Here is a 72,089-nt window from a genome sequence, read left to right on the forward strand (position 1 = left end):
GATAGATGAAAGTGAGGAGTCCGACCCAAGTAAGTGGAAGCAATGCTAAGACTCAGCTGAGGGCTCCGTGGTCCCAAGTTAAGGGACCCTGGCGTCTCTTTTAGTCGCCTCTTACAAAAGGACTAAAACTGGGAAGGTAGCAGCCGTGGCCGTAATTGAGATACAGCTGGTACGACAATGAGAAAACACGGAAAACCATCTTCAGGGCTGCCGACAGTGGGATTCGAACTCACTATCTCCGAATGCAATGGCCTTAAAGGAACCCTTAAAGCACAGCCAACTCGCTCGCCTATGTATGTATGTATGTATGTATGTATGTATGTATGTATTATTGATGAGGATTTTACTTGTGGTGTACCTTCGAGTCGTGTGAGCGAGATAAAGTTTTCTTGTAGACCCTGGGATAAATAATTACCTACGCCAATCAATTACTCAATTCGGCTAACCAAAGAGACAAAAGACAATAGGCTGCTTCAGTTGTTGTGACAACTATCAAGGGAGAGTGAAACCGCAGCCATGTTAAACAAGGCCGTCTGGTTTCCGATACGCTAGCTTTAAAAGACACGTTATGTAAGGCTATTATGGGATATCTGTTTGCTTACTGGTCGTGTTATTAAGAACCGGTAGAGTGGGATCTATGTAATTATGCATTGTGTGTGTATGTGTGTTGTGGCATCAACTCGCTAATGGACCGATCACTCTGATTGATAATTATATACCACACTCACCAAGTCGTAATATTACGAAAGTTACTCTATCGTGTTATTATCTGATTTGCTCCATGATTGTTTAGATGTTATAAGGGCGATATGACCAATGAATAATATGTCAGTCTTCAAATTATATTTCCTCCTTACAAGGAGAAGTACTTAAATTAACCACTTGGAGGTCGGTGAACCCTTGATCTGTTAGAAAGTGCTTAAGAAAACTGGTTGATGGTAAAGTTATATCCCAGCGTTCTGAGTTGTCCTGCTGCTCTCACACCAACTGGCAGACAAGAATATTAGAAATTATAAGCAAGTATTTTTTCCAGAAATTATCCGCTATGTTAAAATTCATTCAAACGTAAGTGAAGCTATAAACAAGCTTACAATATTTTATACTCTTGAAATTAAGTCTAATAATTTAACCATGTTGAAATAAAGATTCCTGAAAAACTTAAAACAATTACCGGCTTTCGCCATGACAATTATAATGGTACATCTATCATTATCGAACATTCCAAGTGAGGATGATAGCAATGTGCTTGAAATAGTGAGCGTGAAGGTTCCGCAAATTATGATATTTTGATCATAGACGCAGGATCTTCAGTTTTACCTGGAATCCGAACTACTGGGATGTGGCATTTCATTTCATCCTACTTGCATGACCGGCAATCAAACCGTAGCCACGTTGGTGACAAGCCAGTGACAATACATAAATAATAATAATAATAATAATAATAATAATAATAATAATAATAATAATAATAATAATAATAATAATAATAATAATAATAATAATAATAATAATAATAATAATAATAATAATAGGGACCGATCCGTGCCTGGTTAGCTTAAGTAGGGGTTTGGTCCTGAGTTGAGTAGGGACTAGACATAACCCTGCGTAAGACCAGACCCTGGGGTGGGGGACCTCAACCCCGACACGGCGCGTCCCAATGGCTGATAGGGGAGGATCCTGTAGAGATGCAGGACAGGTGTGAATAAGGATTTGATAAATAAGCACCCGCGGATCAACTGAGGTAAAAGAACAACGGTCAATGGCTTCGACGGCAGAAAAGGAAATGCGTTTACCAATGGCGGAGAAGGCAGGATCACATGGTTTGACGAAGGAGAAAAGGGCACGACGGTTTCACATGTTAATGGCGGTACCCCAAAAGCGTCTGATCCACAAGTTAGTGGCGGCTGAATGAATAAACTCAGAAGTGGAACTCAGCTCAATCAGACTGGGATCCCAAACTCAGTCAAAAATCCACTCCAAGTAAATCAACATGGATAAAGCACCTTCAAAAGAGAATTACCCCAGTGGGTCAAATTCCACGGCTGATAAACCGCAAGTGGTTTATTCGGATTCTGGAGAGCCCACAGAAGTGTGTATAGAGGTAAGTCGGGGTGCCTCGAGACCCCCGTAAGAGCAAAATCCAACCGAAATCAAGAAATTGTCTTATGACATTAAAAAAATCCCTTTTGGAAAACTCAAGAGCATCCTAGTGAAATCCAGAGAACGCAAAATTTAAATTATTGCATTTCAAGGATCACGATACAAAGATGAGTATCTTTTCAATTCAGGAGGGTACAGAATAAACAAAGGAAAACCAGGAGAACGAGTTATAGACAAACTGTCCACAACTTGGGACCGGATTGATAGTTGTGTTGTTTGAGTCATCAGTCCATAGACTGGTTTGATGCAGCCTTCCATGCCACCCTATCCTGTGCTAACCTTTTCATTTCTACGTAGCTATTGCATCCTACATCTGCTCTAATCTGCTTGTCATATTCATACCTTGGTCTACCCCTACCGTTCTTACCACCTAAACTTCCTTCAAAAAACAACTGAACAAGTCCTGGGTGCCTTAAGATGTGTCCTATCATTCTATCTCTTCTTCTCGTCAAATTTAGCCAAATCGATCTCCTCTCACCAATTCGATTCAGTATCTCTTCATTCGTGATTCGAGCTATCCATCTCACCTTCAGCATTCTTCTGTAACACCACATTTCAAAAGCTTCTATTCACTTTCTTTCTGAGCTAGTTATCGTCCATGTTTCACTTCCATACAATGCCACGCTCCACACAAAAGTCTTCAAAAACATCTTTCTAATTCCGATATCAATATTTGAAGTGAGCAAATTTCTTTTCTTAAGAAAGCTCTTCCTTGCTTGTGCTAGTCTGCATTTTATGTCCTCCTTACTTCTGCCATCGTTAGTTAATTTACTACCCAAGTAACAATATTCATCTACTTCCTTTAAGACTTCATTTCCTAATCTAATATTTTCTGCATCACCTGCCTTCGTTCGGCTGAACACCATTACTTTTGTTTTGGACTTATTTATTTTCACCTTGTACTCCTTACCCAAGACTTCATCCATACCATTCAGCAACTTCTCGAGATCTTCTGCAGTCTCAGATAAAATAACAATATCATCGGCAAATCTCAAGGTTTTGATTTCCTCTCCTTGGACTGTGATTCCCTTTCCAAATTACTCTTTGATTTCCTATACTGCCTGTTCTATGTAAACATTGAAAAGGAGAGGGGACAAACTGCAGCCTTGCCTCACTCCTTTCTGGATTGCTGCTTCTTTTTCAAAGCCCTCGATTCTTATCACTGCAGACTGATTTTTATACAGATTGTAGGTAATTATTCGTTCTCGGTATCTGATCCCTATCATCTTCAGAATCATAAATAGCTTGGTCCAATCAACATTATCGAATGCCTTTTCTAGATCTACGAATGCCATGTACGTGGGCTTGTCCTTCTTGATTCGATCCTCTAAGATCAGACGTAAATCAGGATTGCTTCACGTGTTCCTACATTTCTTCTGAAGCCAAATTGATCTTTTCCCAACTCAGCTTCAACTTGTTTTTCCATTCTTCTGTAAATAATACGTGTTAAAATTTTGCAGGCATGAGAAAGTAAACTAATGGTGCGGTAGTTTTCACACCTGTCAGCACCGGCTTTCTTGGGAATAGGTATAACAACATTCTTCCGAAAATCGGATGGGACTTCTCCTGTCTCATACATCTTGCACACTAAATGAAATAACCTTGCCATGCTGGTTTCTCCTAAGAGAGTCAGTAATTCAGAGGGAATGTCATCAATTCCAGGTGCCTTGTTCCTATTGAGGTCACTCACAGCTCTGTCAAACTCTGACCTCAAAATTGGGTCTCCTATTTCATCAGCATCAACAGCCTCTTCATGTTCCAGAACCAAATTACCTACATCTTTACCTTCATACAACTGTTGGATATGCTCCTGCCATCTTTCTGCTTTGTCTTCTTTCCCTAGAAGTGGCTTTCCATCTGAGCTATTAATATTCATACACCTAGATTTCCTTTCTCCAAAGGTTTCCTTGATTTTCCTGTATGCAGCATCTACCTTTCCCAGGACCATACAGCCTTCAACATCCTTGCACTTCTCTTTCAGCCATTCTTCCTTAGCTACCTTGCACTTTCTATCCACTTCATTCTTTAATCGCCTGTATTCTTTTCTGCCCTCTTCATTTCTAGCATTCTTGTATTCTCGTCGTTCATCAATGAGGTCTAGTATCTCCTGAGTTATCCACTTATTCTTAGTTGATCTTTTCTTCCTTCCTAACATTTCTTCAGCAGCCCTACTGACTTCATTTTTCATGACTCTCCACTCTTCCTCTATAGTGTTTCCTTCAGCCTTTTCATTTAGTCCTTGTGCAACATGTTCCTTGAAACAATCCCTCACACTCTTTTCTTTCAACTTGTCTAGATCCCATCTTTTTGCATTCTTTCCTTTCTTCAATTTCTTCAACTTCAGATGGCATTTCATGACCAACAAGTTGTGGTCAGAGTCCACGTCTGCTCCTGGGAAAGTTTTGCAATCCAACACCTGGTTTCTGAATCTCTGCCTAATCATAATGAAGTCTATTTGATACCTTCCAGTGTCTCCAGGTCTCGTCCACGTATACAGCCGTCGTGTGGTGGTTGAACCAAGTATTGGCAAGGAATAAATTATGATCAGTGCAGAATTCAACCAGCCGACTTCCTCTTCGTTCCTTTGTCCCAATCAGGACATAATCAGACCAACAAGAATGCTATGCGACTCGTTGAGATCTGCAAAAATCATGACTTTTTTAAATATATATTCATCAAGAAAAAAACCGTCTAAAACCCAAACTTGGATCTAGCCTAATCCACCATTAGGTGAATACTAAATTGACCCTGTAATGATCTCCCGCCAAAACACACTATAAATAATGAATCTCAAAGTTCTTAAAGGATAGATCTATATTCAGACCATTACCCCACAATATTTTTGGACATCATTCCAGAAAATGTAAAGTTCACTCAAATAGCTCCACACCGTAAATACGTTAATAAGTTAATATGGGAAGGACAGCTGATTCAGAAAGTGATGGAACCAACCAGAGGGTAAAATATCCTGGATGTCGTGCTGATAAAACCAGATGAGCTCTATAGGGAAACTGAAGTAATAGATGGTATTAGTGATCATGAAGCTGTTTTTGTCGTAGTTCAAAATAAATGTGATAGAAAGGAAGGTCTTAAAAGTAGGACTGTTAGGCAGTACCATATGGCTGATAAAGCAGGCATGAGGCAGTTTCTAAAATGTAACTATGATCGGTGGAAAACGGTAAATAAAAATGTAAACAGACTCTGGGATGGGTTTAAAGAAATTGTTGAGGAATGCGAAAACAGGTTTGTACCTTTAAGGGTGGTAAGGAATGGTAAAGACCCACCTTATTATAATAGAGAAATAAAGAGACTAAGAAGGAGGTGCAGACTGGAAAGAAATAGAATTAGAAATGGCTGTGGAAGTAAGGAGAAATTGAAGGAACTTACTAGAAAATTGAATCTAGCAAAGAAGGCAGCTACGGATAACATGATGGCAAGCATAATTGGCAGTCATACAAATTTTAGTGAAAAATGGAAGCGTATGTATAGGTATTTTAAGCCAGAAACAGGTTCCAAGAAGGACATTCCAGGAAGAATTAATGAACAAGGGGAGTGTGTACGTGAGGATCTTCAAAAGGCAGAAGTATTCAGTCAGCAGTATGTAAAGATTGTTGGTTACAAGGATAATGTCGAGATAGAGGAGGAGACTAAGGCCAAAGAAGTAATAAAATTTACATATGATAACAATGACATTTACAATAAGATATAAAAGTTGAAAACTAGAAAAGCGACTGGAATTGATCAGATTTCTGGGGATATACTAAAGACAATGGGTTGGGATATAGTACCATATCTGAAGTACTTATTTGATTATTGTTTGGTCGGAGGAGCTATACCAGATGAACGGAGAGTTGCTATAGTAGCCCCTGTGTATAAAGGAAAGGGTGATAGACATAAAGCTGAAAATTACAGGCCAGTAAGTTTGACATGCATTGTATGTAAGCTTTGGGAAGGCATTCTTTCTGTTTATATTAGACGTGTTTGTGAAATTAATAACTGGTTCGATAGAAGGCAATTCGGTTTTAGGAAAGGTTATTCTACTGAAGCTCAACTTGTAGGATTCCAGCAAGATATAGCAGATATCTTGGATTCAGGAGGTCAAATGGACTGTATCGCGATTGACCTGTCTAAAGCATTTGATAGGGTGGATCATGGGAGACTACTAGCAAAAATGAGTGCAATCGGACTAGACAAAAGAGTGACTGAATGGGTTGCTATATTTCTAGAAAATAGATCTCAGAGAATTAGAGTAGGTGAAGCTTTATCTGACCCTGTAATAATTAAGAGGGGAATTCCTCAAGGCAGTATTATCGGACCTTTATATTTTCTTATATATATAAATGATATGAGTAAAGGAGTGGAATCGGAGGTAAGGCTTTTTGCGGATGATGTTATTCTCTATAGAGTGATAAATAAGTTACAAGATTGTGAGCAACTGCAACGTGACCTGGAAAATGTTGTGAGATGGACAGCAGGCAATGGTATGTTGATAAACGGGGTTAAAAGTCAGGTTGTGAGTTTCACAAAGAGGAAAAGTCCTCTCAGTTTTAATTACTGCGTTGATGGGGTGAAAGTTCCTTTTAGGGATCATTGTAAGTATCTAGGTGTTAATATAAGGAAAGACCTTCATTGGGGTAATCACATAAATGGGATTGTAAATAAAGGGTACAGATCTCTGCACATGGTTATGAGGGTGTTTAGGGGTTGTAGTAGGGATGTAAAGGAGAGGGCATATAAGTCTCTGGTAAGACCCCAACTAGAGTATGGTTCCAGTGTATGGGACCCTCACCAGGATTACCTGATTCAAGAACTGGAAAAAATCCAAAGAAAAGCAGCTCGATTTGTTCTGGGTGACTTCCGACAAAAGAGTAGCGTTACAAAAATGTTGTAATGTTTGGGTTGGGAAGAATTGAGAGAAAGAAGAAGAGCTGCTCGACTAAGTGGTATGTTCCGAGCTGTCAGCGGAGAGATGGCGTGGAATGACATTAGTAGACGAATAAGTTTGAATGTCGTTTATAAAAGTAGGAAAGATCACAATATGAAGATAAAGTTGGAATTCAACAGGACAAACTGGGGCAAATATTCATTTATAGGAAGGGGAGCTAGGGATTGGAATAAGTTACCAAGGGAGATGTTCAATAAATTTCCAATTTCTTTGAACTCATTTAAGAAAAGGCTAGGAAAGCAACAGATAGGGAATCTGCCACCTGGGCGACTGCCCTAAATGCAGATCAGTATTGATTGATTGATTGATTGATTGATTGATTGATTGATTGATTGATTGATTGATTGATTGATTGATTGATTGATTGATTGATTGATTGATTGATTGATTGATTGATTGATTGATTGATTGATTGATTGATTGATGTACAAAAGATAAAAGGCAATGACCAGTTTAGAAAAGAAACACAAAATTTGAATCCACAAAACTGGCAACAATTTCAAGCAGGGCTTGTAAAAATTGCAGAAAACATAGCACCACAATCCAAGACACGGAAACACGCATGGTGGACAGATGAGTGTGATCAACTCGTGAAACTCAGACAGAAGACATGCTAAATTGGTCATACAATAAAAATCGAAAATCTAGGCAGGACCTCAAACATATCAGAAAAATGGTCATTAGATCTTTAAATAACAATTCCTAAACGGAACGAGGACACAAAATTACAAGAAATAGAATCTGACTTCAGGAAACACAATTCACGAAATTACTACAGAACATTCAAACAAAAATTAACCAAGTATTCCACTCCGTCGCTCCAATTCAAGAATGAACTCGGAAAAATGGCTCACAACGCTGAAAACGGTAAAATTCTTGGGAAATACTTTTTCAAATTATTAAATTGTGAAAAGCCCCAAGAAAAATTCTAATCTACACAGCACAACGTAACCCAGACTCAGAACCACCCAGTGTACAGGAAATTAAAGACATAATTCACTCCTTGAAAAATTACAAAGCATCAGGAGACGATCAAATTACTGCATAACTATGGAAAAATGCAGGGGAAAGTCTCATCACAAAACTCAAAGAAATTATGGATGAAACCTGGCGAACTGAAAATAATCCTGCAGAATGAAGGACGGCATCATACAACCACCGTACAAATAAGGAAGCAAGACAGACCCCAACAATTATCGTGGAATTTCACTGCTGTCAATAGCCTGTAAAATTCTATCCAAAGCTCTCTTGAAGCGTGCAGAATCTCAACTGGATCCAGAAATCGGCGAATATCAAGGTGGATTCAGAAAACGACGGTCATGCGTAGAGCAAATTACAAATCTTAGAAACTCTATGAAATATTCCTACAGTTCATCAAACAAGAATTATGTCATCACATTCGTTCACTTCAGAAAATCATACGATAGTATAGATAGAGAATCACTTTTTCAAGTATTAGCATAATTTGGACTTGATCAGAAAACAACAAACAATACCAAAGAAACCAAGATGAAATTTATGGGAGAATTGACAGAATGTCAAATAGACACAGGAGTACGACAAGGCGAAGGACTATCCCCGTTGCTTTTCAGTTGTTCGCTTGAGGAAGTTGCACGGGAATAGAGAAAAACTGTGAACCCACCGACTGGGGCCAAAACTGAAAGGCATAAAATTAGACTGCTTAGCATTTGCTCATGACATGGCACTAATTGCCCAAGATATCTCTGACGCACAAAAACAACCTGAACTACTACAAGAACAAGCAGCGAAAACTGGATTTCAAATCTCGTTTGAAAAAACAAAATTTACGACCGCCATCAAAATCCCATCAAATGAACTTCTAATCGGCAATATCAAGATCTTTAGAGTAAACGAATTTAAGTATTTAGGTGAATGGATTACAGCAAACTGTAACGAAAATAAATCTATTGAATCGAGACTCCAGAAAATGGACATTGCTTTTCAGTTAACAAAAAATATATACTGTACAACAAAAATAGCCTCTCCTGGAACTACAAAATCCGACATTATACAGCTGTAATCAAACCTCTAAGCACTCTATGCTTCAGAGATACTCTGTCTCCAACACGAAACACTAAAACACCAAATAGAAGTGAAGGGACGTCAAATAATGAGAAAAATCCTTGGGCCAAGAACCAAAGACGGTGAATATTATCCAAAGCCTAACACAGAAATATATTTTTAAAATCCCCAAATCACGGACACAATGCGAACGCGAAGAATTCAATTCATGGGACACTTAGAAAGAATGGACCCGAATAGACTAACGCACAACATACATTCATAAAGAACAAGGCTACTACACCGAATTTGTACAAGCTAACAGAAAAAGAACTGAAGGCATTAGGATAACCAAACCTACTTGACCGGAATGAAATCAGGAAAATCACTCACACACGGGGTTTCGAGAAAGAAGAGATGACTACACAACGTACATGGCCAGAGCAACGAAAACAGATCCAATCATTGGGCATGAAGGAATACTGGGCCAACAGGAAGGCTAGAAAGTGTTGATTCCGCGTGGTCCTAAGCGACCCATTCGCGAAGAAGAAGAAGAAGAAGAAGAAGAAGACGGAGAAGAAGAATAGGGCCCGATATCTCAGTGACAACTCTTGGTGTCAACAATAAGAATAGAACAAATGTTAGAAGAAGAACAACAACAGCAAAAAAGAAACATCGAAGTAAACTACTGTACTCATATGGACCCTAATAATATTTATGAACTATATACTAGTAACGACGCACAAGTTATCTATTTTCTGCTCCTATTTCTCTAAACAACTTCGTTTTATTTTCTCTCTACTTCATTTACAGTGAAGCGTCAGAGAGTTTCCAATGGGAATCGCGACGAAAGTTTCAGTGTAGAACAGGGCCTCTCAAACGCCCAAAATCTCACGCGTGCAGATAGAGGCGCAAGAGCTCCGTGCACTTTGCATCGCTGCCGCTCGGCATGGCTCGGATCAACGCTTCGTCTCTGGGCTACTCGGCTAAGCTCGGCTCAACTCGCCTCTTCTCGGCTCAAGTCAGCCTGGATTTGGAGCGCTACGGCACAAGTGGGGCAGAGGGAGACAGGCGGAGCGAGCGAGACAGGCGTGAGTAAAGAGAGAGTAAGCGCTATTGCTCCAAATCGAGGAGTGGGGGGTCTGCACTCTGTTCGACCAAGCCAACTCGTCTCTTGCACCGTGCACAGTGCATGCACCACGCGCATGCACCCTGAGAGGCACTGGTGTAGAACATTATTAGGTCAATAACAATATGCATGAAGTATTGCGTTTCACTACCGCTCATAAACTCTCACACAGGGAACAAAAGTTCAAAACATTTAATAGCATACAACATGATCACTCCAAACTAATAAATGGATCATATCTCAACACATCATTGCCAATTCTACCTCATTTTCGAATTACCAAGAGAGTTTTCATTTATACAAAAGAATGCCAGACTGATGATCAATGTATCTCTCGTTTCCAAATGGAATAGCAAAATCAATAAACGAAGGCGCTGGACACTCAGAGTTACACAAACAAATGGACTGCTTTTTACACTTTGCACACAATAACCAGATTGAACTTGTGATCGCGTACTACTACTACTAAAATGTTTTCATTCCTCCCCTGAAGGGGGAGGCGGGCCTCTTAGACGGTGACGCCGTCTCTCAGGCCGAGAAATTTGGTCGGTGAAGGAGATTTTTGGAGAAGGTGAGGAGGTTGGCGACCGTGGCATATACTAGGACCTGTCCCGGCATTCGCCTTAGTGCAGGAGAATGGGAAACCACGGAAAACCATTCTCAGGACATCCGACGGTTGGGGCTAGCCGTGAGGTCCAGCCCGGTTCCGTCTCCCGAATGCAGAGGCGTAGAGCCACGGTAGAGCCGTAGTCACCACTCATCTTCTCGGTTGGCCGGTCAGAGAGCAGAGCTATTGGACCACGGACCAGCCGTGGCCGGTTATGGGCCGAGACCCACTCTGCATCTACCGACAATGATCACGTTTTTTCTATGTTTTCATTCCCTTCTCTGAAGGGGAGGGGCGGGCCACCTTGAAGGTTACGCCTTCACCCTGCCCAGGAGTTTCGGCTGGTTGGGGAAGGAGCGATAGCGTGAGGAGGAGGGTAATTCGAAGTACAGTAAGGAATGAGGAAGTGTGCATGGATAGTATTTAAGAGGATGTGTGCAAGGATTGAAAATTCAAAGGAGAGTACGGGGTTGGGTATTTAAAAGGTGAAGTGCAAAGTTGTGATAGAAGGAGGAGAAGTTTATAAGGGATGTGAGCAGTAGGTGAAGAATGTCTGATGGAGGCGGAGGTGGGGAAAAGTAATTGGGTGGAGGTGGATGAAACCACATATTGGGTGTAAGTGGAGGGGGAGGAGGGGCAGGCCAGGGATGCCGACGAGGCGATGTAGGTCGGGTCAAAAGTTGGGGAGGTGAGCGGGAGGGTTCTACTCGATGGTGGCGGCCGAAGAGATGGATTCCATGAGTGATGAGGCGTTGATTGTCTGCAGACGTCGGAAGTTGGAGGTGCACGAGATATGTGGGTCCATCGGCGTTGTGGATCCCGAACGCTCTCCGCACGGGGATCCCTGCCAGGCGAAGTTCGTGGACGATGACGTCAGTTGGGAGATTCGGACCCATGCCACAAACAACACAGCTGTAGATGGTATGGTATGCTGGTCAGTCGGCGGTGATGGTGGAGACGGTGGGCACGCTGTATCTTGAACGGTGGCATTTTCCTCAGCAGGCGGCTGGTTTGTTGCATGTTGTTGAGTAAGGGAGGGTGGGATGGGGAGAGGAAACGTCATAGTGGGGAGCGATGGGACATAACGGAAGTAGTTAGAGAAACATTAGAGGAAGCGTTGGTGGTAGTTGTGATGGTAGAAGTGGTGGTGGTGGTGACAGAGGGGTCGTAGGAAGAGAGCGATGTCAGGGGAGGCGGGAGTCCTTGGGGTAGTATAGGTGTGGCGAGGGGCTCAAAGGCGTCGTCAAAATATGAAGGGCAACGTTCCACACGATGCGTGGAGAGGTCGAGGTACACACCGTCTTGGAGCAGTTGTTGTACGGCATCTTCTGTTGGAACTCGAACAAGGATCCGACGAGTGGGAAGACAATTGTCCTGCACCCGAGATACGTTGGAAATCAATCGGGAAGCAGTTATTGCGGAAGTAGTGGAGAAGTTCTTCATCAGAGTAGGTGAGCTCGACGTCGTGAAGAATGCAGTTGGGCATGAAGGTGATGGGAATGCCGACTTCCTACTTGGTGCCAGCCGATATGCTTTTTTAACGCGGCTGGGTGCAGAAGTCACCCGGCCGATCAAACAGAAGAAGTGGTGTTGAGTACAGAGAAATCCACCTTAGAGACGTGTGGTGTGATCTGCGATCGTTGCGAGGAGTCTGTGTGTCCCGGTGATCACGTTGCGTAGTGTAAAATGATTTGAACTGTCATTGCATTCCACATACGAGATTGTCTCCACTTACTGACCAGAACAGTCACAAGAACAGCCACTTTTAACATCGGAAACAAATGTTTCTTTTATTATGTTATAATGGAAGGTAGCTTATCCCTTGTGAATAGATTTAACCCATGAAATAGGTTTATCTAAAGCCGTTTTTATTACTCCGCAGTGAGTTCTACTTCTCTTCCCGTTTCGCACTGAAGAGGCGGCCTGCTAAAACAACTTCTAGACAAACATCACACCACTGCTTGAACTACTGGCTCGGAAACACGAGGGCTTTGACTACAGTTTTCTTAACACACTGTAGAGAACCATTATTATTTCGTATACTGTATTAATTTGTCTTGTTTAAAACCCACCTTAGCCTATCTGGGTATTTATTTTTCAATTTCAAAAATGTACTAGCGTGTTTCCAAGACCTTCGTATCTTCTACTGGAACGAGATTGCCAGTGCTTAACGGTTTCAAAAACTGAGATAGCAGTTCTTCTGAAGAACAAACATTTTTAATGTACAAAAGTACGAGTTTAAAAATATCAGTATATCATCATTCTCTTTGTTGTAGAACTTGCCGGACTGAGTGGCTCAGGCGGTTGAGGCGCTGGCCTTCTGATACCAACTTGGCAGGTTAGATGCTGGCTCAGTCCGGTGGTATTTGAAGGTGCTCAAATACGTCAGCCTCGTGTTGGTAGATTTACTGGCACGTGAAATAACTCTTGAGGGACTAAATTCCGGCACTTTGGCGTCTCCGAAAACCGTAAAAGTAGTTAGTGGGACGTAAAGCAAATAACATGAATTAATTTGCAGAACCTGTACTATCTTCTATATTCTGTTATCACCAGAAACGAATATCGGCCACTATTTCCGCCAAGATAACTGCATCATATATTTACGGACTTTATTCCATACGTGTAAGAGACGAGTTGGAGAATAATAATAATAATAATAATAATAATAATAATAATAATAATAATAATAATAATAATAATAGATTCCGATTTTTATGCGTCAACCAGGAATCAATTGGGATTGACGAGCTAAATCTCCCACTCTGAAACATTCAGACAACTAATTAAAATACCCTTGCCATATATTATGCTAAATATAGTCTAGTTATCAATTGTCTTCATTTATCGAAACTCTTCTTAGATATTTGGATGAACATATTACTTTAGCTTCTTTTAAAAAGTAAAATATTTCTGTATAGTCCATGAAAACTGTTGAATGGATAGAGGGTAAAGGTTTCCATTATCCGCAACCTTGGCAATAAGTGGAATAGGCCGGGCTGAGTGGCTCCGATGGTAGAGCGTTGGTTTTCTGAGTTCGTGTTCGTGTGTTCGATCCCGACTCAGGAATTTGAGGTTGCACAAATATGCCAGCTTTGTGTTGGTAGCTTCATCAGCATGAAAAATCCTGCAGGACAAAACTGTCATCATCTCACGTTTCTAAAATCCGTAATAGTTAGTAGGACATAAAATCAGTAGGCTAACATTAGTATTAAGTGCGATAGAGTGATTAGCCCTATGCTCGACCGCCTTTGCCTCCAGGAATTAACGTGGTACTCATTTATAGTGTAGGCCGAGTGAAACTCAGGCCCATATGTCTCTCTAGAAGTAGAACTCTCGATTCTAAATGTTTCGACTTCGTGGTGGAAAAACTGATCCCACGTCCCTTCGGCTAAACCGAACATGCCTTGTATCACCTTGGCTGCGCAACCCCCCATTATGAGTTATACAATTATGTTTCTGCACTTGAGCCTAATTTCTATATTTAAAAGGAAAAGGTAGAAATTGATTTTATGAGACCATCTCATGTCCAGCACGTACATCTCATAATTTATTCAAGGGTAAGTCGAAGGATAAATGTAAGAAGAGGATTTCCGTGACATACAACACAAGCCTATTCTTGTTTTGATATAAATATGCCTTAAAGCCGGCAGTCGTCCGAAAATTTGTTTAACGAAATAGTGTCATGTAACACAATGTGTGTCGCAATGTTACCTAGCAACAGTACCTTGAGAGCTGCATAAGCCATAGATCTGTATGTCATTGTCAACCATTAATACTTCACATCACAGCCTGCACGGTTGCTAGGTAACATCGCGACATACGTTTTATTGAAGGAGATCTTTTTGATCATTTGAGTGTCCCAAAGGAAAATTTATAATAACTTTTATTTGGCCATCATATCAATCAAATTACTCTGTCACTTGGATTTTTTAAACTGTAGCTCGTCGGATATTGTTTTATTATAAATTATAGTTTAGAGGATTACAGCTTTAACCTTTTACGTTCGTATTAGGAAGAGTTTCAGTATTTCCAAGGAAAGTGCTCGTTAACGACTGCATTTAAGACTTTAGGGCAATATCACGACTGTTAAGTAGCTGTTCAAGGTTTCTGGAGTAGATATTTTACCCAAGACGAGCGAGCAGCCACTGAACAGAAAGCCACATATCATCTAACTACACACTTAGGAAAATGGAAATGGCGTATGACTTTTAGTGCCGCTAGTCTCCGAGGACACACACTCAGGAGATTACGAGGTGCTGTGTTGACAAGGGACATTATCCGAAGTGTACACTCCAAATTTTATTAAACTAGTGTCACTCAAAATACTTTCAAAACGATGAACAACAATGCCCATTTTGTCGGCAATCATCAATGTTAAATAGCGAAAATTAAAAACTTCCGTTGTAAACTAGTACATGAGAAAGTGGTTTAATTAAGTAATAAAGCTACATAACATTTTTAATATAAATAATATAATATAATATAATATAATATAATATAATATAATATAATATAATATAATATAATATAATATAATATAATATAATATAATATAATATAATATAATATAATATAAAAGTGAGAGAAACATGAAAATTATTGGCACCAGCCACAGATTAAGAACTGAAAATCTTCACACTCTTGATATTTGGTTGGTTTACTGGAGAAAGAGAATTGCAGGTTTTTCTGCATTGTAGTCACATTTAAATTAGACGTGCTTAAAAATGTTTGGAAATCTGAAGAGAGCTGATTATGAAAGAGGGATTGAGGTTTGAGTACGTTGTTGCGTTGAAGAAGATTTACATCTAGGTTGTGCGTAGAACGCGCCAAGAATATTTTCAAAAAATATCGATGAGCATATTTAATACGTTAATTGGATTCATTTTAATCATCTTTATAATTACAATATTCGCCTGTTAGAGGATAGACAAGTTATTAACCTTTGAAGTATGGATCACAACACCGATGTCAGTTATACTTGTAAATAATACAAAGCTCCAAATAATAGGCTTTCCTAAGATGATTAGTGTGGATATATACAATAAACTGTATGATACTGATAAACTAAAATACGTTAAGTGATTAGTTACATTAAGAAATCAAATATTTGTACTCAACTAAGCACTGATGATTACGAGACAATGTAGGTATCATTATTCGCCTGAACATTGATGATTGCCGAAAATATGTGTGTCACTGTTCATCATTTCGAAAATAATTTCAGCGACACTATTTTCAAAATAGGAGTGTACACTCTGGGAGGTGTCATTTGTGAGTGTCTAAACAGACAAAGAAATGGGGAGAAATCCACTTCTTCTCCAAAATATTTTCTGCATTTCGAGCATGTATATAATCATGTTATATTCTTCTTCTTCTTCGTATTGGCCACCCACACCAAATTTATTGGTTTCGTAAAGGCTGAGCTTTTGGTCCAGTGCTACGCCCGGTTGCCCTTCCTAACACGAAGCCCATGTTGAAGGACAGGGTATTCACTCTAGTGTGTTTATGTGGTGGTTGGTCGTGTGGTCTGTTGTGTTGTAGACGAAGAGAAATGTATTAATATGAACAGGAAGACCCAGTTCCCCAAGCACAGTAATTACCTATAAGCAATTAAAATCCCCGGGGCTGCCTGGCCGAGGCGGTAAAAGAGCGCTAGGTTCACCCGGAAAGACGTGGGTTCGAATCCCCGCCAGGAAGTCGTAAAATTTAAGAAACGAGATTTCCACTACCGGAGGTGCATATGGCCCTGAGGTTCACTCAGCCTATACCAAAAATGAGTACCAGGTTAATTCCTGGGGGCAAAGGTGGCGGGACGTAGAGCTAACCACTCTACCACATCACGTGCCGAGGTTAACAATGGTGGAAGCCTTTACCTTCCACTCCTCCAAGGGCCTTCATGGCCTGTACGGAGGTGACTTTGCTTTTTGAATTAAAAACCCCGGCCTGGCCAGCAATTGAACCCAGAGCCCTGTCACCCAAAGGCCAGTAAGCTGACCATTCATACAAGGAGCCAGACATTCATGTTAAATATTACAGTTTAAGATTAGTTGTTTAATTAGCTTTAAAATACTTATACTTTGTCCAGAAAACAGATACTGTACGAGTACAATTATGCAACCAATGAAACTCATTCGACTGCTAAGTATTAAATATTGAAAATCTTCCCCCGTTTTATCTAGCACTTTTCCGGAAGAACATAGTGGTGCCTGGTAGAAGGTACTGTACCAGATTTCACTGTGTGAATTTTGGTTACTGTTATCTTTCCCTGCAGGTACATCCCTTACCCCGGTATGATGTGCTAGTGTGGAACTCTCCTACCAACAAGAAAACTTAGTAACGCCCTTGTCTTTACAGCCCAAGCAACACAGCTAGTACTCCATAAACCAGCAATGCTGCTCATAATTTATTGCATCCTATAATGGCGATATATTCTTATGGACTTGTTTCATAGCCTCTGGATTGAAACGTTCTTTTTATCTGGCTGTGCAATAAAGCTGCTTTTGAACTCACGTTTGATGAATCGATGAATAGTCCCCATTCTCTCAGATTGTGTACAAGGTTATCAAACCGATCACACTTTGTAGGTACAAACAGAACTTCTCATTGTAAAACGATTTGTTAGTTTCCCGTTTCGTACTCGTAATTCTGAAGTCGTCCGTTAATTTACTACTTTATGCATATGATTGCCAGCACTACTAGAAGTGATCGGCAGCACCAAATACAAGCCTGGAATGACAGCGTAGTAGGTTTAGTCTTTCCCTTAACACATATCTGCATGAATATTTTATTTATTCATTTTTTATTTAATTATGTATTGATTTAAAGGATGGACTTCATTTATACAGTTAATTTGTTTTAATATAAACTTAGAATTACAAGTTAATGAGGTGTGTATAATATGCGGAATAAAGATCGTGACCGACATATTGTCTTTCCTTTTTTTTTTTCTATTCGCTTTACGTCGCACGGACACAGATAATCTTATGGCGACGATAGGACAGGAAAGGGCTAGGAGTGGGAAGAAATCAGCCGCGGCCTTAATTCAGGTACAGCCTGGTGTGAAAATGGGAAACCATGGAAAACCATCTTCAGGGCTGCCGACAGTGGGGTTCGAACCCACTATCTCCCGAATACTGGATGCTGGCCGCACTTAAGCGACTGCAGCTATCGAGCTCGGTATATTGTCATCTTACCAACTGACAGCTCATTAATAAAAATCATATTTCCTGAAACCGGGTAAATGGACGCCGGAGGTTACCATAGGAACTATCAATTTCGGATGATAATAATAATAATAATAATAATAATAATAATAATAATAATAATAATAATAATAATCATAATAATAATAATAGAGTACTGAGTTATTTCAGGCTGTGTACATCAACGGGAAAACTGGCACCTATTCTGTTACTGGGCCACCTAACCCCGCGCAGCTGCCGGCAGCCATGAAGTTGGCTTTCCGGGGTTACCCATTTTCACACTGGGCAAATGCCGACGCTGTACCTTACTTAACGCCATGGCCTCTTTATTCCCATTCGTAGCCCTTTTCTATACCATCGTTGCCATCAGACGTAAAGCCAATTGAAAAACCAAACAGATATTCGGCCGTACCTAACACCTCCGAAAAAGATTAAATAGAAGCATGCAACTAGGCTTCTAAACATGAAAACTGATTTTACTTCTATATATGTATAAATATTAACGTAATAATAATAATAATAATAATAATAATAATAATAATAATAATAATAATAATAATAATAATAATAATAATGGCGTGTGGCCTCCGGAGAGGCCTAGTGCAGGTCTTACGTGTAGACGCCCTATTGGTGACCACTTAGCCAAGGAGCAGGACATTAATAAATAATAATAAATAATAAGTTGCTTCAACAACAAATTATTCTTCTCTTTTTCACACCGGGCGAGTTGGGCATGCAGTTACGGCCACGCAGCTGTGAGCTGGCATCCGGGATGGATTCGAAGCCCACTGACAGCAGCCCTGAAGATGGTATTTCTTGGTTTCCCATTTTCACATCAGGCAAATGCTGGGGTTGTACTTTAATTAAGGCCACCGCCGCTTCCTTCCCACTCCTAGCCCCTTCTTATCCCATCGTCGCCATAAAACCTCTCTGCGTCGGTGGGACGTAAATCAAAATCTTAAAAAAGAAAAAAAAAATATTCTTCACACCCCACCAAACGCACACATTATTTACATGATACATTATCTCCCTCTTTCCTTTTACTTATATTTATCCTCTTTGGTATCCTTACTGGACACCACAGCGTAGCTTGAACCTGCAGGTCTTCCTGATATCGCGATAAACCACGAGGTCCAGATGAGCCTCTCAGATGATAGTGTCTCTGGTGGTACCTAGTCCTTGTAGAGAGCCAGTGCCGTTGCAGCCATGATGCCTCTTCTCTGATGATGACGATGATGATGATGATGACTGTGTTGTTTAAACGGGCCTAACGTCCAGGATATCGGCCCTGTCTCGTACTCCCATGCTCCTAAGCACAGGATAGAAATTATGTTCGTCTGGAGAGATATGCTGCAAGCGAATTATACAGTAGCTTCGCCAGCATAATTGTGTTTGCTTCCAGTGAACGGCTCGTATGGCTGGTCCAAGTCGACGTTATTACCTACTCCAGTAGAAGATGATTGACTAACTAGTCAACAAGTAAGCCTCTATACTGAATGCTGAATGTGCAATGTCTGTTCAATGTCCGAAAGTTGTCTGCTTATCGTCGAACCATTTGACGTTGAATTATCCGCATCCAATCCACGCTAGTCCTTATAAACACATCTGCCAATTCGTTCTTCAATGTACGCTTGGAAGCCTCCACCCCATGCTTTACTTTAGATTTGGCCGACTATAGCTTGCATTTCTCTGCAGCGAAGACTATGTATGGACCACGGTTGAACTCCCTGCTCGGCTGACTCCTAATCATAATGTTTAGTCCAGCGGTTGACAAATTCGCTGTTCCAAACACATATTGCACCCAGATTTTACAATAGCATTATCCTATAGAACCTATTTGCATTACATTTCCGATCCAAGCGGTTACTAAGAATATTATCATTATATTTAATTAATTTAATACATGCACAATTTGTTACTTTACGATAAAATATACACGTCAGTTACAATGAATTGTGGCTTGCTTTATCTGTTGAGGGGATGTAACATGGCACATGTTACAATGTTATAGAGGAATAATATCGTAGGTACGTCCTAGATATACGATTTTGTAAACTTTTAAAAATGAAAATCCACAGCCTGTTTCCAGTCATTCGATCGCGTCAGGAATGGAATGAATGAAGCTCCCTCTAACGGCGAGGATAGCAACTATGCCGGTGGTCGAAGCCTGTCGCACTCCTCTGGGCTAATGATTAATGACTGACAGATGAAATGAAATGATACTCGAGAGTGTTACTGGAATGAAAGAGGACAGGGAAAACCGGAGTATACTGAGAAAAGCCTGGGCCGCTTCCGCTTTGTCACCTATATTTCCAGGCGAATGTGATGTCTCTAATGCCCCTGACAACGTCATCCTGGAAGACTGAATATTGGAGTTGCTCCACTCCTCACTGCATAAGTGAATATTTCATCCAGTTTGCATTTTGTCGTCTGCATTTAACTGTATTAGACTTATTGACTAAGAATCATGAAAAAGTAGTAATATAATTAGAACTTCGTCGGTTACCATATTTGTAATCCACTATTATCTATAATTTTAAAAATTATTCTCGTCACACATTGGGAAACAATTGTAACTTTACTCATTCTACTTTCCCTTGAGCTGGAAATAAATAAATTAAATAAATACATACATGAAATGTCTGTAATTTGGGCGCCAGACTTCACCAAAATGGATTTCTCTCCCCGGGCGTGTACATGAGACTGTGTACTGGTACATCCGCTACGGGCCTTATATAAGCCCCTGAAAACCATAAACGGCTGGGAACTGCACATAGGATCTCCAATAATTTCTCCACGCCAATTTAAAATAAACTATATATATTGTGATATAACTGAAATCCGTGCATGAGCACTTTATCGACACACAAATATAAGATATAAGCACACTCTATAAATATTAACAAACGCTGGAAGATTTTTCCCTATATACAACAAGACGTTCCTGTAATAAAATAATTTGGGAAATACAGCGAGAAAGCTACCATTTGTAGCAAGACGAACGATAATTAATACAAATACTGTATGTATGACCCTTCACTGGTTTTGTGTATACAGACAGGTTTCAGAATTTCATAATAGACATATGGTATTCTGCGATTAATTTATTCACGTTAATGCCGTACTTTCTTCTATCCACTGATTTTATCAACTGGTTAAATTACACTTTCATTTTTGAACGGTCACACGCTGCCTTGGAACCGGGCCATATGTTATTAAGCACTTTTACCCTGGACTATCAAGTTATTGATAATAGATAGTCCATCTAGGTAAGCCTGCTGTAGAAAGTTCTGCAATAAAATATGTGACGAAATACAGATCGTAGTAGGCTGTCATGTATCAATGATTGATAAACGACGGTATACATTGACAGTGACTCTCAATCAGTAGTCGAAACAGAAAACGGAAATAAGCACTCTGTATCAGGTCCAGTCACACCTTATATAGACCTCCACCACCCCACTTCTGTTCCTCATGGCGTACCCCGCACTGTCCAATCGGGAGAAGAATTTTACCGCGCTTATGTCCAACCTAATCTTCCCGTGAGGCACAGCTTGAAATATAACTTTTGGGTCCATAGTTATCATCTTGGTGTCATCCTCCTGGCTGCGTCTTTTCTTTTCTTTTCTTTTCTTTTCTTTTCTTTTCTTTTCTTTTCTTTTCTTTTCTTTGTAGTGTTACACGCATGGCTGTCTAGACTGTTGTGTATTAATAACGTGTAATAGCTTATTATATAAGTAAGTATGAAAGCAATCATATCGTTATTACGCCAAAATTAATTGCTAATATTGTGATGTACATATCTGGATTATTATAATTAGATAGCTATTTCAAGTATTTCTTCTCCTTCGTCTTAATCCGTTTACCCTCCAGGCTTGGTTTTTCCCTCGGACTCAGCGAGGGATCCCGCCTCAAGAGCTTCAGACTTTGGGTCGGGGATACAACTGGGGAGAATGGCCAGTACTTCGCCCAGGCGGCCTCACCTGCTATGCTCAACGGGGGCCTTTTGGAGGGATGGGAAGATTGGATGGGACAAGGAAGAGGGAAGGAAGCGACCGTGGCCTTAAGTTAGGTACCATCCCGGCATTTGACTGGAGGAGAAGTGGGAAACCACGGAAATCCACTTCTAGGATGGCTGAGTGGGAATCGAACCCACCTCTACTCAGTTGACCTCCCGAGGCTGAGTGGACCCCGTTCGAGCCCTCGTACCACTTTTCAAATTTCGTGGCAGAGCCGGGAATCGAACCCAGACCTCTGGGGTGGCAGCTAATCACACTAACCACTACACCACAGAGGCGGACTATTTCAAGTATTTATTTGTTAAAATATACTGTATCTATCAGTGTTAAGAATCAGACAAACGTTTCTGAGATATTAAAACTTAGTCTACGTGTGTAATCTTGGGTAAAGCCATGGACATGAATATCCAGGTAAAAAACAGTTAGGTGCATGTGATAAATACAGAACAGAAAATTTGGCAGGTTGGGTTTATCCAAGCGCCTGATTATTACACCCTACCGGGCTTCGAATGGATGACCCACGCATAAAAATGCCACCACGTAACGGGGTAAACACCCACGGATGAGATTTGGATTGAAGAGCGGGTCGAATTGCTTAACGAGCCTCGAACCGCTCCCCTTCCTACTTTCTGTGCCGGCCCGGCAGCCTGAGCACTTGGGGAAGTGGTACGTTCAAAGAAAAACAAAAACAACAAATCCTTAAGATGGAGCCTTATGTCTATAATATGAAAGTAGGATCTCTGGGTTCGAATGCCTACTGGATACTGCTTACCACTGCTACCAATGACAAGAACCATAAAATAGGGGTTACGAATGCAAATTTATTCAAAAATAACAATTTAAAAAGGTTGATACAGCTCTATACAATGACTCTCCACATATGGGATGAAAAGAAAATAATAATCATTTTAAAATACGAATCGCCCATGGGCGTCGTCTGCATAACGGTATGATTGAGGTTTTGCGACTTGCTATCGTTCATTTTTCCTCATTAATTCATACCGTTCATGAAATTTGTACATTATTCTGTCGATCACACCGTGAGATGACTTGATGTCCCGATACACAAATATCACTAGCTGTTCTAAGCACGAACATAACCGGGGCCTACGCTACATAATATCATATTAAAAGACACATTTGCATAATGCACAAACAAACACAAATACCATTTTTGCTAAACCCCGGACTTCTCATCTGTCACCAAGACCACACGTCGTGCACATAGGTTCTGTTTGAACTCAAAAATATGTGCACATCATTACGAAACATACACAAAACATATGGATATATACACTTCATGCACACCGGAGAACCCTTCCTAGAAAAGAAAACAGCATGGTTATCACAGTCTCCGGCCCAAAGCGCAAGCTTGGAAGCAGCTCGCTCAAGGGCGCCGTCATCATCCGGCGTCGAACTGGCAGACTCCCGACCGAGAGGTACTGTGGGTTTCTGTAGATACCGAGAATAGCTACAATCTCATCTCGCCGGATATCTGGGGGAATCCCTACTCATTTATTAAATACCCTTTTAAAAGAAGTTACCGTGATATTATCATTATACAAGTATTCTTAGCTGAGCCATTTAAACCAACCGAGGGGAGCGCGAGGTTGACCCAGGGCTCCAAGTTAGTCTTAACACAATGGTTTAAAGGGATCCCTCTGTCGCGAGGGCGAGAGCCAGTCATTCACAACAGAAGGAAGGCCGGCCATTCACTTCGCACGGCCGTTCTGATTCTTCTCTCGCTCACACGTCTACCCTCTCATCTCGGGGACACACATATCCACAGCCCGCTTCATTCGTTTATTCATATCATTATGGAATTCCCATGAAATACTCTTTTTATTCACTCCCTTCTCATTATTATCACTGAGACTGTGGGCACGATCACTTCTCAATCACCTCATCGTAAGTTCCTATTCGGCCCTTCCACTACGCCTCATACCGCGTATCTTCTTCCCTTGGGCCTATGGCTCTCATGGCTCCTCGTCCATACCACATAACTACACTTATATTTAAACCTTCTGGCCAAAGATTAGGAACTCATGCCCCTGGGTCTTACCCCGGCTATAGATAAAAAAATACACTCCAAACCATTATGGCCCATTAATCAAAAATCACGGGAGACTTGCACATGGTCCCTCACACCTATCTAGATCACACAGTATGTACCTCTCCCGGTCGGGATTTTCTTCATTCTTGATGTACATGCACGGATTATATCTGTAAGCTAGGCATGCATTATCTGACTGACCCATGAGTTTCCCTGGCATATCCGACAACCACGTGGGACAGTGACTACCAACATTTCGACATATTTCCCTGCTTGCCAGCACTATGTTTCCAACCGCCCCTACGGGAAACTCAAATATTCTCCTAACCTTGTTCCCATATTTGCTAGGACATTCTACATTAAAAATATAACCCTCACGATAAGCTAACCATTAAGAAAGAAATATGAGTCGTCCGGGAATTCAGCTCCCTTAAATTTTACTTCAACATTATAAAATCAATAAAATTTCCATATAGGACATGCATTAACTTACAACATTTTGATATTTACAAAAGAACGCTAATCCTATCCCCGGGTTATGTCATGCTTAGAAATTAAATCTGGACATCACTCATCTGTTTGGTGGCCGTTGTTTCTTCCGCCACGGGAGACCCATGGTGAAGTTCTTAGTACTCCATGACCACTCGGTAGGTGGCGGGCGTGCAGTCCTTCATCCTTGGTCCATACAAGTCCGACATCATGGGGAACTCGTCACAGCTGAAATCTTACAGTAATCCAAGTGGGTAACACTTTTACACTCGTCACACGTCCTCTATTTCAGAGTTTACACCCGCGTTCACAGTAAGAATCGGGTGGCTCACGAGATTCGAGCCCCTGATTCAAAGTAACACGTTGGGTGATACCAAATTATGAATTTGACTGACTCATTAAAGCCGGCACTGTCTCAGCCGAATTCCAATACTTGTTTGCAAATTATGCTCGCGGGTTTTTACTAGTTTGACACGCAGCACAGGAACAATACCTAGGCTCGTTTGGCCTCCCGTTCACATCACAAAGCGTGCTGGACACAATGGCGCTTTCAATACACGGTCAAGGGTTTCTGACTTAAACTGGGGCACCGCGGGATATAGTGTCCTCCTCACCGACCCGTAAAAGAACAACTGTCTCTACAATGGCCTGCCCGGCTTATATTATCTTACCCGCCGGAAGCTCGGGGGCGTCAACGTTCACGGTTCATTAAGAACAAGAGCTCCTTTCGTACCAAGAATTGACGATATTTGAATAGTGCATCTTGTAGCCCTCTGTCTCCTCTTTCATTTGAGCCTGGCGTGCTGGACCGACGATCAGCAGTTTTTATGTAATTTGCTTCCCGCCTTTGATTAATTCATAGCGTCCTCTGGGGGGTGGAGCTATCTCCTAAGCGCGATTCTTGGCGTGGGTGACGCCGCTGTATCCACATGTGTTAGCGATATGTTACATCTTGACAGCTGGTGACCTCATTTCTTCCCCTGCATAAGTTATTACATATTTTTAGTCTGGAGAACGCAGAAAATTCCGCTCTATTCAATGGTGTGTCTCGCATAATTTTCCTATGTCTGGATTAAAATATCATTCTATTGTTTACGCGCCAAAATCCGACGTTGGCACCCGTGACACGTGCATAAAAAACCGGAAGTTCCTTATGTTCGTTTGGAACTCGGGGAGGCTAGGCTCCACCTCGGGGCGTATCTGACTATTCCAGCATCGCGTCCCCTTCTATCTCTCTCTGCAAGTTGAGAGCGTAATTCCGCGGGGGCTTGGCTGTTGCTTTGTCCTCCCTTTGTTCGCAGGCGCTCTTTTCGCGGGTTCCGTTCTGGCCGGACGCCGCTCGATCCCCTTCGCCCATACTGCTACCTATGACGCGACCTTTAGGAGTAATTTTAATGGAGTATAAAGGCCCATATCATTCCCATGGAGCTGTACAGGACACTGTACGGTTTCATTCTCCTCCTACTTCATCAAAGAAAAATCACGAACTCGGGATTTTTCTTTCCCTTTTAACTGGCTCGGAAAGTAGTCATTGGTGATGGTCGCGTAACTGGTGGACCTTCTCGGTCAACTCTGTGTTCTCCAGTTGTATCTGGTAGCATAGATTAATTAAAGCATTCCTAAGACCGGTCCTCTCAGAACATTCTGGACAATCTTCACAGGCTGATGCCTCGGACTCGCTCCCTTCTTCCAAAACAATGTGATTCACGGCATCATCTTCTTCATCGGCTTCCATTTCTTCCATTGGATCCGGGTTGTCCTCGTCATCCTCGGCTTCTCCTGGTTCTTCTTCCTCCGGACCTTCTTCAGGGTGTTGTCCTGGGGAATGGTAAAATTTGGTTATCCGCAGCGTCGTATGTGGTCTCTGTTCTTCCGTCCATTGGCCGTACTTCGCAAGTGTCATTCTCTAGGTTCCGAAGTAGGGTTCTGTAAACTATGGTAATAATTCCTCGCTGTCAGACACTTCTCGGCCTATGCCTGGACATCTTGCACCGTTGTCTTCCCACAAGTTCAGCTTTGCTCTTCCTGGGCTTCCGCTGATTCCAACTTGGTCTCATCTGATGCATAATCAATAATATATTCGTGCCCCCTTAAAATATGTGGCGAAAAAAAAAATTGCCCACATCCATGGTGAAATTTATTTACATAATATACAGTTTCTCATGCGACCACAATTCGCTATTAATCCTGTAGATCCTCTCTTCGCCCTCCGGGATCGTGCTCTGAGACGTGGGGGTCTAATTGGATACCCCTGCCTCTGTATTTCTTAGGATGGGGTTCACAACTCTTCCTTTCTTTCTTCTTTCCTGCGCTAACGCTCCCGTAGCTGCACCGGTCCTCCTTCTTCCGAGCTCTGTTATTACGTAAGGTACGCTGCACGGGTCGCGATCTCATGGTCCTTCCGTAGCGTCGTTCCTCTCTTCCTGACAGCAATTTCCTCCGTCTAGTGAACCATCCGTACTTGTAGCGGTATCGTCTTTTACGTCGACCTAATACATTCTTCTTCCTTCTTCTGGGCTGAGATACCCAGTTCGATTCTCCAGCTGGTTGAAACTGTTTGTTCTCCATCACCTGTTCACTGAGCTCCGTACGAGAATTAGCGCTCGCACTTACGTCTCCCATTACATTTACATTAGCGACCTTTCCTTCATTATAAGCTAGAGATACGCCTGTCGCCTCTTGTCCATTCACAATGGCCTGGGTACTTACAAATAGCTCGCCCGCTTCTTTCAGCTCTGCTCCCAGATGACCCAATGTCTTCCTTTCTTCTCTGGAGTTCACTACCTGCTCCCAGCAGTTTGTGTCCCTCTGTTCCACGGCTACTGCTACGTCCATTAGCGAGTCACACTCCCTGGCTCCATTCTTTGACCTTTTCATCTCGCACTTCCTTTCGACATCTGGGGTCGTATCTCTTTCCACTAAGTCTTCTGGTTTGGGTTCGATCTCTGCCTGATGTACGCGTGACTCCATATCTTCTAGTCCTGAGTTCGACTCCCCAGTACCTCCAACTAACGCTTCTATGTCCTCAGCCATTCTCGCTGTTCCTGCTCCTACCAATTCAGTTTCTACTTCTTCTCTCGACTCCAGATGGCCTGTCGCGACGTCATCTATTATCTCCATTATCTCTTCCACTCTTGAGTACACTCCGCCATCCATGTCACTCATCTCCAAGCCTGATGGTCGCCGTATGTCAGTTTCATCCACCTCGACGTCACCCTGGGTTTCGGATGCGTCTATCTCGGTATCCCTTTTAGTGGCCACCTTCTCTAATCCGTTATTCCTATCTCCTTTCACTATCTGTTCTGTTGAAACTTTACAGATTCGTCCGACTCCCATTTCTTCGGTCATCTCCTTCCGTAGCTTCTCGACCTCATCGTACATCTGCGTCTGGACCTCCTTGAATTTGGTTGTCGCAGTATCCTGCACTTGGGCTATGCTGTCCCTGAGTTCATCTGCCACTTTGTTGAGGGACTCCGTCGTCTGCGTCCTTAGTTCTCGGACTTCCGCCTTGGCCTCCTGCATGTCTCTTGCAACATCCTCTACGCGGGTGCTCACCTTCTCCATCTCTCCCTCGCACGCGCTTATCCTGGTGTCCGTCAGGTCGATCTTCTTTGTCACCCTAATCTCCACTTGCTTTATTCGCTGGATGACGTCTTCCAACTTCCCCTCTAACGCCTCGGTCATCTTTGCCTCCAGCCTCGCGGCGTTCTCGTCGCTACGTTCACGACCTAATCTCATATCCTCTGCGAGCTCGTCTAACGAAGCCTTATTCGTAGCCGCCTGAGCCTGGCAAAGCTCTGCCTGCGTGTCTAATTGTTCTTTCAAAAGTTCCCCCTGCTTCTCGAACTGCGCTTTAACATCCGCTGCCTGCTGATTTGCACGTTCCGTCATTCTGTCTAATCGTTCTTCGAAATGTTCCTTTAAGCCTTCCTCGTGTTTTGCCAATAATTGGCACATCATTTCCCTCATGGCCTCCATGTCCATATTAAATTCAATCTTGGAGAAAGCGGATCTCCCGTGGGCAGAAAATTGACCACCGGTGATCGACAGAAAGCATAGATCCATTTAAATATTTAATACAAATTTCAGCGTGACCTAACTTTACTCGAAATTCCAACAAATCAATCCAAGCTGGGCCTACAAACGGCTTGTGTCACGCCCCCTACCATATTAATGTCATAATTCATTGTATAGGAAATTTCGTCATATTATTTGACAATAATAATAACAATAATAATGCTGATTCTACGTTAGCCCCTTTATCCTGGAATAAGTTTTCCGGTCACGCGCGCGGCCTACCGTGGGCTCGATTTTACGTATGCCGGAAACATGGCACACCCCAGTCACTAATGGATGTTATCACCTTGAGATTGGTAAGATGACGTTAGCAGACAATTACCCGTCTCAAACTGGCAACATCGCATCCGTCACTGCGCAAAAATTAGAGCCTGGGTTGAGGTACCCTGCTCTATCCGCGGCGTCTAAAGCCCTCTCGAAAAAAATATTTATATTTGCCAAATGTTGTTACCTCAGCGCACAATCTCTGGCCGATACCCGTAACTGGCGAAATTTGAAGAATTTTGCCGGCCGTTTTAACCTCACACTGAGAGAACCATAACATTATCTCCCAACGAACTGACAACTTCATAGTCTGTCCCGGGTATCCATTTTACTTTTATGAGCGACACTCATGCGGATTTCCACTTAAACTGGACACATGATTTTTCTGTTCTTGTCATTTTCCTATCCTATTTATTATTCACGTCGCTCCCTTTCATGGCTGATCTTGTGTGAGTTATCATCACGAGTCGTGACTTACGCACGCCCGTACGATGACCATTACAGTCCTGCTGAGTATCACACAATCTGAACAACCCTTGCAGTATCCAATCTATAATTATGAATCTTAGCACTTCGGACATGTGCTTAACGTCTCCATCCGTTCGGTTACGTGGCGGGTACTCCATTCCAAATAATTGCCAACCCGTTCGATACCAAATGTAATCAGATTGTGGCACGAACCTGGCAATTTGACTCCATCATCGCACACTATCCTCCCTGTGGGCGGCCTATCTCTTACTAAAAATGCTCCAGCGTAAACTATAAACAATGCCCATCCACGAAGGGCGCCAATTATACACCCTACCGGGCTTCGAATGGATGACCCACGCATAAAAATGCCACCACGTAACGGGGTAAACACCCACGGATGAGATTTGGATTGAAGAGCGGGTCGAATTGCTTAACGAGCCTCGAACCGCTCCCCTTCCTACTTTCTGTGCCGGCCCGGCAGCCTGAGCACTTGGGGAAGTGGTACGTTCAAAGAAAAACAAAAACAACAAATCCTTAAGATGGAGCCTTATGTCTATAATATGAAAGTAGGATCTCTGGGTTCGAATGCCTACTGGATACTGCTTACCACTGCTACCAATGACAAGAACCATAAAATAGGGGTTACGAATGCAAATTTATTCAAAAATAACAATTTAAAAAGGTTGATACAGCTCTATACAATGACTCTCCACATATGGGATGAAAAGAAAATAATAATCATTTTAAAATACGAATCGCCCATGGGCGTCGTCTGCATAACGGTATGATTGAGGTTTTGCGACTTGCTATCGTTCATTTTTCCTCATTAATTCATACCGTTCATGAAATTTGTACATTATTCTGTCGATCACACCGTGAGATGACTTGATGTCCCGATACACAAATATCACTAGCTGTTCTAAGCACGAACATAACCGGGGCCTACGCTACATAATATCATATTAAAAGACACATTTGCATAATGCACAAACAAACACAAATACCATTTTTGCTAAACCCCGGACTTCTCATCTGTCACCAAGACCACACGTCGTGCACATAGGTTCTGTTTGAACTCAAAAATATGTGCACATCATTACGAAACATACACAAAACATATGGATATATACACTTCATGCACACCGGAGAACCCTTCCTAGAAAAGAAAACAGCATGGTTATCACAGTCTCCGGCCCAAAGCGCAAGCTTGGAAGCAGCTCGCTCAAGGGCGCCGTCATCATCCGGCGTCGAACTGGCAGACTCCCGACCGAGAGGTACTGTGGGTTTCTGTAGATACCGAGAATAGCTACAATCTCATCTCGCCGGATATCTGGGGGAATCCCTACTCATTTATTAAATACCCTTTTAAAAGAAGTTACCGTGATATTATCATTATACAAGTATTCTTAGCTGAGCCATTTAAACCAACCGAGGGGAGCGCGAGGTTGACCCAGGGCTCCAAGTTAGTCTTAACACAATGGTTTAAAGGGATCCCTCTGTCGCGAGGGCGAGAGCCAGTCATTCACAACAGAAGGAAGGCCGGCCATTCACTTCGCACGGCCGTTCTGATTCTTCTCTCGCTCACACGTCTACCCTCTCATCTCGGGGACACACATATCCACAGCCCGCTTCATTCGTTTATTCATATCATTATGGAATTCCCATGAAATACTCTTTTTATTCACTCCCTTCTCATTATTATCACTGAGACTGTGGGCACGATCACTTCTCAATCACCTCATCGTAAGTTCCTATTCGGCCCTTCCACTACGCCTCATACCGCGTATCTTCTTCCCTTGGGCCTATGGCTCTCATGGCTCCTCGTCCATACCACATAACTACACTTATATTTAAACCTTCTGGCCAAAGATTAGGAACTCATGCCCCTGGGTCTTACCCCGGCTATAGATAAAAAAATACACTCCAAACCATTATGGCCCATTAATCAAAAATCACGGGAGACTTGCACATGGTCCCTCACACCTATCTAGATCACACAGTATGTACCTCTCCCGGTCGGGATTTTCTTCATTCTTGATGTACATGCACGGATTATATCTGTAAGCTAGGCATGCATTATCTGACTGACCCATGAGTTTCCCTGGCATATCCGACAACCACGTGGGACAGTGACTACCAACATTTCGACATATTTCCCTGCTTGCCAGCACTATGTTTCCAACCGCCCCTACGGGAAACTCAAATATTCTCCTAACCTTGTTCCCATATTTGCTAGGACATTCTACATTAAAAATATAACCCTCACGATAAGCTAACCATTAAGAAAGAAATATGAGTCGTCCGGGAATTCAGCTCCCTTAAATTTTACTTCAACATTATAAAATCAATAAAATTTCCATATAGGACATGCATTAACTTACAACATTTTGATATTTACAAAAGAACGCTAATCCTATCCCCGGGTTATGTCATGCTTAGAAATTAAATCTGGACATCACTCATCTGTTTGGTGGCCGTTGTTTCTTCCGCCACGGGAGACCCATGGTGAAGTTCTTAGTACTCCATGACCACTCGGTAGGTGGCGGGCGTGCAGTCCTTCATCCTTGGTCCATACAAGTCCGACATCATGGGGAACTCGTCACAGCTGAAATCTTACAGTAATCCAAGTGGGTAACACTTTTACACTAGTCACACGTCCTCTATTTCAGAGTTTACACCCGCGTTCACAGTAAGAATCGGGTGGCTCACGAGATTCGAGCCCCTGATTCAAAGTAACACGTTGGGTGATACCAAATTATGAATTTGACTGACTCATTAAAGCCGGCACTGTCTCAGCCGAATTCCAATACTTGTTTGCAAATTATGCTCGCGGGTTTTTACTAGTTTGACACGCAGCACAGGAACAATACCTAGGCTCGTTTGGCCTCCCGTTCACATCACAAAGCGTGCTGGACACAATGGCGCTTTCAATACACGGTCAAGGGTTTCTGACTTAAACTGGGGCACCGCGGGATATAGTGTCCTCCTCACCGACCCGTAAAAGAACAACTGTCTCTACAATGGCCTGCCCGGCTTATATTATCTTACCCGCCGGAAGCTCGGGGGCGTCAACGTTCACGGTTCATTAAGAACAAGAGCTCCTTTCGTACCAAGAATTGACGATATTTGAATAGTGCATCTTGTAGCCCTCTGTCTCCTCTTTCATTTGAGCCTGGCGTGCTGGACCGACGATCAGCAGTTTTTATGTAATTTGCTTCCCGCCTTTGATTAATTCATAGCGTCCTCTGGGGGGTGGAGCTATCTCCTAAGCGCGATTCTTGGCGTGGGTGACGCCGCTGTATCCACATGTGTTAGCGATATGTTACATCTTGACAGCTGGTGACCTCATTTCTTCCCCTGCATAAGTTATTACATATTTTTAGTCTGGAGAACGCAGAAAATTCCGCTCTATTCAATGGTGTGTCTCGCATAATTTTCCTATGTCTGGATTAAAATATCATTCTATTGTTTACGCGCCAAAATCCGACGTTGGCACCCGTGACACGTGCATAAAAAACCGGAAGTTCCTTATGTTCGTTTGGAACTCGGGGAGGCTAGGCTCCACCTCGGGGCGTATCTGACTATTCCAGCATCGCGTCCCCTTCTATCTCTCTCTGCAAGTTGAGAGCGTAATTCCGCGGGGGCTTGGCTGTTGCTTTGTCCTCCCTTTGTTCGCAGGCGCTCTTTTCGCGGGTTCCGTTCTGGCCGGACGCCGCTCGATCCCCTTCGCCCATACTGCTACCTATGACGCGACCTTTAGGAGTAATTTTAATGGAGTATAAAGGCCCATATCATTCCCATGGAGCTGTACAGGACACTGTACGGTTTCATTATGAAAAGGTAAAGTGGTTGAACGCAACAAATTTCATTCTGAGTGAAGTACAAAAGGTGAATGGCGGGGACATAAATATGTAGGAAGTGTATGTCTGGAGAGAATTGCTTATACGTTATAACTTCATTATTTGCAATAGTCGGCGGGGACACTCTGCATGACAAAGTGCGCAGCGAGCATGTGGGAGGATCTTTCAAAGAGTTGTCCATCAACGACAAGTTGGAGGAAAAACAGCACCGCTGATATGGTCATGTCAAAAGAACACCATTTAGTACAGAAAGCTCTTTCCATTGAAGAGCCGAAGAGAGGAAGAGGGCGTTCAAAGGCAACATGCGCCGGCCTGAGTGGCTCAGACGGTTGAGGCGCTGGCCTTCTGACCCCAACTTGACAGGTTCGATCCTGGCTCAGTCCGGTGGTATTTGAAGGTGCCCAAATACGTCAGCCTCCTGTCGGTAGATTTACTGGCACGTAAAAGGACACCTGCGGGCAGGCCCTTACAAATGGGCAGTCAGGGCATTTTCCCAGGGCGCGCCAGTTTTTGAAGGGCGGCGGCCGGTGGATCGAGTAATTATGGCCTGCTTGAATTACGTCTTAAATCATTACACTCAAATTACGTTTACTTTCCACAAATTATTCCAATTATTTTATTAGCCTATATAAAACACTTTAAACTATTGTAACTTTAAAATCTGAATTTAATCTATATATTTAAATTTTATGAAGAAAATTAAATAACTGCAAACAATAAGAAAGGTATTATTTAACTCGTGCGGGTGCTGGATGGGCAATTGTAGTTAGTGGCTTGGCAACCCTGTTAGTCTAGACAGCCAATGCCCCGTCTGTCATTGGCTCGTGACGGTTCATGCGCGTATTGTTTACATCCGCTCACTATCAACCTGATAACCTCACCTAGGCAACTCGTTGTCTCGTGTAATTCTTACATGTTTTTTCAGTATTTAATCATGAGTAAAAAGTTAAGTGGTGCTGAATACAAAAAAAAAACGCGCTGCTAAAAAGCAGAGTGACGAACTTGAACTACTTAGGAAAGTGCCTAAAATGGGAAAGTTCTTTACTTTGACTTGTTCAACTCCAACCTCGGAATCAGAATGCCAAGATGACTTAACAAAACCTTCGATGAGTTTGACATAAATATATGATCAATCTGTTTTGAAAATAGGTGGATGTGATGTTCCAAGCTACTCAAGAGTAAGAAAACGGAAAATATTTGCAGATGAAACACGTGGGATTGAAGGAGACCTAGATGCAAGAACAAATTTCAAAAATAATGTGTTCCTTAAAATAATGGACACAGTTATAGGAAACTTAGCAAGAAGGAAAGAAGCCTATGAAGTTGTAGGTTCCAGATTTCAAGTGTTACCTCTATTACTGACTTGTTCATCTGAATCAGAAGTGAAGAACTCTGCTTTGAAACTTAGTTCGCTGTACCCTGAAGACATCAGTCAAGATTTTTTAAATGAGTGTGTACACTTTCAAATGTGTGTTGAACTCGAGGGATTCCGAAACTTACCTAAAGTGTATTCTTACATTAAGCAAAACAATTCGTCATGTACTTTTCCCTACCTTGAAATTGCAATTAGGATATTTTTCACCTTACCAGTAACCGACTGTACGGCAGAAAGGGATTTTTTTTAGTTTTAAGCAAAGTAAAAAATGCAAATAGGTTAAATCTTCTTAATGAAAAATTAAGCTCATTAGTCCTTATGTGCACTGAAAAAGATTTAACATTGAAAACCAACTTTGATGAAATTGTTCAAGAGTTTGCTACAAAAAAATCAAGGAAAAATATTTTATGTAAAGTAGTATTATATACAAGTAGCCTATAAAAAAAACTTGTATTTTTAAATGTGATCGAAATAAATTACAATGAATTAATGGTAATTTATATGTGTCTTATTTCTAAAATTATTTACTCACACACAAACTATCAAACTGAACCAACGGTTTTTAAAATAAAAATAAAAACAGCCTGATCCTTATTTGGCTGTTACCTTTACTTGGCTTGATAAATTTAATTATGAGAATTAACTTTATTTGCATGATGTGCTGTTTTAAAACTTATAATCTTGAAAACTGTAATATTTAATTTGTAAACAATTATTTTTTAGACGAACAGGAAAACGAGCGGTGTGGGGGGGGGGGGGCGGCTAAATATTATTTGCCTAGGGCGCTAAATACTTGAAATCGGGGCCTGCCTGTGGGACTAAGTTCCGGTACCTTGCCGTCTCCGAAAACCGTAAAAGTCGTTAGTGGGACCTAAAGCCAATAAAATTATTATTAAGGCAACATGCAAACGATCTGCTGAGGCTGCATTAAGCATTAGATCCGATGCAAGAACGTCGGACATACTCTCTCCGAGTCAGTCGAGCCGACCTTGAGTGAGTCGGAAGTGCCCGTTTTATGGGTACATATACGTCCAGGAAAGAAGAAGAAGTCAGTTATGTTATTGTTCTAAAGTGTTTGACCTCGAAAAATCACTTCCAAGAAAATGACTAAAAGACTAAGTGAATCATTAGGCGAAAGGGTTTTAAAATAATGATGTAATGAACGAAGATTATCTTAATTAGTGGAAGTGAAGATTAAGATGGAGTTATGGAGAAAGGTTCAAATATGACTGTATTAGTCGCTTGATATAGTTTTCAATATTCCAAATTAGTTGTACTTTTTGCAGGGGCTACCTGGCCGAGGCGGTAAAGGTGTGCTCGGTTCGCCCGGAAGGACGTGGGTTCGAATCTCCGTCAGGAAGTCGTAAAATTTAAGAAACGAGATTTCCACTTCCGGAGGTGCATATGGCCCTGAGGTTCACTCAGCCTACACCAAAAATGAGTACCAGGTTAATTCCTGGATGCAAAGGCGGCCGGGCGTAGAGCAAACCACTCTACTCCATCACGTGTCGAGGTTAACAATGGTGGAAGCCTTTACCTTCCTCCCCTCCAAGGGCCTTCATGGCCTGAACGGAGGTGACTTTGCTTTGTTTCGAACTTATTACATACTAGGAACATTTTCTAGTGATCATATACTCGGTTTTCAATGGTAAGATCTTAATAAAATTCTAATTTTCTTTCCTTAAAATGATTTTATGTAGTGTGTTCGATGGGCCCCCTCTTCGAAGTTCATCTTACAAAAATAAGCTTCGGAGTTCTATTAATAAGGCTGGTGCAGATTTTTATTAACTCTTAAAAACTCGTGTTATTGTGAATATGTTTTGCGTAACAGCCTAAAACATGTGGTTTATAACGCAGAAAACGGTGTTTTTCAGGAAACGGTGTTAAGGTTCACCAGAAAATGCTGTTAATGTTCTCCAGGAAACTGTGCTCGTGTTTGCCAGGAAATAAACATTTCAAGTCCTCCATTAGAAAAACCTTGAATTCGAGGCTATGAAAAGGCAGCTACACCACCAAGTTACGCATTTTTGGCTCATGTGTATGTTTATTTTATCTCGGAGGGATGTAATATCCATGGCAAATTATTGTATAAATATTAACGTCGCCATTTCTTTTCAATTACCGCCTTCACGAAACTTCACGAGGCGCCACTGCATTGAGGTATCACAAGATATCACTTGACAAGGAAAAAAAAAAGGAGTCGGTTATTCAAAGGTTAAACAAACTAAGAAAACACTAGGTTATTATACATAACGGAGCTGAAATACAGTCGTTCCCTGTAGCGCCGGAAGTAATGTCATGTGTTACAACACTTTATCTGTTGGAGCTCGATAGCAAACACAAGGGAACCAGTTCCTGTTTGCAGTGTATGAAGAGGGCCCAGGCCGGTCTTAAAAGGCTTCTTTTGTGGGGCAGGAGCTGGGTTCACACGGGGCGACATTATGTCTTATCTAGATACCAACACGTTCTTGTAGGCACGAACGTGCGCTCACCAAAAAAGAAAAGAACCAGAGCAGTGTGTTATTCAATGAGGGGAAGTGCAGCGTCCTCCAAGGCTACTTCTCATAACAATAAGAACAATTATCTTCTCGCCTCTTGTAACAAAACTCGCTCACTGCCCCATGTAAATACAAGTTGTACATGAACAAGTCTGGTTGGTGGCACCAAAGGATTATAACAACCAAACTATTCGCGAGCACAGTAAAATCTCTCCTTACCAAAATAAAAGTGGCTAGCTCCGTTTAGCCATCAAAATGTTGAAAGTTGGAAGATTACATTGACTCTCAAGTTGCATGACAATTAAATGTACATATAGTTGAAGGAATACATTGAATTTAAGAAGGTTGGCGACAGTCATGGAGTAGTTATCCTTACTTTGAGTTTCCCGTATCGTGGATGTGGGAACTTCCGAGCCCACGTTCTCCGTCTACGTCACCCTTCTATCTTGTCTTTTGCGATCAGGTGTATCAGGTTCTATTTGTAATTTTCAAAAGATGTGGCCTAAATAGGCAGATTTACTGAGTTTAGCGAGAGTTAGGACTTTCCACGATTTCCTATCATGATAGAGTATCCCCTCGTTTGTGATGTGGTCTACCCCTAGAGATCTTCAACATTCTGCGATACGGGGAATCCTTCAAAATATTTAAGAAAACATCCAACGTGTTTTGATTATTTTATTCACTTCTGCTGTCTGTCCAGTAGACTAGCAACGCTGTGCCATTTTTTGTTTCCCTCCGTTGTTAATCTTGTGACCGTGGTTTCGCGACCACTGGGCTCCAAATGAGTCGGACATTACTTTCACATACTTTGGTCAGGAGACCTTCATTCTTCTTATCTCACCTAACTGGTCAACTATTTTGCTCCTTCTTCCGGCCTATGTAAGGGTTATGTAGACGAAAGGTATCCACGAAATGTCACTGCAATATTTGTCCCAAATGGAATACATTTTACTCAAATAAAGTGTAAAATCTGCGATAAATTAAGAAATAGTACGAAATATTTTACTTGCAGGGAATAATATGGATACTTTACTACCTTACAACTATTTTTTTCTGCTACGTCGCAGCGCTTTCGTATGTGTTTTGTTTGTCTAACATTTTCGTGTGTGATGTCTTTGCTCACTGAAGTTGTTTGAATTAATTAGGTGTCGTTTTCTTCATGTTGCTCAAACGTTTTGTGCCCTAACTCATTCATTAAATGATATATTTCTTGGTCCAGAAATCATGCTATTTTCCTTTCAACAAACAAGTAATATATTTATTGGTCGAGGGATCATGCTATTTTCCTTTCAACAAACAAGTAATATATTTATTGGTCCAGAAATCATGCTATTTTCCTTTCAACAAACAAGTAATATATTTATTGGTCCAGGGATCATGCTATTTTCCTTTCAACAAACAAGTAATATATTTATTGGTCCACGGAACTTGCTATTTTGCTGTTTGAACTGCCCGCGCTAGTCATATGGACAAAGATAATGACAATCCACAGACATGGCACTCCCATTCGTCGGTGCGAGCCCTGGACCTCAAGAAAGAAACAAAAGACGGCGCGAACAGCGGAACACTACATAAAGGAGTCCTGTCTACGGCCCGTAAGTATGTATACATATTTCTCTAATAACGATGGTATTTCTTAATTTACCGCAGATTTTTCTCGTTATTATTGTAAAAGCAATTATTATGTTCCATTTGGGACAAGTATTACAGTGACATTTCGTGGATACCTTTGGTCTACATAACCCAAATGGGGATTGTAGAGCTGCGCCGAGAACTTTTCTTGTATAGTTGCGCTGATGGCTCACGCTCCGTACAGCTGCCGGTTTGCACGTGTGCTTTCCTTCCAACAAAGTGTCTTCAGTGTTCAGTGAAAAGTGACCGAGATCGTCAAGCTTTAATAAGCAATGCAGTGATCATTTCTTTACGAATACTGAAGACAGATTCATTCTCATTGGGAATGATAATCACGAACCCTGCACCACGCTGAGTGAGGAGATATTTCATGCACCATTAATGATCTCCGATACTTTACTCACTAGGCCTACTGACCTGGGCAGTTGCACAAGGACATTTTTTAATCGAGAAGAATAAAAACCTAGCGATTCTACCTAAAAATGCACGTGAGGTATGGGATGTCCTCCCTGCAAAGGACATGAAGTTACACCTTCAAGAAGATTTAGCTATTAGTAATGAAAATAATGACAGCATCTTAGCGTGATACAAATATCCTATTTTCTCAGAGTGCCTCAGTAACCTAATTAGCGTACTGTGTGTCACCAGTGCTTAAGAAATTCCCCGATCTTATCAGATAGTGCACATGAGCTCATCAACACCTACCCAGTTTAAACAAGCTTATAGTTTTACGTCACTGTTTATATCGTGATCACACTGATCACGGTTAGTTTTACGTTGAACACAAATTAGAGGTTTGTGAATGTTCATTTCTGAAATTCGAACCATGGTCGTCCAGGCGAGAAGTCACTGAGCTATCATTCTTCAGTCGATACCTTTATTATTTTACTTTCTTATAAGATGAGAGTTAAGAGAGGTTCATAATGCCGTTGCTTTTCCCTTTAAGACAACATTCACCATCAACAGCAGCAAACCAAACCAAACCAAACAAATTCCATGGTGCAACAACCCGGAAGAGCCATGTCCTACCAAGCGACCGCTGCTCAGCCTGTAAGACTGCAGATGATGAGGTGTCGTGTAGTCAGCACGACGGATCCTCTCGGCCGTTATTCTTGGCTTCATAGAACAGAACCAACAGCACCACTTTTAATTTTTTTTTTCGACGAAAATATCTGCTAGCCAACTTCTTTCCAAAAATTATAATGGAAAAGACTAAAGCTAGTTTTCTTTTAAGATCATCCTGATTGTAAAGTGATGTCAGAGTGAGTTCTTACCTCTAACATATAATGCTTTTCACCGGCCCTTCTATTTGATCGCAAAGGTAATGGCCATAGAGCTAACCACTCTATCCCAGTTAGTACCTGTACAGAGATGACTTTTGGCTTTCGTACTCTGGTTCGAATCCACCGTCTGCCATCCTAGAAATTATTTTTCGTGGTTTCTCATTTCACGTCCAGGGAAATGCCGGACCGCTTTCTTCCTTCCCATTCCTAGCCCGTACGATTACACTGCAGACAACACCCTCACACAGGGGTCGGTATATGTAGCTTAACCCCACGGGGTGTACCGGAAAAAGGAATTACAGAAGTGGCGAGCCCAACATGTTCGCGGACACTAAAAGCCGCACGCTAAAAGAAATTCTGTGTTTCGAATATTTCTTGAAAAGTTGTCTTTAAAAATGGAGTGTTATTATACAGAGTTTCATGAGAAATTATGCATTGAGAGACCATAAACCATATCTTTAATAGTTCTGAAGATGTATAAATTGTTCGACTTTGTTACTTTTATCGATCACTCTCAATCTTGACAAGATGAAACTGCCTGAAGCACTAGATACGCCTGTAATATTATCGGTTATGCAGCTAGTCCCTGTGATGAATGGTGTTAAAGTGTCCTTTGTAGGGTCGGTGTATGCATTTCAGTAGGTTTAGCAAAGTGATATGTTATAGCACTCCCAGGCTCGAAAAGCATAAAAGCTACCTCTGTCCAGTGTTGCCAGGTCTCCAGAATTTCAGGAGACCACCCAATTTTTCTTTTTCAACACAACAGAAACCCCCAAAAAAGATCTGAAATGTCTTCTAATACAAATGTAAGGAAAAGGAATAAGGAAGAGTGGAAAGGAAGAGAAGAAGAAGAAGAAGAAGAAGAAGAAGAAGAAGAAGAATAGAGTGGCCAGAGAGTAAGGGTGAGTGAAATTGTATATTTTTCTCATGAAATGAAATGTCGTATGGCTTTTAGTGCCGGGATATCCCAGGACGGGTTCGGCTCGCCAGGTGCAGGTCATTCTATTTGACGCCCGTAGGCGACCTGCGCGTCTGATGAGGATGAAATGATGATGAAGACAACACATACACCCAGCCCTCGTGCTATTGGAATTAACCAATTAAGGTTAAAATCCCCGACCCGGCCGGGAATCGAACCCGGGACTCTCTGAACCGAAGGCCAGTACGCTGACCGTTCAGCCAACGAGTCGGACTATTTTTCTCATAATAACTTCAAATGACTATTGCATTCTTTAGTTATATTTTAACATTTCAGTGCTCAAGAAACAACCGAAATTTTCATTAAAACTCCCGATATTTTTATGTACACTATACCAATTTTATTTGTAAACCTGGCAACACTGCCTCAGTCGTAATTTCCCTCGTACCGTACGCCCAGACTACCCGTGATGGAGCTGTTGAGGATCCAACCAGCCTTCGGACTGAGACATAACACACGTGACGTTATGTTGAAGCCACGCCTGACACCGTCAGATGCCAGTGTCTCAGGCCTGTTTACAAAGGTCACAGTGTAAATAACGACCGTCCCAATGCACTCATTCAAAGAGCCGAACTATCATCATAACTCACATGTTTGTGGTCTTCGTTTCACTCTACTTTAATGTACGGCGGTGCTTCTGAGTACGGCATAAATATGGTAGAGAATATACTCATTGAAATAAATCTGTACATCTCCCTCGTTTCTGGAGTTAGGGAAAACCGGTCATCCTTACCAAAAACTTACGTAAGTTAGAGTGTGATGAAATAAAGTGTTTTAGTGTTTAGAGCAGGGCCTCTCAAACGCCCAAAATCTCACGCGAGCAAATCGAGGCGCAAGAGCTCCGTGCACTGTGCATCGTTCCCGTTCGGCTCGACTCGGACCAACGCTTCGTCTCTGGACTACTCGCCTAAGCTCGGCTCTACTCGGCGCAACTCAGCTCGGATTTGGAGCGCTACGTAGCATGTGTGGAAGAGGGCGACAGGGGGAGCGAGCGAGATAGGCGTGAGGAATGAGAGAGTAAGCGCTATTGCTCCAAATCGAGGAGAGGATCTGCACTCTGGTCAACCAAGCGAAGTTATCTTTTGCACCGTGCACAGTGCATGCACCAGGCGCGTGTAATCAGAGAGGCCAGGTATTTTGATTCGACGCCCGTAGGTGACCTGCATGTCGTAATGAGGATGAAATTATGATTAAGACGCCACATGAACCCATACCCCGTGCCAGCGGAATAAACCAATGATGGTTACAATTCAATGGAGCTGGACAGCGTATGATGGTTCGGTACGGTTCAAATCCTAATCATTAGTATGGAGCTCATAAGTCTCACAGCTACCTTAGAAGCTATCTGAATATAAATACAGATTAAAACAAAAAGTACGAGGCAACATTTCCTCATATGCAGAAAATAAAAATAACTCATATCAATATGGGCCTCGGAATGCTTAATTTCTGAGTTAACAGTCTATCTAGAAGAAACACAGTGTCTGCTATACGTTCATTGCTGGGAATTGATTCTGAGGCAATGGTAATGTGTATCTCTCTTGACTGAATTGAACGACGGTATATCAGCCCTCTGGAAGTGAAATGTCAAACCTGTCAAATAATAATAATAATAATAATAAATAATAATTTTACGCCCCACTAACTAATTTTACGCCGGCCCCACGGTGCAGGGGTAGCGTGCCTGCCTCTTACCCGGAGGCCTCGGGTTCGATTCCCGGCCAGGTCAGGGATTTTTAACTGCATATGAGGGCTGGTTCGAGGTCCACTCAGCCTACTTGATTACAATTGAGGAGCTATCTGACGGTAAGATAGTGGCCCCGGTCTAGAAAGCCAATAATAACGGCCGAGAGGATTCGTCGTGCTGACCACACGACACCTCGTAATCTGTAGGCCTTCGGGCTGAGCAGCTGTCGCTTCGTAGGCCATGGCCCTTCGGGGCTGTTGCACCATAGGAAGGGGGGCTAATTTTACGGTTTTCAGAAGCGCCATTTTTCTCTTAGTCCTCTCGTACTTCTTTCTTTTTACAATTAGCTTTACATCTCAACCACGCAGATAGGTCTTACGGCGACGTTGGGATAGGAAAGGCCTAGGAGTAGGAAGAAAGCGGTCGTGGGCTTAATTACGATACAGCCCAACCATATGCCTGGTGTGAAAATGGGAAACCACGGAAAATCGTCTTCAGGGCTGTCGACAGTGGGCTTCGAACTCTATCTCCCGGATGCGAGCTCACGGCTGCGCGCCCCTAACCGCACGGCCAACTCGTCCGGTAAATCCCAGATACAATAAAAGTCGAAGAAATCCACAAAATCATGTCATGGAACACAAAGGGTGAGTTCCGCAACCTATCGGTTAAATTATCAAGTAGGCCTACTCAAGAGGTCCAATTATAGCCATTCATAACAATGGCTAATATTTGAAACTGAGCCATTAGAGAGATCGGCTCAGGGAAGAAAGGGAAGGGAAAGGAATTATAAAAATAAAGAGAAAAAACTTTGAAACTGTGAAGACCTTCAAGTATTTGAGAAGCGAACTATTGCAGAATGCACAGCTGGACATGGACATGAGTAAAAGATTCAAAGGCATTCTACCAGTGTGTGGGAAACCTGCTGTGTAGGAAAAGTACCAATGAAGTGTAAAGAAGTGACGTGTAAGACGTACTATTGCGCAATGGAGACATGGATAATCACAAAAAATAGGAGAAATCCAGGCCAGTGAAATTAAATATTTAGGAAGTATGATAGTATGAAAAGACAAGACATGCTAACAAATCCTGCCCTGTGGTGTAGGGGTAGCGTGCCAGTCTCTTACCCGGAGGCCCGGGGTTCGATTCCTGGCCAGGTCAGGAATTTTTACCTGGACCTGAGGGCTGGTTCGAGGTCCACTCAACCTACGTGATTAAACTTGAGGAGCTATCTGACGGTGAGATAGCTTCCCCGGTCTAGATAGCCAAGAATAACGGCCGAGAGGATTCGTCGTGCTGACCACACGACACCTCGTAATATGCAGGCCTTCAGGCTGAGCAGCGGTCGCTTGGTAGGCCAAGGCCCTTCAAGGGCTGTAGTGCCATTGGGTTTTATGATAGGAAAGACGAGAAAGGACAGAGTAAGAAATGAGGACTCCAGAAAGGAATCGAAGTGGAAAAGCTTCTCAACAGAATGGAAAGGGGTGAACTTAGATGGTTTGGACATGTTAAGAGGATGGAAGAGGAAAGGATGCCGAAGCGGATGATGGAAACCAAGAGAGAATGAGAGGGGGCAAAAGGGAGACCGAGACTAAGGTGGTTGAAAACGATCAAGAATAGTATAATGAAAATGAAAATCCACAGCCTGTTTCCAATCATTCGACAGGAATGGAATGAATGAAGCCCCCATCCAGCGGCGAGGATAGGAATTGTGCCGGCTGCCGAAGCCTGTCGCACTCCTCTGGGGAAGAGAATAATGGCTGACAGATGAATTGAAATGATAGTGGAGAGTGTTGCTGGGATGAAAGGTGACAGGGAAAACGGGAGTACCCGGAGAAAAACTTGTCCCGCCTCCACTTTGTCCAGCACAAATCTCACATGGAGTGACCGGGATTTGAACCACGGAATCCAGCAGTGTGAGGCCGTCGCGCTGCCGCCTGAGCCACGGAGGGTTATAAGAAATTTGGATTGGAACACAGTTAAGGAGGAAGAATGGTGGTGGAATAGAGGAAGGTGAAAAGGTGCCATAAACATCCCAGCCCGGAGGGATCTGGACGAGGGAAATGGATGATGTTGAGACGACGACGACTCGGTCATATAATCTTCTCTAGATTTTCAAAACATAACTATAACTGTCTTTTACTCTTGCAGTTCTATTAATTGCTTCAACGTACTGAAAACTATCCCTTCTTGATTATTTTCACAATGAATTGCGACTCTGGCATTAATTAAGGTACATCTCCAATATTTGCCTGATGTGAAAATGGGAAACCATGGAAAACCGTCTTCAGTGCTGACGGTAGTAGATATCGAACTCACCATCTCCGGAATGCAGCCCTTGGCGTGCCCTATCCCATCGTCGCCGTAAAACCTGTCTGACTCGGTGCGACGTAAAATTAATAGAAAAAACAGAGGTTTCTCGCGGTCAAGAACAGGTCATCATTAACATACTGTAAGTCTTAACATCAAAAGATTCTGAAATTTAAATTTTTCTTGTTCAGCAGGATTACGAAAGCTTTCGAGAGTCACCAACGTCCTTTGAGAAAAATGAAAGAAGTAACACAGATTTCTGACACTACCTGCTTTATAGACGGCTGTTTCTTTTGATCTTGAACCGAAGTACAATGTTAAATACTCCAGTAAAGAAACCGGTCGTCTTCCGTGTCAGTGCCTTGCTAAGACCTCCTTTCCCTCTCCCTGCTGATGACACTTACATGGTCTACCAGCAACTCGCAGAGCGGTAAGTCAAAACACTAAATGGCGCGGCGGGCGTCTGGACCGGTTCGCATGCCATGCTACTGGACAACTACAGCCTCTTGTCACATCAAGTGGAAGGGAGCGCTACCCTTGTGCCCTAGAGTGAGAATTAACATCGATTTACATCTGTTGGTCTAGTTGTGATACAATAATGTAGCCAAGTGGATGAATAAAGAGCAGACATGCAATTGTTGGCAATGGTTGCCTTATGCACAGAAGGGAACAATTGTTGGAGGGTATTCGAAATGACGCCATCAAGACCACGGACATATTTTTTTTTTGTAATGGTTTAACTGCGCATTAACTGTGGTTAGTTCCCGACAAATATGAGATGGGAAATTGCTAGGACTGGGAAGGTAGCCACCTCTGTCCCAATTAAGATATAGGCCCTACAGCTAAACATAAATATACAGTACACTCATCATCATCATCATCATCTGTTTACCCTCCAGGTTCGGTTTTTCCCTCGGACTTAGCGAGGGATCCCACCTCTACCGCCTCAAGGGCAGTGTCCTGGAGCTTCAGACTCTTGGTCGGGGGATACAACTGGGGAGTATGACCAGTACCTCGCCCAGGCAGCCTCACCTGCTATGCTGAACAGGGGCCTTGGGGAGGGATGGGAAGACTGGATGGGATAGGCAAGGAAGAGGGAAGGAAGCGGCCGTGGCCTTAAGTTAGGTACCATCCCGGCATTCGCCTGGAGGAGAAGTGGGAAACCACGGAAAACCACTTCCAGGATGGCTGAGGTGGGAATCGAACCCACCTCTACTCAGTTGACCTTCCGAGGCTGAGTGGACCCCGTTCCAGCCCTCGTACCACTTTTCAAATTTCGTGGCAGAGCCGGGAATCGAACCCGGACCTCCGGGGGTGGCAGCTAATCACGCTAACCACTACACCACAGAGGCGGCTACAGTACACTCATGTTCATAAAAACCAGAACAGCTTGAAAGGCGAAATATAGGAAGTTCATATTCACATAACATGTGCATTAGCATGTTCTGAAGATATGATTAGCATTATCCATCCGGGAAATTGCTGCTCGTGTGGGACGAAGTGTGTCGGCAGTGCAACGAGTGTGTACAGAATGGTTCACAGAAGGCCGTGGAACACGGCGAGATGGGTCTGGTCGCATGACGAGAATATCGACACCTCATCCCAATGGCATTGCAGGACAGATCTGCGTCCTCCTCGACTCTGGCGCAACGGTGGAACAGTGTAACATATCGTACACTATCAGGAGTGACAGTCCGTCGTTTATTACGGTCTGGGTTACCGACGCGTCATCCACTTCTCCGCCTACCTTTGATTAATGTGCATAAATAAGCTAGACTGCAATGGTGTATGAAACGACGTCACTGGGGACAGGAATGGCAGCAGACAGTGTCTTCGGACGAATCCAGGTTCTGTTTGTTTGAAAATGATGGCCACATTTTGGTTCGCCGCAGACAGGGGGAGAGGCATCACATTGACAGCATTCGCACAAGACATACAGTGCTAACTCAAGACCTCATGGTGTGGGGTACTATTGGATATGACCACAAGTCACAGCTGGTGTGTGTCCAGGGCACTGTGACCAGTTTGACCTACGTGAATGACATCCTGCGACCCGTAGCCATACCATTTCTGCACGACACCCCAGACGCCATATTTCAGCAGGACAATGTGCGACCACATGTTGTTGCACGAACACGTGCCTTCTTGTTGTCACAGATTGTCAGACTGTTGCCCTGGCCCGCCCGATCGCCGGACTTGTCGCCAATCGAAAATGTGTGGGATATGGTGAAACGACTGGTACGGCGCTGTGACCCAGTGCCAACAACCAAAGATGAACTGTGGAACCAGGTGAATGCAGGAGGGATGGTTATACCCCAATACGCCAGTCGCGCCTTACGCGTTGATGTCATCGCGCATGGAACAAGTTATCAGTGCCCATGGAGGACCCAGTGCCTACTAGGCAACAGGACACATGCTAAACCTAGGTGACTGAAATGCTAATCGTTTCTGCAGAACATACTTTTTTTCTTTTTTTGCTTTACGTCGCACCGACACAGATAAGTCTTATAGCGACGATGGGATAGGAAAGGCCTAGGAAGTGGAAGGAAGCGGCCGTCGCCTTAATTAAGGTACAGCCCCGGCATTTGCCTTGTGTGAAAATGGGAAACCACGGAAAACCATCTTAAGGGCTGCCGACAGTGGGGTTCGAACCCACTATCTCCCGATTACTGGATACCGGCCGCACTTAAGCGACTGCAGCTATCGAGCTCGGTGTACCGTACTTGCAGAACAACTTTAGGCCTACTTAATAGATAGCCACAGTCTTGCTCAGGCGTGTTTAATTTATTATCTAGGAAATATATATAGTACGCAACGTATCCAAGGTCATAAAATGTCATAAATGTGTCAGCCTGTTTCACGGAAAGCCTACAGAAGAAATACTTGCCGCAGTCCTCACATTTATTAGAGACTATAGCAACAAATACAGCATTGACAGCACTTTCCCCACCCATCCTTCAAGAGCAGTTTTTAATGTGTTCGTGCAAGTTGAAAGTGCAGTGGAACAAAAACTCTCCTGTGAACATAGTCTACGGGGCGATATATTTTACGAGTGTTTGGACAGTTTGCTGCGATGACCATGTTGCGGACATTATGCCAAACTTGTGTTGCATTATATGAAGTGTCGATTTTATCTTGTAACAAGACAGATGAGAAAGGAACTGAAATCTTCTAAGACCACAAAGTCTACCTGGAAGCTATCTAAACTATCTGACAACTGACTTCCGGAATCGTAAGCAAAAGCATAATATTTTGCTTGCAATAATTGTCTTTTATTCGTATGCTGACTTGTAAGCTCAAGCTCCCTTACTGCTGGAAGAGCGGCCTAGCGGAAGAACCGATGAACTAGGAGAGAGATCACACTTTTACCTTCTGCTCACTATGCTGTATATATACAAGAATAATCACCAAAAACTACCACCGCGCATATTTCCGGAAGGAGATGTGCAATCGATGCCTTGACTTCACCGGATTAAATACCTTATTGACACCTGGCGGCGACATATTTACGCTGCTGTTGCAAGCTATTGAGTTCACTCAGCTTACACCAGAAATGAGTACCAGGTTAATTCCTGCGGAAAAAGGCGGCTGGGCTAAGCTAATCACTCTACCACATGAAGTGCCGAATTTATGGATAGTGGCACCCCTCCCAGGACCTTCGTGGTCTCTACGGTGATGACTTTGCTTTTTACAGGGTTTTGAGAACAACAGCGATAGAATGTGTGAATGTTACAGGACGGGCTCACTCCACTGCCACAGTGGTCCTGTAAATAAAACCATTTTTGCGGTAGAAATGCAGCATGTGTTCCTTGTCATCAGTGCTTTCCTGCCATTTTTATGAACCCTGAACAAAGTCAACAGTGGCCAGTTTGTTTTTAATTTCAATTCTAGTGGTTTAATTTCCCTTTATTTGAAGAGTAATTGAGTACAGATACGCCCTGTTCCCTTCAGCCCGATCGCCTAGCTGTATAGTGGGGTGAGGAGTTGCTCTCTCTCTTTCGCCAGGTAAAGCCTCCATCTCATCGGGAATGTCCTAAGAGTCACTTCCGAGGTCACAGGTCATTTGTGGCCCTTCACACAGGTGAAAATTCACACGGATATAGAGGAAACGGTAAATTGCAAATGTAAAACTTAGTCTCACAGGACTGTGTTTATTCTATCTGTAAAATACAGCACAAGGTGAATCACCTAAAACTAGCACTGCGAATATTTCAGGAATGAGATGTGCAGACAATGAAAGTAAATACAGGAGCTCACAAATGAAGCCCATACAGTAAATCCAACAATACTCGAATAGTGGTTTTCGAGCACTAACACTTTACACTACCGCCATTTCCAAATACACGCAGGTTCACACCATATGGTGCAAAGTGGGGGAAAAAGATGTTCTTAGGTCGACGCCCCGAATAAATAGCATAAAAAAAGAATAATAGCTTTGTTTCTGTGTCTTCGTGCAAATAGTTCATGAAATATTGTCATTTCCATATGGAAGTACAGTGAGCTGCAGTTGACCAGCCACTACTAACGTATTTGTGCCGTCTTCGTCCGTGTGTACGTTTGGTTTGCCAGTTGTGTTCAAAATGATGACCATTATTCACGGTACATTCTTCCAGTCTTTCACTCAAAGATCGTTCGTAACACATAACGTAGCATTCAAAAGATACGACCATACGGGTTGCTCCAATACGTCTTTTAGCTTCCCCCACATAAAAAGTTTAGAACTGTTAAATCGGGCGAATGCGTCGGCCAGTTTACAGGTCCCCTTCGCCAAATCTAGCGATTAATCGATTTATTTATTTATTTATTTATTTATTTATTTATTTATTTATTTATTTATTTATTTATTTATTTATTTAGCGATCGGAAAGCACTTAGTCAAGACAAGCTGTGCTACACCTTATACTTTGAACTGAAATGGGCACCCATCATGTTGATGCGGCATGCTCCACCTCGTATGTAACAGAATGTTCTCTAACATCAGTGGAAGATCCTTTACTAGGAAGGGCATACCTGTTCGCATTCAGTGACCCGTCTATGAAAACTGATCCTATGACACGATGATCCACTATTCTGCACCACATGTTTACACTCCATGGACATTGACGTTCCAGTTGGTGAAGCCAATGGGGATTGTTTACTGACCAATAGTACATGTTTCTAAGGTTGATTTGACCATGATTTATAAACGTTGATTCATCCGTAAACAAGATACACGACAATACAGATGTATCATGTCACAAACATTTACATTGTTCTGAAATATTTTCCATTTACACCTCTGTAAAACGTAAAATACGTGAAGTTAATTCCAGGGCATTTATATTCAAGTAAAAAAAGTAAAAAATAATTAAGGTTATTATACATAATTATATTTTGTATTGGAACCTTTTGTAAATGGCAAAGGGGCTAACTCTGAAACCCTCGTGAAGCATTTACATGGGGTAGTAAAATGCCCCGCGTTGGCTAAGCCATATGGGACATATCTGTCACATGGAACCATTTACTTACAGAAGCACATTGCCCCAATGCCTGTGCGAGGTTCGAACGCACGCCTCTCCGTGTCCTGTTATAATCATCCTGCTGCATCAGGGTAGCGCTCAGTCCGATCTCATTTACAGGATTAAAGGTCCGGAAGAAATAGGGATGCCCTATTCTATTGCAAATGAAAGTCTGCAAAATGTGTTAAAATAAAATGTAATCTTGGTGAAAATATTGAAATGAAAATAAACATTTAAAATCACTCACATGAACTGTGCATTGGTCTATCAGACCGTGGCAACCTTCTGGGGTGGTTTCTTATATACGAGATGATTTCAAAATATTTTTGTTTTTTTGTTTGCTATTTGCTTTACGTCGCACCGACACAGATATGTCTTATGGCGACGATGGGATAGGAAAGGCCTGGGAATGGGAAGGAAGCGGCCGTGGCCTTAATTGAGGTACAGCCCCAGCATTTGTCTGGTGTGAAAATGGGAAACCACGGAAAACCATCTTTAGGGCTGCCGACAGTGGGGTTCGAACCCACTATCTCCCGATTACTGGAATCTAGCCGCACTTAAGCGACTGCAGCTATCGAGCTCGGTCAAAATATTTTTGAGACGAGTGCAATTCCCAGTAATGAGCAAGTAAATATAGTAACCATGAACGCGTTGGCTAAACCCTAAGTTTTAACTCCCCCTCGGCACTGGGATTGAAAGTATAAACATAAAAATGAAATGAAGCAATTCGAGTGGTTAATGTCTACCTATTATTAGCAACCAAAAAGTAATAAACAGAAAGAAATACACTTAAATCGAACGAGCAAAATAATGTCCTCGGGCCGTGGAACAACAAACCCAAGATCCAACACGATGGTGAGGCTGAACTCGCTCACAAAACAAATGCAAATATAACACAAAGAACAATATAGCCTACTTCACACACAATTAAACAAAAGCACTTTCTGGATGCATGGCTCTGGCCAAGAAGAAGAAAAGCCGGGCGCGACTCTACTCAGGTTTGCCGGGAATTCAAACCACTTATCTTCTGCGGTCATGGCAGGTACCTGAAATCACTACATGCTTTATTTTAAGAGAAGAGAGGTTCCTGTCATCTACAACTCATTAATTACGTAACCTTATGGCATAACTAATGCTTGACTTTTTACATTTAAATCTGTCCCGTGGAGAATACAATCACTTTAGTTGCGGACACTGGCCCGCCTCTAAAAGACTTGGACGAGATTCTGTCAACCCGGATGTCCTTCCTGACGCCAACCCTTCAATTATTAATATTTATGTTAGTTACATCTATGAATAATTTAAAAATGGATGTATTGAATTTGCAGTAAGTTTGTTGGTTTTATAAAACTAATTTAAAGCACTGCGGTATCCCAAATTTCAAGAACCGCTGCTATAGGGAAACATCAAATATCGATGGCGGTGTTATAAGAAGGTATACGAGGCAAAATGGGTACTGAGGTAGTTGCTTTCCTCACCGGGCCAGAAAGTCCTATTGCAGCCCCATAACATCCAGTGCGCTATAATGTCTTCTTCATCTTACCATAAACCACATACTGTAGCCTATATGTTCCAGAGCAAACAAGCTGCGGCTGAGAAGAGGGACATGATATTCATGATGTGCAGAAAAGTCAACTCTGTTATAAGAAAATTTCCTGGAATCAGTACTTGACTGTGGTCTGTGTCAAGTGGGAATCTGTCTCCGTTGCGATAGATTTTTATGACGTAAAATATTTAAAGGAGTTAAATTTTCCGCGAAGTGCATTGCACTGAGTGGGTGAGATAACGCGACCACATAGCGACAGCTTGGTTGGATAGTTTTCTGAGTAGCCTCTCGAGGCCAGAACGATTCTCGTTTGACACAGGCTATAATTGCATTTCAGAGGGTAGGATGCACTTCCAGCCTGAAAATCAGCCTACAAGTGATAAAAGGCTCCCAACAGCTATTATGTGCATCAAATAAATGTCATACTTTCCGATATTGTTCAAAATTAGCATCTGCCCTCACGAGAGAAATAAAGAAAAAATGCCCCGTTAAGGGAAAGCTACCCCGAACATGTCTTCTGTCGCCATTATGTAGATTATCTTCATTCCCTTGGAGGTCATAAACCACTTTTCTTTTCTACAGCAGGCCTTGAATGATAGCAGGCGTTGATGTACTGTGTAATATATCGATCTATTAAGAAGAACTGTGCCTCAGTTGTGGATTCTAGGAGCTATTTGACCGAGCTCGATAGCTCGGGAGATAGTGGGTTCGAGTCCTACTGTCGGCAGCCCTGAAGATGGTTTCCCGTGGTTTCCCATTTTCACACCAGGCAAATGCCGGGGCTGTACCTTAATTAAGGCCACGGCTGCTAACTTCCAATTCCTAGGCCTTTCCTATCCCATCGTCGCCATAAGACATATCTGTGTCGGTGCGACGTAAAGCAAATAACAAAAAAAAAAAAAGAGAGAGAGCTATTTGCGGTTTGATTATGTGTGTTGACCGTACATAGTAAGCTATCTGCAGGGCGGGCAAACTGCGTAGGGACTGAATCCGGTATAAAGAGATCCCCTATACCAAGTGCCAACAGTCTCCCTGAGACTGGATGAGCAGGTATAGATTAGGGCACTCAATTGTCCTTGGAATAAGAAATTGTCCATAAAGGCGGAGGAACCAAATTTTAGTCAACGGCATTAGGATGCAGAAGGCAACGAAAAACCACTGCATTCAAGATCCTCAAGAATAGCCCTGTATAAATTCACATAGCAATGGCTCAGTACAATGCAGAGATCAGAACTGGATACGTGGATCGCCAACCTCCGTATAGAGACGGAAGTAGACGCACGTCACTAGGACTGAGCACGCATGCATTGTTCCACCTCAACCTGGTGGAGACGACTCGTAGCATATCAGCACAGCTACCACTAATGACCGGACGCTGGCTGGTGAGTTCTGGCGAGCTTGGTCGTCAAGAGAAGGATTTATCTCTTGGGATAATTTCTTTCCCATAGAATCGCATAATTCAGATCCATGACATCCAAATACAGGAAAAGCTTTGCTTTCTATGTTACATTTATTTCTGCTCCTCATTTTTAAATTTGAACCCTTCTTCCTGGCATTCTCCTCCTTTCTTCCTACCATATTCTATGTTATCCTGGAGTTTCTATATTCCTTTCGTGATTCGAACGGAGTTTGGTTTTCAACGGGTACAAGGATGTAACTCATCGGAATCCTTGAAGGTACAGCAAGTACTGAAGGAAAAGGCTGCTATATAGAGCGCCTACTGCATATACAGTAAGTGAACTACAATAGATCAGCTTGGAATTATTCTAGAGATCATGATTCATACATTATCATCTCTGAATCTTCCCTTTCTTCTTCTTTTCCTACCGCTTTTCCCACACCTGGGGGTTCGCGGGTGTAAACTGTGTCGCACATGCGGATTTTGCCCTGTTTTACGACCGGATGCCCTTCATGACGCCAACCATATATGGAGGGAAGTAATCACTATTGCGTGTTTCTGTGGTGGTTGGTAGTGTAGTGTGTTGTGTGAATATGAAGAGGAGAGTGTTGGAACGGACACAAACACCCAGTCCCCGAGCCAGAAGAATTAATCAGAAGCGGTTAAAATTCCCGACCCGACAGGGAATCAAACCAGGGACCCTCGGAACCGAAGGCCAGTACGCTGACCATTCAGCCAACGGAACCCATCTCTGAATCTTCCCTTTATTTTGATCCCACTCTTTACAAACGCCTACACTGAACAGAATTTGATGAAATGAAATGGCGTATGGCTTTTAGTGCCGGGAGTGTCCGAGGACATGTTCGGCTCGCCAGATGCGGGTCTTTTGATTTGACGGCCGTAGGCGACCTGCGCGTCGTGATGAGTATGAAATGATGATGAAGACGACATATACGCTACACCCAGCCGCGTGCCAGAGAAATTAACCAATGATGGTTAAATTTCCCGACCCTGCCGGTAATCGAACCCGGGACCCCCTGTGACCAATGGTGAGCGTGCTAACCATTTAGCCATGGAGCCGGACAACAGAATTTGATAATAGGACGTCATGTGTAGGAGCAGCCTAAGCGCTCACCGGCTCATTCCCAATCACATCATGAACATGATCTTAGAAGTAAACAATAACCCAATAATATTTCGTTTCTCTTAAACTCAAAGAGTACTTACGAATGTAAGAGTAGCATGCACAAACTGAATCTTATTTTACGGGATAATATCCAGGATCACTGAAATAGGAATTAGTCCACACAGACTTACGACAAAATGTTCGGACAGTACCTTAGTTCAAATTCAAGTATATATATAAAAGCAAGTCGGTCTGGAGCGATGTATATATAAATATTTAAAAATGAAAAAAGACGTGAATTAATGAGGCACTTCCAGAAATCTCTGAAGTTTGAAACTTGGCGCGGGAGAAGCTGATGACCCCAGGATCCCTAGAAAAATAAAAAAATTCTCAAAATTCCCTCAAGGGGGCACGCTGGGGGGCATCACATTTTTGGCTCAGCTTAAAAACGCAGTCGTATAATGTATCCAAAGCGACAACCTATAGGTTTCGTGGGCTTAAAAAATTTTCGGGAATTTCCTAATTTTTATCCCCCGTCCCCCCAATTCAAGATGGTGGCACATCCTGCCAGACGAGGTAGAAAATTGAAGTTTGGTGAAATTATAGCTAGTCCCTAACCGACGGAAAAATTCTGAGATGTTCAAATTGTTCACTTTTTACCCCCAAAGATACCGAAATATGGAGGCAATTTTAACGACAGTGAAGACATTCCTTTCGAGCTTTTTTTTTTTTTTTTTTGGCTAAACGGTAAGTCGTATCACAAAATGGGTGGCACAATCTCCCTTCAATTATGAGTGATCTACAACTTTGGTCCTATGACTTTTTGTCGTATCTCTCTCCTTTATACTTTAGATTTGGTCGTATTTCTGGATGGTTCATAAATTTGGAGATTTTTACAAATATATTTCATTGTTTGACACACTTATGGGATAGATAGGATCATCAAGTTAGGTGCACACAATGGCACGATCATGGGCTATGTGTGGACCAAGCTTCATGATTCTAGCTTATACATAAGTGTGCAAAACGTAATATAAAACGTTAAAAGTGCACACAAATTTGACCCTATTCTAAATTTTAACTCAATTTACCCCCTAAATGTGGAAGACACGAGGTGATGGCTTAGAAACAAACTTGTAGAGCGATTTCTGAGGCGTCTGATGCCACAAACCGTTTGTTAATATCATGCACCGTTTAGGAGTTATGAATCTCGAAGTGGAGGTCTGCACTTTTCAACGTGCTAATGCTTATCCCTCATCTACCTATATATTGTGACCGTATAGTCACAGGAATAATTATTTCGAAGTATATATTGAAGAAATTAGTAGGCTTGTAGCTTCCTTTGTGTGGATGCTGGCAGTAGCGTCATATTGCATAACACTTCGCGACATAGAGGCGCCTAGATCTCCCAGTGGGTGGCTTAAAAAAACTGCCGAACTGCGCGCGTATCACGGGAAAAGGGGAAGAAGAATACAGTTTTGCTGACTCCATCTTGAAAACAAAAGCCAACGTCCAGCGATGCCAAAGCGATGGGGCGATTTCAGGGGTATTTTCAACGCAATAAAGGCTAAACTAACCAGAAAACATACGGCAGAGTAATAAGAGGATTATTGGATGAATGGAAAAATTGAAAATCAAGGTAGAATAATCTCGCCTACGAAAATGCACCTTCATAAGGTTACGTAACCACCACGGCTTGCCCACGCCTACAGTGTCGCCAAATACTATTAGCGAATACTACCCCCACCCCGATTGTATTGGAATTAATTACGACAAATCCACCGATCATCCTGAGTTCCGCATCATAGCGTGTATTTCGGAGTAGTTGGCCACACAAATTGCCGCACCGCTGGGATTCGTAAGCCTTGTGGATCTGGAAAACTAAAATGTGTAGGAGGAAGATGTCTCCCCAAGCATTCCCCACCCGAGAGAGCCTTTATATTTGCCTGCACATATGAGGGTGGACGCCAGTCTTCGAGGAGTCTACGAGGTGACCACACGGCCGATTTGTGGTCGGGCTTTCCTTTTCTTTGTATAGAAATGTTGATATAAACGGGAGTGCAAATATGTATAATTTCTCATACGAATTGTCGGTAGAGAACTTAACTGAGCGATAGTGCTGTATGAATTACAGATTGTTCGCAACGCGCCACAAAATTACGTGAACTACGTCGTATGTTCGCATCGCGAAACTGTGACGCAGCGATGTGCCGAATCTCGGACGGAGAAAACAATTCTTCAATTCATCTCCCGTGGTAAAGAGAGTCCGTGGTGTGTGAGGAATAATTTGAATTTTGTGAAGGTAGACATGTAAAAAGGTAGCACGAAATTCCGTGTAATATGATATAAACAGAATTCAAGTACCAAGTTATCGTGCTGAATGACGGCGTAATTGTAGAAGTACAGAGAAACAGACGTACGAGACAGGGTTTTGAAATAAATATAGGAACCCAATGTCACGTTAATTCAGTTTAATAAACTATTGCAGTGACGGAACCGTGATTTCTGTACTCTCTTTGTCGGACTGAGGTAGTATAGCTGCGTCCGGCATCAAATTAATAAATATGCAACTTTCATTCCGCAAAAGATCGCAATCATACCAATAAAAGGGAAAATTTGCCTGTAACGCGAGTGGAGGAAGTTTTGTAAAAAAAAAAAAAAAAAGTGTAAACAGTGTCATTTCAGTGTTCAAACCCCAACGCTATGGATTATTCCAGGAGCATCATGGAACGTCTTGAACCAGCGATCTCCCACTTCAGCAGGATGGGTTAAGACCTACAAGGCAGCCCTCTTCGGGGCTCAAGCGACGGACGATGGACAACGGACCAACATGTTGAGTACAAAATTATGATCTTATGATATTGATATTCCCTGTAGATAAATCTCAGAATATAGGAATAGCGTGGGATGTTTTTATATTAATTATAGGAAGATTAGAGTGGTCGGTATTTGTAATTTAGTTTAACCTTTTAAAGTTGTTTGGGAAGGAAACAAATTAGGAATAGAGTATGATTTTCCCATCTAGTAATCTATATTGCACGAGCATGGTTATATCCTTGTTTTATGAGTACTGTCAGAGGAGACGGGGGGAAAAGGTTAATTAATTTCGTTGAGGTAACAAAGGAGCCTTCGTTCTTGGAGAGATATATGGAAGAAGACAGGTTAAGATGACGCAAGAATCATTGCCATATATCCTGTGAACCAGATAAAGTTGGATAGATGAAGTACTCGTTTTAATGTAAAGTAGTTGTATTTTATGCATGATAACTTAAGGCGTTGCTGTCCAATATGTGTGTGAAGAGTCATGGCACCGAGGTACAAATGTCCACCCTACCAACTCTAGCTAGTGCCCCGTTAAAGAAAATATTTTTTTTGTGTGTGATTGCTTAAATACCTTTTTGGTAGTCCATTTTATTTCATTTAAATTAATCAGTTTGGTCGGATAATCTTATGCCGATCTATTAAAGAATTATAACTTCATGTCAGGTACATAGTCCGTATTATTATTATTATTATTATTATTATTATTATTATTATTATTATTACTATTATTAGTATTATTATTATTAGTATCATTATTGTGATTATTACGACTATTGTTATTAGTAAATTCTGTGAGGTTATTAAACTCTAGTTTGCTAGCCCGTGGATTGTGGTAGTTTTATTATGAGAGGCACGAGGATGGAACTCCGGACTCCTATAAGAGAGAGAGAGAGAGAGAGAGAGTAAAATCATGTAACGGCCCAAAAGTTGAGAGATTGGTCTGATGAAGAATACCTGAGCGGGTTTGAGCATAATTCTATGCACCTGTTTGTATTTGTTATATTTTGTTCGCGTGAATAATTTGGCCCACTGAATAGGCTTTTGTAAACGCGCTAATGTTGGGTTGAAAGAGAAAAGTATGTGGCCGGTGTGCCGGCGGTTGACAAGGAAATTTATGGCATACTTCCCCGGGAGGGTCGAGCTCGCTTGACGGGTCAAACCAGAACTGCTGAAAAGGCAAAATGTATGGCCGTCTTTCTCAAGGATGGGTTCTTCCTCGAACCGCCTTGTGCTCTGCTAGTAAATGTTTTTTTTTGTTAATCGATTACCACATTCTAATCAGGCTAGGTTGGGTGAATGCAGTAACACTTAGTTCATACACATGGAGAAGCGATAGATAGGGTCTTGATTTTTCAGGTTCCCCGACTCGAGAGACCTGTTGGTCTCCCGTTCGTACCTCGGACATGACAAAAGGGAGTCAGTCACACAAACGACGGCTAATGGTAATCCAGATGCAGTTACCATGTATGGAAAATGTTATAATATGTGTTTTCTCTTCCAGGTGTGATAATAGTGTAAATAGGATGTTGTTTTGATGCTAATTGATTTGTTTAATTGAGGCTTCGTGAAAAATCCTTTGGTAGTTCGTTTGAGTGGAGGGGTCAGGCCCTAGAATGTGTATAGTTAGTCCTCAAATGAGGTGATTAGCAGTAACTAGAATTGTGTGCATTTCATGTTTTTGCGAGAGGTTGTAACGCCGTGAAGTTGTTTATCATTTTAGGATTTTTTTTAATGTCTTTAAATATTATATTTCTCGTGTTATGTTCGATGTAGGTGGCCACTCTAATCTTAGAGTAAATTAGTGTAACTTGCTGTGTTTTAAATATGTAATTTGGGAATTAATCCCGGGAATATTTATATCCCGTAAGGTCATAGTTCCCTTATAATTTTTTGTAAAAAGATTGGTTCATTATAATAGTGTTTACCGTACTCAGCAGGTAAAATAATCGTGTCCGTAAACTCGAAACCAAGTTGATCAACCAAGAGTGTAGTAAACGCAACTCAAATTTCTCCGAGTTGTTTGAAGTTAAATGTGAACACCCATGTGCTTAATCCGAATAGGTGATTGTTTTGTGTTATAAATTTCAACAGTGTATGTCAATAGACCACATATTGAATCTTATAATGATGGGGATAAAAACTTCACTTGGGTGGCAGCCCGGACATGGTTGTCCGTGGTTGGTATTAAAATTCTATGGATGTAATTTAACGTTGAAGTTCAAGGTTATAGATTGTAAATATGTTCAACGGGAGTGAATTAAATAATCAGAAAATTTATTCGTGCCTATTTTCTTGCCGATAATTAGCATCCAGAACCTCTTCCGTTCATGTTATGCCTTTAAGTTAGTTGTAAGGTATTTTTTTTTCTCTATTTGCCGCGAACGGTCTTCGGCCCTGAGGAGTCCGTGTTCAGACCTCAGGAACGGGAGAGTAGCTTAGATCTGGCTGAGTCGTATGGTCGATGACCTTTCATGTGAGTGGATTAAGTATACAATCCCAATGAGGGGAAATCGGCACAGACCAAAAGATCCCTTGACTATCGACTTCCGTGGAGCATGGTCCCATGTGTTCGTGACCCGACAGGGTCACCTCTTTGTTGGCACATGGTACCATGAGCTATGGGGGATGGTGGGAAAGGTCCCATATGGCGCCCTTCGCGTTGGCATTTTCGGCATTTCCAGTAGGTTTTTTCGGTTTTTTCGGTAGGCATTTTCGGTTTTTTTTATTTTTTGAAAAATGGGCGCATGGCATGGTAATGCCAGAATTAAAAATTTGTAGGAATGGCCAATTATGATAAAGGACTGATTTAGTTCATATTACTGGATGCACATGATTGGACCAATAGGTGAAAATGAATGACGAGTGACAATAAATTTTAATACGTATTTTTACGGCGAGGATTGTCGTATGTCATGGTTATTATTATTATTATTATTATTATCATTGTTATTATTATCAATATTATTATTATTATTATTAGTATTAGTATTATTATTATTATTATTATTGCTACGGCAATAGCCATGACGGTCATTCATAGCAATTGACGTACCCAGAAAGTAATACAAGGATTCTATTGAATCAGGGAAACAATGGAGTGATTTTCCCGAATCTGAGGGAAAACGAATATTGATACCCTTCAGGTAACCATATTCATGGGTATTAGTCAGGAGGTACTACTTGCAGTAGGCCTCAGTGCTAATAGTGAGTGTTTATTCATGTGACGAGTTAGATTCTCTGTGGAGTAGCCAAGGTGACCTCAGGCCTTTGAGCTGATTCTGAAGATGCAGTAGATTAGGCTTCAGACGGAAAGTCTTGGGACGGTATTACCCATTGTCTCAGGTGTATCTGCCTCAATGCTGGAAGGATGACCTAATTTATTGGCATATACCACCTGTGTTGGTATTTTATTTTCGGATAGCTAATGCATTCGAAATTCTATCGTTAAGTATTATGGCTACATTCTTTAATTTTGATTATGCTCCCGGTGCAACAGGGGTGTAAAAGTTAGGCAACTTCGAGTTAGCGTTTCCTTTTTGTGGCTACGTTTTGGACTTAATTCTATTAAAGTGTAGAAATTTTCGAAGTTGAGTGGGGAAACAACCTTGAAGAAAACTTGGTTTCGAGTTAATTGACCCAGGTCCTAAGTTCGAGTCTAAAGGGGGGCTCATTTAATGAAAATTGTGTTCGTAATGGAATTAGAACAGATGAAAGAATGGATGCAGGAGATGATTCGCGTTAATAGCGAAAACATTTTGGCGAAAATTAATCAGAATAGTGAGGACATTCAGAAAGACATGCAGGGTATGAAGGAACTGATGCGTGAAAATAACGAAGACATGCAGGCGAAACTAAATGAGACTAGTGAGGACATTCGAGAAAGTATTACGGAAAAACTGAATCAAAAGAGTGAGGATATTCAGGGAAACATTAAAGAAATGATAGATAAGGTACAGGAGGAATGCAAGGAAGGGAGAGAGGAGATCAATAAACGGCTAGGTGACTTTGAGGAGCGGTTCGAGCGAATGACTGAACGTCAGAACGAACTAGTCGACCAACTTAAAGTCGATCGAGAACGTTGTGAAAAGGTTACCGAGCAATTAGGAGCGCGAGTAGACGGTGTAGAGGAAAAACAGGAATATTTCGGCAAGATGATCAACACAGCGGTTGAGCGTGTAGATCGCATTGAGGCCCAAACTATCAGTATGGCGGAGCAACTCGAGGAACACATTAGAGCGACAGTGGCATATCAGGAAACTACCAGTAGGGAGATTGAAGCAACTAAGGGGGAGATATGTCAGGCTCAGAGTAAACTGTGTGATGTGCAACATCAAGCCGTGGCGGTGCGTAGGGAATTTGCTGAGTCAATAGAGAAGCAGATATCCAAAGTCAAAGAAATAGCGACCGAAGAAATAATTTCGATCCGAGAAGAGGTTCATAAGAGGGACGACCAAATATCGGATAGGATCGAGGATTGGTCCCATAAAATCCAGAAGGCGAAAATTAGGGTAGATACCCATGAAAACCTCATCCAAGAGTTGAGAGAAGAGGTAGGAAAATTGAAAGTACGGGAGGATTTTCACGGAAAGGGAAAGGAGTTCAGTCCGATAAAATCGAGCCCCGTTAACCCTTTCGAAATGAATATGGAACCGGAAGGAACAGGTCTTTTTGCTAGGATCAATACCAGTCAGGAACAACTATCTGGAACGCAAATGCACAATTCGACGTCAATTCCCATTGAACCAATACCCATTTACAATATGATGAAGATAGCGGAAGATAAGCCGAAACGGTTTAAACCTGGGGGAAACATGACTCCAAAGAAATTTTTGCTCGAAATGGACGGATATATGGCCGATAATCGGATAACGCCAGAGCGAAAATTGAGGGTTGTGGAAAGGTTTTTGGAAGACCAGGCCCTCGTTTGTTTCCAAGCGTTTCGGTACTGCTTTGATAGATATGAGAGTTTTAAAAGGGCATTCCTGGATAAGTATTGGGGAATGCAGACTCAACAGGGGTTGCGATTGGAGTTGTACTCTCGTCGGTACTCCATGACTGGCCCAACGCGCTTCTGTGAGTACTTCACTGGGCAGCTAGTTAAGATGAGAGAACTAGACAATCCCCCGGCAGAAATTGAGCTAATGGCAGCCATTAGTAAGCAATTTCCCGCCGACGTTCAACGCATGTTAATAGCCGCGAACGTAAAGACGGCGGTGGAAATGGAACAGGTGTTGCGGCACCTTGACCAAACGTCCAGTGGGCAGCATATACGAACTAGGCAGACAGAGATGGTCAACGTTTTGGATTGCCAAGGGAGTGCTAATTCAACCAGCCAGAAAGATCAGGGAACAAGTACACGGGAGCTGTACGCTGGGAACCGAAACCCAAGAGAGGCGAGGTGGAGGTCTCGACCATGGGAAGAGTCCAGACGTAAATATGATAGACCGGCTTATAAGCAAAATGGTAATAATAGAGAGCGTCGACCATATCCAAAATGGCAACCGCGCAATGACGGAAATTCCCAACAGCGTAGGGAATACTACCAGGGCGACCTTCAGGACAGAAAAAGGGAGTCACAACAGTACGTCCGGGAGCTAAGTGCATCACAAAATGTTAAGGACATATGGGAGCAGCCCATTAGGCGATTAACTCAGACGACCGAATGTAAAGGGGCTGAAAGCCTTGCATTGCAACAACACAATGCAAGTCAAAGTAGATTAGATCCCCGTGCGCCAGAATATGAGGCAACTGAGGGAGATCGTCTAAAAAAAAGCCGAAGTACTAGATGAGGAGATAGCCGAATTTTCGAAGGCTATCGACCCTCAAACATTGTCATGGACAGTGATCACGATCGACACGTGGGTGGTACAATCTGATGAGTTATTGGAAGATAAGTTTCAAACCGACATCAAGGTCGTGAGGGAATTGCCTGTGATTTATATCAGAGTCCATGGGGTCCGAGTTCGTTGTCTTGTGGATACGGGAGCCAGCGTGAGCGTCGTTTCTAGAATACTATTACAAGAACTTCAATCCAAGAATGAAATCCCGGTTATCCCAATATCAAATGTCAAAGTTCGTGGGGTAATTCCTGACAGGACCACGATCTGCAATAGTCAAGCGTATTTGGATCTGGAGATTGGGAAGGATATTATTTCCCACCCGTTTATCGTTTTATCCAAAATGGAATATAATGTTATCATCGGTTCAGATTTCCTAAGGGAATATAAAGCCCATATCAATATGGAAACAAACGAAATTTGTTTAAAGGTGGAGTCGGCCCAAACTGAGATAAGGTTAAATGATTTTGAAGACTTAGAAACCGAGGAAAGGATTTGGATGACGCAGCTCTGTTCAGGAAACACGGAGGGAGAGGAAAACTGGATAGGATTGGACGGAATGTGCCACAAAGTTTTTGAGGAATCTGGAATGACAATCGCCGCATTGGAAACAGAAGAGGAACCATCGTTGGATTCAACCATTCAAGGAAAAATTCATGAAGCCAAAATTGGGGAAAATGAGAAGGATCAATTACTCAAAATTTTAGAGCAATGCAAAGAAGTTTTCGGTTCACGACCGGGGAAGATCCCAAATTTCCAGTATACCTTGGTAGTAAATAGTTGGGAACCTTTTAAGCAACGCCCGTATCCGGTACCAGAAAGGTATCATGACAAAGTCAGTCAAATAATTAGCGAGATGGAGGCTAGTGGTTTGATTATGAAGTCCCCAACACCTTTTTTGAACCCACTCGTAATCGTGGAGAAAGCGAATGGGTCCCTTCGCGTTTGCCTTGCTTAGTCCCCGAGTATGATCAAGCCCCTGTATCAAGGACATCCTGAAGAAATTTCGGCATATGAAATTGTTTTCTGGGGTCGACTTAACTTCCTCTTTTCATCACGTAGAGTTAGACCCGAAGACCAAAATTTTGACTGGGTTTATGTTTGACCAAACGACGTACGTCTTCAATCGGCTTCCGTTCGGCATTATGAACGCGGGATCCGCTCTTATCCAAGCCCTCGATCGAAATCTTAGCGACGAGGTAAAAGCATTCACTGTAAGATATATTGATGATATTCTGGTGGCGTCTGAGACAGTCGAGGATCATCTCGAGAAGATCAAGAAGCTCTTGCTCGATCTGGATCGAAACAACTTTAAAGTCAACCTTTCAAAGTCACAGTTTTGTCAAGTATTTTATTTTTGGGACACGTGATTGATGCCGATGGCGTGATCCCAAACCCCGTAAAAATTCAAGCAATCCAAAACTTTCCAAGACCAACTAGGGTCAAGCATGTTCGGCAATTTCTAGGGATCTGTAACTTCTTTTCTGATCATTGTCCTGGGTATACCGAAGTCGTAGCACCCCTCCAAAATTTGCTAAAGAAAAATAACCGTTGGAAGTGGAACGAGGAATGCAAAGCTGCTTTCGATAAGACGAAGGAACTCCTCGCCAACAGCGTCAAATTAGGTTACCCAGATTATTCAAAGAGATTCATCGTGCAAACGGACGCATCGAAAATTGGGGTCGGTGCCGTGTTGTACCAAGAAGACCCAGAGGCACGACCAAAGATCACGTATCTGGCATTTATGAGCCGAAAATTGAGAACTCACGAGCTCAAATACACAGTGACTGAACTCGAGATGTTGGCCATCGTCACAGCCCTGGGTCATTGGCGGAAGTATATCTACGGCTTCCCCATTGTCCTACGGACGGACCATAAGGCGTTAACGTTCATGCTCAAGTCGACAATGACGAGCGAAAGGGTCAATCGTTGGTGTCTTTTCGTCCAGCAGTATGACTTAACAGTAGAGCATTGTGCTGGGAAAAACAACATTATCGCGGATGCATTGAGTCGAAACCCGGACCCCAGCGAAACTTCCATTTTCCACATCCAACTAGAAGATGAAGACCAGGCCACGCTAGAGAAGTTGAGGACTATAGGGGAGGAGCAAGAAAGAGATCCGGAAACAGGGAAGTTGATCAAGTTCTTCAAGCGGAAGATACAACCAGGTACCGCCGAGTACTCAGAAATAGAGAAGAAGGCAGAACGATACAATTACTTCAATGGGATTCTACACAAATTTGTCGATGATAACCACACTCGATACAGGATTGTAGTGCCGCCCGTATTACATGAAGACTTAATCTGGTTGGCCCACCGAGCCATTGGTCACGCCGGGATCGACAAGGTGGTATCTACGTTAAAGGAAACCTTCATTTGGCCAAATTTGAGGAAGATTGTCCGCCGTGTATTGATGACGTGCGATATATGCCAGCGGGTGAAACACAACACCTTTTTGCTCAGACAACTGCCACGACCTTTGTTGCCGAAGGAGCCCAAAGAGCTCTTCGCGCTAGATTTTTATGGTCCTTTGCCCAAGGCACGACGCGGAATGCAGCATATTTTGGTGTGCGTCGATGTTTTTTCAAAGTTCATCCAACTTTGCCCTGTACAAAAAGCAAATACCCGAGCCGTCATAAATCAGATAAAGAATAAAATCATTCCGAGGATTGGTAAACCGGAGTGTATTTTAACAGACCACGGTTCCCAATTTACCTCCGGAGCTTTTAAAAGGGATACTGAACGGCTAGGGGTGAAGCATCATTTGAGTTCGATTCGCCATCCCGAATCCAATCCAGCTGAGCGGATCATGCGGGAAATAGGCAAATTCTGCCGAATCTACTGTTCCCGTCAATATTGGCGATGGGTGGACGTCCTCCCTATCATTGAGGAGTGTGTTAATGGGACAGTCCACGAATCAACTGGGATGATCCCAAGCGTCGTTCATTTCGATGAAGTGCCCAAGAGACCCTGGGTGAACGTGATCCAATGTCCCCAAGACCCCCGCTTATCCGCGGAACTCTGCATCCAAACGACGGCGGAATACTTGAAGGAACAGGCCGAAAAGAGATTACGACGTCTGCGTGGGAAAAGGTACCATCGTCCGCTACGAGTTGGTGAACTCGTCCTTGTTAAACGACCAGCGATCTCCGATCCCGCAAATAAAATATATCACAAGTTTGCGGAGCTATACATTGGGCCGTATAGGGTCATCGAAAATCTGGCTAATAACTCGTACAAGGTCCAGAGTATGGACGGCACAACTGAGACAGTGTACAACGCCGCAAATTTGAAAGTATACCATCCTCCAGGAAGCAGCAGAATCGACGCCAATCAGGTAGATGAGAACGTCGAAGAAGAGGGAGATGACCTGGAGAGAGACGAAGATGAGGATCCATTGGACGAGGAAGAGGACGTTCAAGAGGATGCAATGGTCCACGTGATGTCAACGGTCGAGCAGGAGAACCAAGAAGGCCAGTGTTGTGAAGAATGCCTAGGATTGTATCAGAAGCGTGAAGCCTTGGGACGGATATGTTTCCTTCTCAAAAGAGAAAATGCCTGGCTGAATTTAGAGACTCAAAGATTAAGTACACACAGAGGAGACGTTCCTTAAAGCAAGATTTTAAACCAAGAAATTCGTAACTCCGTTCCAAATTTCTTGAAACCAATGGAGGGGCAGATGTGACCGTATAGTCACAGGAATAATTATTTCGAAGTATATATTGAAGAAATTAGTAGGCTTGTAGCTTCCTTTGTGTGGATGCTGGCAGTAGCGTCATATTGCATAACACTTCGCGACATAGAGGCGCCTAGATCTCCCAGTGGGTGGCTTAAAAAAACTGCCGAACTGCGCGCGTATCACGGGAAAAGGGGAAGAAGAATACAGTTTTGCTGACTCCATCTTGAAAACAAAAGCCAACGTCCAGCGATGCCAAAGCGATGGGGCGATTTCAGGGGTATTTTCAACGCAATAAAGGCTAAACTAACCAGAAAACATACGGCAGAGTAATAAGAGGATTATTGGATGAATGGAAAAATTGAAAATCAAGGTAGAATAATCTCGCCTACGAAAATGCACCTTCATAAGGTTACGTAACCACCACGGCTTGCCCACGCCTACAGTGTCGCCAAATACTATTAGCGAATACTACCCCCACCCCGATTGTATTGGAATTAATTACGACAAATCCACCGATCATCCTGAGTTCCGCATCATAGCGTGTATTTCGGAGTAGTTGGCCACACAAATTGCCGCACCGCTGGGATTCGTAAGCCTTGTGGATCTGGAAAACTAAAATGTGTAGGAGGAAGATGTCTCCCCAAGCATTCCCCACCCGAGAGAGCCTTTATATTTGCCTGCACATATGAGGGTGGACGCCAGTCTTCGAGGAGTCTACGAGGTGACCACACGGCCGATTTGTGGTCGGGCTTTCCTTTTCTTTGTATAGAAATGTTGATATAAACGGGAGTGCAAATATGTATAATTTCTCATACGAATTGTCGGTAGAGAACTTAACTGAGCGATAGTGCTGTATGAATTACAGATTGTTCGCAACGCGCCACAAAATTACGTGAACTACGTCGTATGTTCGCATCGCGAAACTGTGACGCAGCGATGTGCCGAATCTCGGACGGAGAAAACAATTCTTCAATTCATCTCCCGTGGTAAAGAGAGTCCGTGGTGTGTGAGGAATAATTTGAATTTTGTGAAGGTAGACATGTAAAAAGGTAGCACGAAATTCCGTGTAATATGATATAAACAGAATTCAAGTACCAAGTTATCGTGCTGAATGACGGCGTAATTGTAGAAGTACAGAGAAACAGACGTACGAGACAGGGTTTTGAAATAAATATAGGAACCCAATGTCACGTTAATTCAGTTTAATAAACTATTGCAGTGACGGAACCGTGATTTCTGTACTCTCTTTGTCGGACTGAGGTAGTATAGCTGCGTCCGGCATCAAATTAATAAATATGCAACTTTCATTCCGCAAAAGATCGCAATCATACCAATAAAAGGGAAAATTTGCCTGTAACGCGAGTGGAGGAAGTTTTGTAAAAAAAAAAAAAAATGTGTAAACAGTGTCATTTCAGTGTTCAAACCCCAACGCTATGGATTATTCCAGGAGCATCATGGAACGTCTTGAACCAGCGATCTCCCACTTCAGCAGGATGGGTTAAGACCTACAAGGCAGCCCTCTTCGGGGCTCAAGCGACGGACGATGGACAACGGACCAACATGTTGAGTACAAAATTATGATCTTATGATATTGATATTCCCTGTAGATAAATCATGTCAGAATATAGGAATAGCGTGGGATGTTTTTATATTAATTATAGGAAGATTAGAGTGGTCGGTATTTGTAATTTAGTTTAACCTTTTAAAGTTGTTTGGGAAGGAAACAAATTAGGAATAGAGTATGATTTTCCCATCTAGTAATCTATATTGCACGAGCATGGTTATATCCTTGTTTTATGAGTACTGTCAGAGGAGACGGGGGGAAAAGGTTAATTAATTTCGTTGAGGTAACAAAGGAGCCTTCGTTCTTGGAGAGATATATGGAAGAAGACAGGTTAAGATGACGCAAGAATCATTGCCATATATCCTGTGAACCAGATAAAGTTGGATAGATGAAGTACTCGTTTTAATGTAAAGTAGTTGTATTTTATGCATGATAACTTAAGGCGTTGCTGTCCAATATGTGTGTGAAGAGTCATGGCACCGAGGTACAAATGTCCACCCTACCAACTCTAGCTAGTGCCCCGTTAAAGAAAATATTTTTTTGTGTGTGATTGCTTAAATACCTTTTTGGTAGTCCATTTTATTTCATTTAAATTAATCAGTTTGGTCGGATAATCTTATGCCGATCTATTAAAGAATTATAACTTCATGTCAGGTACATAGTCCGTATTATTATTATTATTATTATTATTATTATTATTATTATTATTATTATTATTATTATTATTATTATTATTATTATTATTATTACTATTATTAGTATTATTATTATTAGTATCATTATTGTGATTATTACGACTATTGTTATTAGTAAATTCTGTGAGGTTATTAAACTCTAGTTTGCTAGCCCGTGGATTGTGGTAGTTTTATTATGAGAGGCACGAGGATGGAACTCCGGACTCCTATAAGAGAGAGAGAGAGAGTAAAATCATGTAACGGCCGAAAAGTTGAGAGATTGGTCTGATGAAGAATACCTGAGCGGGTTTGAGCATAATTCTATGCACCTGTTTGTATTTGTTATATTTTGTTCGCGTGAATAATTTGGCCCACTGAATAGGCTTTTGTAAACGCGCTAATGTTGGGTTGAAAGAGAAAAGTATGTGGCCGGTGTGCCGGCGGTTGACAAGGAAATTTATGGCATACTTCCCCGGGAGGGTCGAGCTCGCTTGACGGGTCAAACCAGAACTGCTGAAAAGGCAAAATGTATGGCCGTCTTTCTCAAGGATGGGTTCTTCCTCGAACCGCCTTGTGCTCTGCTAGTAAATGTTTTTTTTGTTAATCGATTACCACATTCTAATCAGGCTAGGTTGGGTGAATGCAGTAACACTTAGTTCATACACATGGAGAAGCGATAGATAGGGTCTTGATTTTTCAGGTTCCCCGACTCGAGAGACCTGTTGGTCTCCCGTTCGTACCTCGGACATGACAAAAGGGAGTCAGTCACACAAACGACGGCTAATGGTAATCCAGATGCAGTTACCATGTATGGAAAATGTTATAATATGTGTTTTCTCTTCCAGGTGTGATAATAGTGTAAATAGGATGTTGTTTTGATGCTAATTGATTTGTTTAATTGAGGCTTCGTGAAAAATCCTTTGGTAGTTCGTTTGAGTGGAGGGGTCAGGCCCTAGAATGTGTATAGTTAGTCCTCAAATGAGGTGATTAGCAGTAACTAGAATTGTGTGCATTTCATGTTTTTGCGAGAGGTTGTAACGCCGTGAAGTTGTTTATCATTTTAGGATTTTTTTTAATGTCTTTAAATATTATATTTCTCGTGTTATGTTCGATGTAGGTGGCCACTCTAATCTTAGAGTAAATTAGTGTAACTTGCTGTGTTTTAAATATGTAATTTGGGAATTAATCCCGGGAATATTTATATCCGTAAGGTCATAGTTCCCTTATAATTTTTTGTAAAAAGATTGGTTCATTATAATAGTGTTTACCGTACTCAGCAGGTAAAATAATCGTGTCCGTAAACTCGAAACCAAGTTGATCAACCAAGAGTGTAGTAAACGCAACTCAAATTTCTCCGAGTTGTTTGAAGTTAAATGTGAACACCCATGTGCTTAATCCGAATAGGTGATTGTTTTGTGTTATAAATTTCAACAGTGTATGTCAATAGACCACATATTGAATCTTATAATGATGGGGATAAAAACTTCACTTGGGTGGCAGCCCGGACATGGTTGTCCGTGGTTGGTATTAAAATTCTATGGATGTAATTTAACGTTGAAGTTCAAGGTTATAGATTGTAAATATGTTCAACGGGAGTGAATTAAATAATCAGAAAATTTATTCGTGCCTATTTTCTTGCCGATAATTAGCATCCAGAACCTCTTCCGTTCATGTTATGCCTTTAAGTTAGTTGTAAGGTATTTTTTTTTCTCTATTTGCCGCGAACGGTCTTCGGCCCTGAGGAGTCCGTGTTCAGACCTCAGGAACGGGAGAGTAGCTTAGATCTGGCTGAGTCGTATGGTCGATGACCTTTCATGTGAGTGGATTAAGTATACAATCCCAATGAGGGGAAATCGGCACAGACCAAAAGATCCCTTGACTATCGACTTCCGTGGAGCATGGTCCCATGTATTCGTGACCCGACAGGGTCACCTCTTTGTTGGCACATGGTACCATGAGCTATGGGGGATGGTGGGAAAGGTCCCAATATATAAAAGCAAGTCGGTCTGGAGCGATGTATATATAAATATTTTAAAATGAAAAAAGACGTGAATTAATGAGGCACTTCCAGAAATCTCTGAAGTTTGGAACTTGGCACGGGAGAAGCTGATGACCCCAGGATCCCTAGAAAAATCGAAAATTCTCAAAATTCCCTCAAGGGGGCACGCTGGGGGACATCAAATTTTTGGCTCAGCTTAAAAACGCAGTCGTATAATGTATCCAAAGCGACAACCTATAGGTTTCGTGGGCTTAAAACATTTTCAGGAATTTCCTCATTTTTATCCCCCGTCCCCCCTAATCAAGATGGCGGCACATCCTGCCAGACGAGGTAGAAAATTGAAATTTGGTGAAATTATAGCTTTTAGTCCCTAACCGAGGGAAAAATTCCGAGATGATCAAATTTTTCACTTTTTACCCCCAAAGATATCGAAATATGGAGGCAATTTTAACGACAGTGAAGACATTCCTTTTGAGCTATTTTTTGGCTAAATGGTAAGTCGTATCACAAAACGGGTGGCACAATCTCCATTCAATTATGAGTGATATACAACTTTGGTCCTATGACTTTTTGTCGTATCTCTCTCCCTTATACTTTAGATTTGGTCGTATTTCTGAATTGTTCATAAATTTGGCGATTTTTACAAATATATTTCATTGTTTTACACACTTATGGGAATGATAGGATCATCAAGTTAGGTGCACACAATGGCACGATCATGGGCCATGTGTGTACCAAATTTCATGATTCTAGCTTATACATAAGTGTGCAAAAAGTAATGTAAATCGTTAAAAATGCACCCAAATTACACCATATTCTAATATTCGAACTCAATTTACCCCCTAAATATGGAAGATACGAGGTGATGGTTTAGAAACAAACTTG

This window comes from Anabrus simplex, chromosome 1 (assembly GCF_040414725.1).
Source record: "Anabrus simplex isolate iqAnaSimp1 chromosome 1, ASM4041472v1, whole genome shotgun sequence".
Taxonomy (NCBI): Eukaryota; Metazoa; Arthropoda; class Insecta; order Orthoptera; family Tettigoniidae; genus Anabrus; species Anabrus simplex.